This window comes from Loxodonta africana, chromosome X, assembly GCF_030014295.1.
Source record: "Loxodonta africana isolate mLoxAfr1 chromosome X, mLoxAfr1.hap2, whole genome shotgun sequence".
Classification (NCBI taxonomy): Eukaryota; Metazoa; Chordata; class Mammalia; order Proboscidea; family Elephantidae; genus Loxodonta; species Loxodonta africana.
Genome location: NC_087369.1, coordinates 122493015 through 122565103, shown reverse-complemented (window position 1 = coordinate 122565103; position 72089 = coordinate 122493015). Strand labels below are relative to the sequence as shown.

The 72089-nt window shown below is 43.5% G+C and overlaps 2 protein-coding genes across 4 annotated transcripts; one reads left to right on the top strand and one right to left on the bottom strand.

Moving 5' to 3' along the window:
* Window positions 1–11274: 11274 nt before the first annotated feature.
* Window positions 11275–25225, top strand: LOC111748590 (G protein-coupled receptor associated sorting protein 3-like). 3 transcript variants are annotated; one of them, XM_064278636.1, is made up of 6 exons: window positions 11275–11418; window positions 12927–13046; window positions 20289–20359; window positions 20786–20847; window positions 21172–21250; window positions 21597–25225. In XM_064278636.1, exon 6 carries the CDS (start codon window positions 21899–21901, stop codon window positions 23678–23680), a length of 1782 nt encoding a protein of 593 aa, XP_064134706.1. In that variant the 5' UTR covers window positions 11275–11418; window positions 12927–13046; window positions 20289–20359; window positions 20786–20847; window positions 21172–21250; window positions 21597–21898; the 3' UTR covers window positions 23681–25225. The 3 variants fall into 3 exon arrangements, with proteins under 3 accessions (XP_064134706.1, XP_064134707.1, XP_064134708.1); XM_064278637.1 differs by having other exon boundaries at window positions 21172–25225; XM_064278638.1 differs by lacking the exons at window positions 11275–11418; window positions 12927–13046; window positions 20289–20359; window positions 20786–20847 and having other exon boundaries at window positions 20859–21250.
* A 17050-nt stretch (window positions 25226–42275) lies between these two features.
* On the bottom strand, window positions 42276–53800 carry LOC100676100 (nuclear RNA export factor 3-like). The gene is given in 22 exon segments (XM_064278457.1): window positions 42276–42833; window positions 45414–45474; window positions 45854–45947; window positions 45950–46035; window positions 46575–46647; window positions 47241–47283; window positions 47380–47495; window positions 47603–47661; window positions 47756–47863; window positions 48001–48056; window positions 48143–48211; window positions 48561–48597; window positions 49764–49873; window positions 50034–50141; window positions 50254–50342; window positions 50482–50551; window positions 50671–50751; window positions 50875–50979; window positions 51091–51174; window positions 51814–51967; window positions 52188–52362; window positions 53797–53800. Coding segments are annotated over 22 exon segments (2340 nt in total).
* Between the last annotated feature and the right edge of the window lie 18289 nt (window positions 53801–72089).

Below are 72089 nucleotides of genomic sequence, written 5' to 3'. Positions count from 1 at the left end.
ATAAAGAGGGACTAAGAAATGAAGTCATAGATCTTTCATATGGAGAGGAAGACAAGGCGATATACAGAAATAAAAGTTAGGTTTAAACTTAGAAAAATAGGGGAAAACATTAAGGTAACCACAAAGGAGACTAACTATCCTACTCATCAAAATAAAATACAAGAAAAAATAGAGACTCAGCAGAAACAAAATCAACAAAAACGAAGAAGAAAAGACAATATATAAAGATAAACTACTCAGCACATACAATTAAGTGGGAAAACGAAACTGTCAGCAACACACACAAAAAAGACATCAAAATGACAGCACTAAATTCGTACCTTTCCATAATTATGCTGAATGTTAATGGACTAAATGTACCGATAAAAAGACAGAGAGTGGCAAAATGGATAAAAAACATGATCCATCTATATGCTGCCTACAAGAGACACACCATAGACTTAGAGACACAAAAAAACTAAAACTCGAAGGATGGAAACAAATACGTGAAGCAAACAACAATCAAAAAAGAGCAGGAGTGGCAATATTAATTTCTGACAAAATAGACTTTAAAGTTAAATCCACCACAAAGGATAAGGAAGGACACTATATAATGATTAAAGGGACAATATATCAGGAGGACATAACTGTATTAAATATTTATGCACCCAACAACAGGACTGCAAGATACATGAAAGAAACTAACAGCATTGAAAAGTGAAATAGACAGTTCCACAATTATAGTAGGAGCCATAAACACAGTACTTTTGGTGAAGGACGGGGCATCCAGAAAGAAGCTCAATAAAGATACGGAAGATCTAAATGCCACAATCAACCAACTTGACTTTATAGACACACACAGAACTCTCCACCCAACAGCAGCCAAGTATGCTTTCTTTTCTAGTGCACATGGAACATTCTCTAGAATAGACCACATATTAGGTCTTAAAGCAAGCCTTAGCAGAATCCAAAACATTAAAATATTACAAAGCATCTTCTCTGAACATAAGGCCATAAAAGTGGAAATCAGTAACAGAAAATGCAGGAAAAAGAAATCAAACACTTGGAAGCTGAACGATACCCTGCTCAAAAATGACTGGGTTATGGAAGACAGTAAGGGTGGAATAAAGAAATTCATAGAATCCAAAGAGAATGAAAACACTTCTTATCAGAACCTTTGGGACACAGGGAAAGCAGTGCTCAGAGGTCATTTACAACCATAACTGCACACATCCAAAAAGAAGAAAAGGCCAAAATCAAAGAATTATCTCTATAACTTGAACAAATAGAAAGAGAGCAACAAAGGAAACCTTCAGGTGGTAGAAAAAAGCAAATAATAAAAATAAGAGCCGAACGAAGTGAAATAAAAAGCAGAAAATCAATTGAAAGAGTTAACAAGACCAAAAGCTGGTTCTTTGAAAAAATTAACAAAATTGATAAACCATTGGCCAAACTAACAAAAGAAAAACAGGAGAGGATGCAAATAACCCAAATAAGAAATGAGATGGGTGATATTACAACAGACCCAACTGAAATGAAAAGAATCATAGCAGATTACTATGAAAAATTGTACTCTGACAAATTTGAAAACCTAGAAGAAATGGATGAATTTCTAGAATCAAACTACCTACCTAAACTAACACAAACGGAGGTAGAACAACGGAATAGACCCATAACAAAAGAAGAGATTGAAAAGGTAATCAAAAAACTCCCAATAAAAAAAAGCCTGGGCCCGGATGTCTTCACTGCAGAGTTCTACCAAACTTTCAGACAAGAATTAATACTACTACTAGTAAAGGTATTTCAGAACATAGAAAAGGACGGAATACTCCCAAACTCATTCTATGAAGCCAGTATATTCCTGATACCAAAACCAGGTAAAGACACCACAAAAAAAGAAAATTGCAGACATATAGCCCTCATGAACTTAGATGCAAAAATCCTCAACAAAATTCTAGCCAATAGAATTCAACAAAATACATTAAAAAATTCACCATGAACAAATGGGATTCATACCAGGTATGCAGGAATGGTTCAACCTTAGAAAAACAATTAATGTAATCCATCATGAATGTAAATAAAACAAAAACAAGAACTGCATGATTTTATCAATCGATGCAGAAAAGGCATTTGACAAACTTCAACACCCATTCATTGTAAAAACTCTCAGCCAAATAGGAATAGAAGGAAAATTCCTCAACATAATAAAGGGCATTTATACAAAGCCAACAGCCAACATCATTCTAAATGGAGAGAGTCTGAGAGCATTCCCCTTGAGGGCAGGAACCAGACAAGGAAGCCCTTTATCACCACTCTTATTCAACATTGCTGGAGGTCCTAGCCAGAGCTATTAGTCTAGATAAAGAAATACAGGGCATCCAGATTGGTAAGGAAGAATTAAAAGTATCTCTGTCTGCAGATGACATGATCTTATACACAGAAAACCCTAAAGAATCCTCAAGAAACTACTGACACTAATAGAAGAGTTCACCAGAGTATCAGGGCACAAGACAGACATAAAAAATCAGTTGGATTTCTCTACACTCACAAAAAGAACATGGAAGAGGAAATCACCAATTCAATACCATTTACAGTAGCCCCAAGAAGATAAAATACTTAGGAATAAATCTTACCAGAGACGTAAAAGACCTATACATAGAAACTACAAGACACCACTGCAAGAAACCGAGAGAGACCACATAAGTGGAAAAATACACCTTGCTCACGGATAGGAAGACTTAACATTGTAAAAATATCTATTCTACCGAAAGCGATCTGTAGACACAATGCAGTTCCGATCCAAATTCCAACGACATTTTTTAATGAGATGGAGAAACAAATCACCAGCTTCATATGGAAGGGAAAGAGGCCCTGGATAAATAAGGCATTACTGAAAAAGAAAAACAAAGTGGGAGGCCTTACTTTATCTGACTTTAGAACCTATTATACTGCCACAGTAGTCAAAACAGCCTGGTACTGGTACAACAACAGCTACATAGTCCAATGGAACAGAACTGAGAATTCAGATATAAATCCATCCACATATGATCAGTTAATATTTGAGAAAGTCTCGATGTCAGTTAAATGGGAAAAAGACAGTCTCCTTAACAAATGGTGCTGGCATAACTGGATATCCAACTGCAAAATAATGAAACAAGACCCATACCTCACACCATGCACAAAAACTAATTCAAAATGGATCAAAGGTCTAAATACAAAATCTGAAACGATAAAGATCATGGAAGAAAAAATAGGGACAATGTTAGGAGCCCTAATACATGGCATAAACAGTACACGAAACATTATAAAGAATGTAGAAGAAATACTAGATAACTGGGAGCTCCTAAAAATCAAACACCTATGCTCATCCAAAGACTTCACCAAAAGAGAAAATAGATTACATACAGAGAGGGAAAAAGTTTTTAGCTATGACATTTCCATTCAGTGTCCTCTAAAATCTACATGATACCGCAAAAACTCAACTACAAGAAGACACATAACCCAATTAAAAAATGGGCAGAGAATATGAACAGACACTTCACTAAAGAAGACATTCAGGTAGCTAACAGATACATTAGGAAATGCTCACGATCATTAGCCATTAGAGAAATACAAATCAAAAGTATAATGAGATTCCATCTCACTCCAACAAGGCTGGCATTAATCCACAAAACACAAAATAATAAATGTTGGAGAGGTTGCGGAGAGACTGGAACACTTATACACTGCTGGTGGGAATGTAAAATGGTACAGCCACTTTCTGGAAATTGATTTGGTGCTTCCTTAAAAAAACGAGAAATAGAGCTACCTTATGATTCAGCAGTCCCACTCCTTGGAATATATCCTAGAGAAATAAGAGCCTTTACACAAACAGATATATGCACCTTTGTGTTCATTGCAGCACTGTTTACACTAGCAAAAAGATGGAAGCAACCAAGGTGCCTTTCAACGGATGAATGGATAAATAAATTATGGTATATTCACACAATGGAATATTGCACATTGATAAAGAACAATGATGAATCTGTGAAACATTTCATAACACGGAGGAATCTGGAAGGCATTATGCTGAGCAAAATCAGTCAGCTGCAAAAGGACAAATATTGTATAAGACCACTATTATAAGAACTCGAGAAATAGTTAAAACAGAGAATATTCTTTGATGGTTATGAGAGTGGGTAGGGAGGGAAGGAGAGAGAGGGGTTTTTGCTAGATAGTAGATAAGAACTATTTAAGGTGAAGGGAAAGACAACACACAATACAGGAGAGGTCAGCACAACTGGACTAAACCAAAAGCAAAGAAATCTCCTGAATAATGAACGCTTCAAAGGCCAGGGTAGCAGGGGTGGGGGTTTGGGGACCATGGTTTCACGGGACATCTAAGACAATTGGCATAATAAAATCTATTAAGAAAACATTCTGCATCCCACTTTGGAGAGTGGTGTCTGGGGTCTTAAACGGTAGCAAGTGGCCATCTAAGATGCATCAATTGGTCTCAACCCACCTCTCGATCAAAGGAGAATGAAGAACACCAAAGATTCAAGGTAATTATGAAACCAAGAGGCAGAAAGGGTCAAATAAACCAGAGACTACATCAGCCTGAAACCAGAAGAACTAGATGGTGCCTGGCTACAACCAATGACTGTCCTGACAGGGAACACAACATAGAATCCCTGAGGGAGCAGGAGAGCAGTGGGATGCAGACCTCAAATTCTCGTAAAAAGACCAGACTTAATGGTCTGACTGGGACTAGAATGACCCTGGAGGTCATGGTCCCCAGACCTTCTGTTAGCTCAAAACAGGAACCATTCCCAAAGGCAACTCTTCAGACAGAGATTGGACTGGACTATGGGATAGACTGCACTGGGTTTTGTTTTGTTTTTTTTTTTGTGGGATAGACAATGATGCTGGTGAAGAATGAGCTTCTTGGATCACATAGACACATGAGATATGTTGGCATCTCCTGTTTGAAGGAGAGATGAAAGGGTAGAGGGGATCAGAATCTGGCCGAATGGACACGAAATGAGAGAGTGGAGGGAAGGAGTGTGCTGTCTCATTAGGGAGAGAGCAATCAGGAATATATAGCAAGGTGTTTATACATTTTTGTATGAGAGTCCAACTGGATTTGTAAACTTTCACTTAAAGCACAATAAAAATTAAAAAAAAAAAAAAGATTTACAGCCTTGAATATCCTATGGGGCAGTTTTGCTCTGTCTTATAGGGTTGCTATATGTCAGAATCGACTCGACAGCAGTGAGTTTGGATTGATATACAATTGTCCTGTATATACATTATATATGCATTTTATATGACTGTCTTATATATATATGTACACACACATATGTATCTTTTTATTTTCATTTGTAACATGAAATCACATGGTATGAGGAAAGCAACTTTGCTTTTTGAGAACACTTTACAGTTGCTCAAGCCCCATTTTTTGAAGGATATATCTGATGGGAAACACCATCACCCACTACACATACAGCATAGTAAATTCACCCAGGTTATGCTCCTTGTTGATGGTTGGGAAGTCTAATAACAACACTGTTGGTAAAAAGAAGTGACTGCCTACTCATAACTTACAAAGTATCACTCGGGTACCATACTGGTTTCCAAGTATTATCTCCTTTAATCTTAACCACAGACATGGGGTAGGTCTCATTCTCATCCTCATTTTAGAAAGGAAGAAATGCGATTCAGACCAAAAAGAAAGCTTGCTAACATCACCCAGTGAGCACCCAGTGCAGCCAAGGTCCAAGCCCTGGTTTATCTGACCCCAAAGCCCTCACCCCTGACCAGTTATATGGAGTGTTGCTCTGTGTGACAGCTGAGGCCTGTGAGGGGAAGTGGCTCACTCACACACGCTCACTCACTGACACACACACATGGTTACACACACACACACTCATACACTCACATTCTGTTATCACAACGCGAGAATTCTCCCGAGACGGTTGGCTGCAGCCAAGAGGACACATGCAGCTCACAGGTGCTGACAGACGGCCCTGTGAAGTGCGCCCAGAACCGCACCCGATAGCAGTCTACAGAGACGGAAAGGATGCCATTCACACACTGTGTACAATAGGGAGTATGTGAAACACTGTGAATCCCAAACAACCTGGAGTTGAAAAATTGATGAGGCCACATCCATGGGATGGCATTGTGGTCAGGCATTAAAGACACATTGTCATGAAAACGATGATGAGAGAGGATTTGTTGCCTGTCAGATTAGGAACACTTCACATTCTTTCCCGTGAGTGGAGAAAAGGCACTTTCATACGGCGTCGTGAAGAATGGGAATTAGCTATAGCATTTGGAATGTAGTGTACTGAGATAAAATGTTATAGACTCCATAGTTTGGAAAGGACACTTTCAGGAACTTACAAAGAAATGCTTAGAAAAACATTTGCGAATATACAAGCAAAAGCGTTAAGCTTACTATTGTTTGTAATAGAAAAAACGGTAAAGAAAGGGAATTTTCATCACGAGAGTACTGATGAAACAAATTTTGGGGCATCTGTACAGTGTAACACAAGGTCGATATAAAAAAAATGCCTGTAATTTTGTTATAAATTAATTAAAATTTTACCATAGAAATGTATTTACATACAAAGACAGCAAACGCAAAAGCAAATTACAAAGGCGACGACTGGCGTAAATTCATTTTTGCATATATAGGTATCTAGCTATTTTTATTTTCAAAGCAGGAAAATAAAAATGATCTTTTTCTTCCACTCGCATAGAGCGTTCTCTTCATCATAGAAAGAGAACGTACTTTCTGTCTGAAGGCCATCAGTTTTCCTGAACCATGGTATGCCTCTTTTGCCACCCAGCCCTCCAGAAAGCTAGCTCCCTCTCATGGGTTTGGGACACAGCCCCTCCCTCCCACCTTCCTAAGTACACGTTGCAGTTCAGACTTCTGTCACGAGGGGGCGACAAAGTACCGCCATTATCAAACTTCTCTACAGAAAAAAAAAAAAAATCAAACTTGTTGCCGTCCAGTCAATTCTGACTCATAGTGACCCTATAGAGGGGTTGACAAAAGGGGCAAAAAACTCAATGCCCTCTCTTAAAAACCAGGTTATGAACCTACGTAAGAACGATTCTAATTCCGTCTGACAAAGGTACAGGCATAAAATAAGACTATAGAAACACATAGTCTGGGCATCCAGAGGCTGAAACACCACGTAGCGGTAGCTAGTGCACCTTGGTGAGCCACAGGGCAGCACAGCACAGCACAAAGCTGGGTAGGCAGAAGGAGGTGACTGAGACGATGGAGGCGCGGGTGCGGGGTTTGGGCAGCTGTGTCCAGTGTGGCCTGGAGAAGCGCTGACAGAGACGGGGTGGGAGAGTGTCTGGGAAGCTTTTGCAAGGGTAGGATAATGGAGGATGAATCCCTGCTCTTGCAGAGGCCCTCCCTGCGGTGTGGATGTGTTAGCCGACTCTCACGAGGGAAGAGATAAATCAGTAAATGAGATGGAGATTTCGGATCAACAAAAAAAATGGAGCAGCTTTAATACAGATACGAATTTTTCAAACAGAACCGGTATAGTAAACATGCCATTTCACGACGTTTGTTTCACTGCACAAAATGCTCTTTTCATTAAAAAAGAAACTGATATGAGTGCCACCTGGTGGCCAGAGCCAGGAGAGCAGTAAAGAGAGAGACTAGGGGCCTTAGGAAGGGCAGAGGGATGCAGGTTGGGATCTTGGCTTAATGGTATCAACCAGGGTCATCTGGAAAATTTCAGGCACTGACAGCAATTTCTTTGCATTCATCATTTTCTGGGATATTCAAACCTGAGACAGGAAGTGAACTGAACTGAAATGAAAGCTTAATGGTAGCAGAGTTTTCTGGAATTTTCCAACCACTGGTAAATACCTCTTTGTATCCATCATTTTCTGGGATATTCGAACGTGAGACCGGAAGTGAACAGTCTGAGCAGAATGTAAAGCTGCACCTGTGCGTATTTGGGGTGAGAGAGCTAGAGGAGACCTACACACACACACACACACACACTCACACACACGAGCAGTCAAAACAATTATTTTTATCTACTTCGTTTCCCCATAAAACTCAATACAATGAACCTCTATGCACATTATTTGGTTATCAATTTGTTCATGAGTATTTTGTCTTCCAAATTTGTAAAATACCTTATTTCCTGAGTGCAAGATTTCAAACAACATATGAAAGTATAATTATAAACTGAAATTACCCTGTATCTCTCACTGGCTGGACTCAACATGCCCTGCCCCCAAGAGGTGTGTTGTCAATAGAATGGTGCATGTTCTCAGGATTGTCCCTGTCGGTGAGGTAGACACAAACACGTACACCTACACAGCCACACCTAGAGAGGAAACATATTACTCATCTTCTTTTGCAACTTGTCTTTGTCACTAAATGTTAATTAAAAAAAATTTTTTTTTTTAGTTAATATTAATTCTCAGGATTTATATTTGCATCTAATTAGTTCTTCTGGTCTGTTCATGTATATTTTACTGTGAATTCTGTTGAAATTACTTGCCAATCTCTGTTAGTAAGTGTGCTTCACAAACCATGAATACCAACATGGTATCTGAGATGTACTGGTAGTTAACAAATGTGTTCTCCCTGATTTTAAAGTTTCTACAATATTGTATTGAATAATATTACTATTAAATAATTAAAAAATAATATTGAATAATAATATTGAAAACTGTACAGGTCATCATTTAAAAAAAGATGAAGTTAAACAACACCCCAGAAACCCTGGAGGCTTGGAGACAAAATGTGAAAACTTTTTAGAATAATGTCAGTTAGGCCCTGATCGGAAGACGATAAAGTTGTTTCCTGATTTACTTAAACTCCCCTAAAGTTACGACCCTAATAAGGATAAAGGGTCAAATAATGGGTAACTTGATAGCTGTTAGGATTCAAGGAGATGAGATATAAAGTGTACCTTGCATAAAAGTAGGTCTGTGCCTATTAATGTCCTTCCCTCTAGATCACCTGCCCCAGGGCAACACCTGTACTCTGCCTGAGGCCCACTCACCTCTTCAGGGATGGGACAATTAATGTGGCCCTGCCCCCAGGTCTCTTGGCACAAAGGGCAGGAGTTCATCTCCACTATCATCTTGTTCACCAAGTGGTTGAGTGGGTATCATGGGGCCACAATAGCAGGGGAGGTAAAAGGGCCAATTCTCAAGCCCTGGAAGTCTGTGCTCTAAAGTGGAGGCCACTCGGTGTCTTCTAGGGAGGGCACGGGAGGGAACCTCATTGCAATCCTGCCACTTATCTGGAGAGGTGACTCAAGACCTGTTACCCTGAGCTCGTTCTTCTGTGAAACCGAACTCACCATACCTTCCCCACAGAGCTGTTCTGAGAGACAGACGAGAAAACTCAGAGCACAACTTTCCTTCCATTCTGGGCGTTGAATTGGAGTCTCCCTATGCAGAGACCTGGAAGGATGGGTGGTGTGGGTGATTTCCAGAGCATTCCTCCCCACCACATACCTGTGGAGGTGATGGGTTAGAACCTGAGCAGAGGAAGCTCGTTGCTGTCCGAAGATGAAAGCTGGATGCTGGGATGTAGTGCACCTGAGCCAGGCTGGAAGTGGGCGTGGCTGGACAGTGGTCACCATATCGCTGGCCTCCCAGCCAAGCACTCATGCCCTACTCTCTCCATCTGCCCGTCTGTGTATCAGTGTGTCTGTGCCCAGAGCCCCACGACCAGGAGAAGTGGTGGTATATAAAGGGAACCTTCATTCCCACTTCAGGGATGATGGTTCAGGTGCAGAGAGTGTGGGGAAGACCTAATGGGAGTGGTCACCCTTCCAGAGATAAGACAGGCACAAAACCAGGCCAGAAAACTCCCTCTGTGATGTAGCAAAGGTGTAAAGGAGAGTGAATTCGAAACTCCTCATTCCTGTCCTTGAGGATCAGGAAGAATCAAACCACCTCATCCTTCACTCCCACATGTCATCTGTGTGACCCTGAGCAACTCACTCAATGTCTCTGTGCCTTGGTTGTTGGGTTGAAAATGCAGTATTTGACACGGTTTTTACAGAATGATCCTCCCTAGAGTTAGAGAAATACATAAGGATGAAAATAGACTGGTGATTCTCTCTTCTATATACCCTATGTATTTATTTAATAAATATTTAATGGGGTATCTATTATGTGCCAGCACCCACAAGCCCATACACCATGTCTTCATCTCAGACCTTTCTCCTGGGTTCCAGACACATATATTCAACCACCCACTGGAAATGTGTATCTAGGGCAGCGGTTCTCAAATGGGGGAGATTTTGCACCCCACCTCAAGGGGATGAGTGGCAACGTCTGGAGACATTTTTGGTTGTCAGAACGAGGAATGCTACTGGTATATAGTGGAGAGAGGTTAGGAATTCTCCTAAATATGCTACAATGCACAGGACAGCCCCGTACAACAAAGAGTTATCTGGCCCAAAATGTCAATAGTGCCAAAGTTGAGAAATCCTTTTCTAGAGGAAGGTAAAGTTAAACTCAAACCAGTGCGGTCGAGTAAAGTTATAACCCGATTATTACCTATGTGCACAGATTCAGGGTAGAACCCAATCCTGGAGTCTGACAAACCTCAGTTAGAATCACCAGGCTGCCTTTTTCCTGGTATGCGTCCTTGGAAAATGTATTTGACCTCCATGAGTCTTAGTAAAGTATGCCTGGGGTGAAAAATGAATTAAAACAGGGAATACTGACACCTAACTTACAGAACAGTCCCAAGGTTAGTTTCCTCCTCACCTCACTTCCTAGCTTCTGCTTTGGAGATGACTTTTGCCTAACCTACATAGTCCTAAACATTATAACTCTGCCCTAAAGAACTTCTGAAAATATAACAACAGGAAGGAAAATAAATTCCCATTGTGTATAAGTCAGTGCCACTTCTGTGTGGTAGAGTTGTCTAATGCAGATGGGATAGGGGAAGATTTTCACCCCATTTCCATAGAGTCAGTGTGTCTTTAGTTATCCCTTCGGGGCCCCTGTTGGACAGTTAACATCAGGTCTCTTTATGAAGCAAACAAAATTTCTGACAACAGGAGCATGCTTTCTTCCACCACACCGGGCAGACTTCACCGATCGCCTGGGTCCCTGTCTGTACCTGTTAAAACCTGTTGCTATGGAGTTGATTCCGACTCATAGCGACCCTACCAGACAGAGTAGAACTGCCCCATAGGGTCCCTGTCTAGTGCTCTAATTAGAACGCTGTGTCAGGTGGCGGTCTGAAAGGCCCAGGTGTTCTGCTTTCAGTGACAGATGAACGGGGGGGGGACAACTGAGCGGAGGCGTTTCCGGTGCTTCGCGGTTGCCATAGAAACCGACGTAAAGATGGCGACCGTGACGACTTTTCAATAGAGGATAAGACCCGGTAAGAGGAGCAGGTTCCCGCCATCAGGTGTCTGGGACTCAGCAGAGGAGGTGGGTGCTCCACCGTGGGTGTGGGGAGACAAGGGGCCCCAGAGCCAAGGGGTGATTTCCTGCTTTGGGACTCGGTGTCCTGCTGTGTCGTCAGAGAGAGAGACGGGCTGTTGTGGTCCCTGCCGGCCTGAGGGAGCCTGGTGTCCTTCTCCAGGGGTGTCCTGGAGGTGTTTCCATACACAGGTAGGGGCGGTGAGAGATGGTCTTGGGAGGAAAGGGACAGAGAGGGGAAGAGATCATGTGTGCATGTATGTGTGTGCATCTCTGCAGCTGGAGAGAGAGCGTGTGTGTGTGTGTGTGTGTGTCGCCGCAGCTGCGGGGAGTGTTTATGGTGAGGAATACTTGAGGCAGTTAATGTGCATCATGTCGGTCCCATTGAGTTCCTAGGGGATATTAGGAACCAAGTGAGGCTTGTTGTTTCCCTGGGTTTACGTGGCCTCTGTGGGTACCAGAGGGCTCCATGACTGCTGTGGGATTTGGTGCAGACTGAGCCCCCATTTATGATTCTCCCATGAACCACTTATAACTATGACAGTTGTCAAGTGTTGCTTTCCTAATTCTGTCTAGATTTACTAATTATCCTTCGAATGTAGATTACAGCTTCCCTTTCTCCCTCATCTATCCGTATACCTCTCTTTTCATGTGTGTATTAATTTATATCAGTAAAACTCATAGATTCCTATTTTACTCAAAGGTTTACCATGTATTGCTATCATTGTTTTCATGTTCGTTTTGTCCCCAAAGTGGCCAGTGGAAGCTCCTTCAAGTTGCCCTCTGTGTCCTTTTGACAACTCCCTAGAAATGAGAACGCACTTTGCTCTCTGAGCCCATTTCCCCATCTGCAAGGGAAGTAATGATGCCTGCCCCAGAGCATTGCTTTGAGGATTTGGAGAGAACAAGTCTGAAAATAAAACCCTACAGCCTGTGGCATCTGTGGGCCTCAGCAAATGTTGGTTCCTCCTTCCGCCTTTGCCTCCGTCTTTCTGTGAACGCCATGCTTCTGACGTTAGCATAATAGCAGAGCTAGCAGAGAGCATAGATGGAAATGTACTGGCAAGCAGGGATAAACCCCCATTTCATTGTGTCCCAATGTTCTCTGTAGTAGAATTCTGAGAATAATATTATTCCTGACCATTTATTTTTATTTTCAAAATACTGATTTACTTTGGTAGCAAATGGTTGTTCTTTGAAGACTAGTGAAGGCAGACAAGACCCATTAAGGTGAAGTGAGCTATATCAAATATTCGTTTACCTAAAATTTCAAAAAATGGTTACTTTTAAAGAGCTAAGCATCTGTATCTACTGATAGCAATGCAAAACTGCTTTATGGCTTGAAACAAAACAAATGCCCATGACAAAACCAGCTGTATTTAATTTTATCTAAATTTACTTTCAGGCAATGGTCCAGTAACACTTTTCCTCCCAATACTCTCTGTGACTGGCGCTTTCCCCTCCATTACTGGAAGAAACAGTCTTAGTTTTCACAGGTTTTTCTGTTTCTTCTTCAGGTCCTCCTGTGGCTCCAGCTCGTTGCGGATTCTCCGGCTTCTCCTCTCCCGCCTTCTGGTCCACCGTTTTCCCCGCCGCAGTCTGACCATTTATTTTTTAAATCTTTTTCTCTTCTATAGGTGAGTATTATATAATCCTAGTTTTCAAGATGAGGCAATTGAGATACTGCAAGGTGAAGTAAAGTATTCAAAGTCACACCGTTTGTAAGTGACACAGCTAGGGGTTGAACTGAGCACGTCTCCGGTACTGTACTCCTAGCCAGTCTAGTTAGGAAGAAGAAAAAGGCACCTGTTGAATGATGGCAGCCCATGGTGGTTAATGTTAGGCAGCAATCATAGCTCTCTGGGTGGAAACTATGCCTCTGTAGTGATTTTGCCATGTAGCAGGGGATGTTTCTGTAAGTAAAGCAAAAAGTTGATAATTATAAAAATGAAAAGGCAGTGATCATCACTGTTACTATGCAGTAGATGGCTTGGGTGTTAAAATCATTCCCTGGACTTCCATGGTGAATTACTTTCCCTTTGAGGAGCTCGGAGCGCTTTTTCAGATGGGAATCCCACCGCCCTGTCCCTGAGGCGTTGCTGGTTAGGAGCAGGGCTACTCTGCGCCCCTTGGACAGGTGAGGCCAGATGAGCCCAGGTGCCTTACCCAAGGTTCCCTAGACTTAACTGGGTTAGGTGTGGCACTGGGGCCTAGGTAGATCTCCTATCTCTCATCCAGTTGTCTGTCCCTCATATGTAGTGTTAGCTTGCAACCCTGTGTGTAGTAAATCACTTTTCAAGGCTCAGGGAAATATGCACCAAGGATTAACTGGCAGGTAACATAGGAGGACCATCCCATTGCCGTTGAACTGATTCCTACTTATGGTGATCCCATGTGTTACAGAGTAGAACTGCTCCACAGGGTTTTCTTGGCTGTAATCTTTATGGAAGCAGATCCCCAGGCCTTTCTTCTGCAGTGCCACTGGGGAGGTTTGAACCCCAATCTGTAGATTAGCAGCCAGGCACAAAGCATTTGTGTTATTGTCTCATGGTTCTAGGGACTAGAAGTCTGAATTCAGCTTGTCGGCAGGGACATGCTCTCTCTGAAGGCTCTAGGGGAAGGTCCTTCCTTGCCTCTTCCTAGTTTCTAATGGTTCCTAGCAATTCTTGGTGTTCTCTGGTTTGTAGGTACATCACTGCAATGTCTGCCTCCAACTGTACATGGCCGCTTCCCTGTAGGCCCCTCTGTGTCCCTTCTCCTCTTTTTATAAGGACACGAGTCATATTGGATTAGGGCCCACCCACTCCTGTATGACCTCATGTAAACTAATAATATCTTTAAAGATCCTATTTCCCAACAAGGTCACGCCCACAGGTACGGGAGGTTAGGACTTCAACGTATCTTTAAACCCATTGCTATTGAGTCGATTCCGACTCATAGCCACCGTATGTGACAGAATACAACTGTCCCGTAAGGTTTTCTAGGCTGTAATCTTTATGCGAGCAGATTGCCAGGTCTTCCTTCCATGGAACCACCTGGTGGGTTCAAATTGCCAACCTTTCGGTTAACAGCTGAGCACTTAACAATCGTGCCACCTGGGGTTCCTAAAGTTATCTTAGTGTAGTTTTTATTGCATCTCTGTTACTAAAAGCAAGTTTGAGCCTTTTTATATATGTTCACAGAGAATTCGCATTTTTTCTGTAAGCTGTTGATATTCCTTACATGTTTTTGAATGGGTAATTAGTTTTTATGCTTTTCTGTTTTAAACTTTGATATAGAAGTGAGTCAACACTTTGTGGGAGATATAAGTTACAAATATTTTTCCCAGTGCTTTTTTAATTGGCTATCATCTTTCTCCTACAGATTGGCTGACGGGTTCAAACCGCCAACCTTTCAGTTAGCAGCCAAGCACTTAACCACTGCAGCACCAGGGCTCCTTCTATTTATGGGTAGAAAACCAAAAACCAAACCCGTTGCCATCGAGTTGATTCCAACCCATAGCAAGCTGAGATATTTATTTGTTCTTACCATTGTTTTCACTTCCAAAACCAAGACGTGTTTGACATAGGTAAAAATGGAAAATTCAAGAAAGGAAAAAAGTAATTAGAAACTTGTAAAAGTCTACTTCTCATGGGTAGGCACCGTTAAGAGTTGAATATAGATATTGTTTTCAGAAATTTTACTATGTGAATGTCACTTGTATACTTAAGGACAACAATGAGATGATATTACTTACAATTTTCTGAACTGCTTTTTTCCAACAAACATATTATGAAAGTCAACCCATGTCTATCAAGATAAATTCACAAAATAATAAAAGGGTCACTAGAAACACTAACGGTCAATTTTAGAATAGAAATAATGTTAAAAATGGTTAGTATTTATTGCTGACTTCCTCTGTGCCCAACACTGTTGTATATGCCAAAGCTATACTTACTCATTCAATCCTTACAACAGCCTGTGAGGGGGTACTTTGCAACCGACTTTAATCATAGTGGAACTGAGGCACAGAAAGCAATTTGCAAGACCAAAACTTGAACAAGGCTGTGTGGCTCCTGAGTCCATACAGCTACACAGTATACGCTACCTCCTTTTGTAAGACCTTACTGTTAATCAGGGCAAAGCACAATAACAGAAACCAAGGTACTGTGATCATTAAGGTTATGTGTCACCTTGGCTGGGCCATGATTCTCAGTGGTTTGGCAGTTATGATGTAGCTTGTCAGTCGTATGATGATGTGATCACTTCCAGGATGAGATTTGATATAATATGATCACCTCCATGATGGGATCTGCTGTGAGTAGCCTATCAGTTGAAAAGGCATTTCCTTGGGGGTATGGCCTGCATTGAATATATAAGTGGACTTCCTGGCAAGGTTCATGGGCTTTTGCTTACTCTGGATCCTGCACCTGGCTCCCATTCATCTGACCTCCACTTCTTGGGTCTTGACCTAGCAGCTTACCTGCCATCTTCCCTGCTGATCTTGGGATTCACCCATCTGTGCAACCTGTGAGCAATAGCCCTGCTGTCTGACCTGCCAATCTTGGGTTCACCAACCCCTGCAGCTATGTGAATCAGGAGAAGCCTCTATGCTGACCCATGGATCTGGGACGGTACACCAAACCAAAACAAACCCGGTGCCGTCGAGTTGATTCCGACACATGAAGACCCTATAGGACAGAGTAGAACTGCCCCATAGAGTTTTCAAGGAGCACCTGGTGGATTCGAACTGCCAACCCTTCAGGTTAGCAGCTGTAGCACTTAACCACTATGCCACTAGGGACATTCCAGTTTTTATAATTTTGTGAGCCATTTTCTTGATATAAATCTATCTTTTTTTATCTATCTATCTATCTATCTATCTATCTATCTATCTATCTATCTATCTATCTATCTATCTATCTATCTATCATCTATCTGTCTATATCTCTATCTCTGTATCTATCTATCTCTGTATCTATCTATCTATCTCTGTATCTATCTATCTCTGTATCTATCTCTGTATCTATCTATCTCTGTATCTATCTATCTATCTCTCTCTCTCTATCTATCTATCTCTCTCTGTATCTATCTATCTATCTATCTATCTATCTATCTATCTCTGTATCTATCTATCTATCTATCTCTGTATCTATCTATCTATCTGTCTGTCTGTCTGTCTGTCTGTCTGTCTGTCTATCTATCTATCTATCTATCTACACTTTATTGCTTTTGCTTCTCTAGAGAACCCAGCCTTAGACAGCTACCATGTTTGTTTGTTTGTTTTTTGTCAGTTTACTAGGCATAAATTAAAAATCTCGATAATAATCAGTGTGGTTTAGAAGGTGGAGAAAATGGGCCTTGTTATACTGTGAAAGGGGATCCCCTGACATCTTGTCTCCCTTCCTGTACCTTGGGGATGTTCCTCATTGTAAAGCTGAGTTGCTTTCCTGTGGGTGGGGATGAGAACACATAGGATTCCCTGCCATTTTTTTATTCCGTATAATTGCAAGACCAATAGGTGTTTATAATAGATGTAAGAATAGATAACATAGAAAAGGAAATAAAATAACTCCCCCAAAATATACTAATTTCTTTTATAAGGATTAACACAAACTGGCTCCTATGAGGCAGAGGTTAAAGATATCCCAAATGTCCAACTTTTCTAAACTACTTTACCACCCCATCATGTCTAACATCATCTACTCCTCCTCCTCTCAGTACTCTTCCTCTGGTCTTTGGGTTCTGTAAGTTACTGCAACATCTTACAGAACTCACAAACCATACATAGAGTTAAGAGTTAAGTGGTGTATTAGGTAAGTAACAGGGAACAACTCAGAATCAGGAACAACTCAGAAGTAACAGGAACAACTCAGGATACAGTTCTTGATCGGGATAGCTTCATCTTGCCCTCTGGTGTTGGGCCCTGCTCAGGGCCTTCTCGGGCAAGTGTTACAACTCTCAGCTCCGTGGGTCGGGAAGCCCCACCTCAGCTGTCTGGCGCCAGTCTCCTGGTTCCTGCAGTCTTGTGCTGCTATCCCTCTTGCTACTGCTGCACAGCCATCTTGCTGTTTTCTGTGTTCCAGCTCCTCCTCTCTCTCTCTCTCTCTCTCTCTCTCTCTCTCTCTCTCTCGTGCCTCCTTCTAAGCCTAGGGGGATGGCAAAGCTGACCAATCTCCTTGTTAGAGTTTCATATATCTTATTTGCATGGTCCCACCCCCACAAACCCCCACAAGTGCTCCACGCACCTCATTTGCATGAGCAGCAAGCAGTCCAATCCCCTTGAGGGGCCATAAGCACCTTATTTGCATAGTCCCACCGAATCCTTGTGTGGGAGTCACAAAGATTATGGCTAGAAGGGCCATATTAAGTAATTCACTGCACCGCAGGCCACCCCCGGCTCTTCCAGCCACTGGCCCTTCATACTTGAAGAATTAACTTCCCCCTCTGTCTTAATCATCTAGTGCTCCTGTAGCAGAAATACCACAAGTGGATGGCTTTCACAAAGGAAAATTTATTCTCTCACAATGTAGTAGGCTACAAGTCCAAACTCTGGGCGTCAGCTCCAGGGGAAGGCTTTCTCTGTTGGCTCTGGAGGAAGGTCCGTGTCCTTAATCTTCCCTTGGCCTAGGAGCTTCTCCGCGCAGGAACCTCAGGTCCAAAGGACACGCTGTGCTCCTGGCACTGCTTTCTTGGTATGAGGTCCCCCAGTCTCTCTGCTCACTTCCCTCTTTTATATCTCAAAGGAGATTGACTTAAGACACTATCTAGTCTTGTAGATCTCATCAGTATAACTGCTGCTAATCCATCCCATTAACATCAGAGTCATAGGATTTACAACACATAGGAAAATCACATCAGATGACCAAATGGTACACAATCATACAATACTGGGAATTATGACCTAGCCAAGTTGACAGTTATTTTGGGGGGACATCAATTCAATCCATGACACCCTCCCAATCATTTTGCTAGTCCCAAATAGTCATTAACAATCAGTCCTTCAGTAGGGCACAGAGTACTCAGGGTGAGGTTACTCAGGTACCAGCCATTCAGGTCTGCCCTAGGTATCCATTTGCTCTGGTCAGGTTCTCCAAAAGTCATCTCAGATTAACCCTTTCTGGCCTCTGATAAAATTTACCTGAGAGATTATTCCCTTGCTCTGAGTATCTCTTGAGGTATCAGTATAATGTTAGATTTCCCCTACTGCATTACCCGTTTATTCCTTCCTTTACCTTCAGTTATTATTTCTCCTCCTTCCATTTGTCACTTATTTTTACCCAAACTTTTTGACCTTGGGAAAGAACATCAGGTTTAGCTGCTGTGCTAGTCCATATTGCTGGTAGCAACACCAGTCTAGCAAGTGCTTCCCCCTCAATCCACTCCCATTCGTGTTGGGTGGGGTGACCTGGGTATAACACTAGTGGGCTATCTCAGCCACTAGGCAATACAGCAGTATTCACTGTCAACCCCAGTTTTGCCAGATGGGGGAAGGTACAATCCATCCCATCAGGCCCTTGAGAATTCTGGCATACAAGTTCAGGGGTATAGTTACAGTCTCTTGCTTAGGGATCACCCCTGCTTCCAGCGCCTGCAGCTGCATCCCTGGTCCTGGGCTGTAGCATCCAGCTGGAAATAAGTAATTTTAGGTGACATGGGGAAAAAGTGTATGGTGGCATCAGCATCCTCCCCCAATCCCTCTTCCCCAGATCCCCCAGAGAAGCGTAGCAATCTGTCCAATGGTGATCCTCCCTTTGCCCTCCACATGTTAACTGTGAGCACATACTCATGAAAGCATGTGAGCCAGCCCTTCATGCCTTTATCTCCCTCTGTTTTAGATAACAAATGTTTGAGTTGCCCATTCCAATTCTCTATCAAACCATTACTCTGAGAGTGGTGTGCAACATGGTATGTCCATTTACTATGATGTTTCTTGGCCCGTTGCTACACCCTATGGGCTGTAAAGTGTGTTTCTTGTAACAATATCTTTTGTTCCAATCCCTTAATGGTGTTTTTGGCATTTGCATCTGTCACAGGGTATGCAAAACCCGGTCCAGAGTAAGTATCTATCTATTCCTGTGAGGACCCATTTGTAGCCACCTGGTGCCACCAGTGTCATTGGTCCAATATAATCAACTTGCCAGCTATGTGCAGGGCCTTCCACCCAGGAAATCTGCCCCATAGGTATCTGCAACCTCTGTCTTTCATGCTGGCAGACAGAGCAGTCCTTATTGGCATTTTGTGCCTCAGAGGGTGCAAGAGGGATGTGTCTAGATTCAGCCCATCTCTGTATTGCTGCAGCACCCCCATATCTGCCCATTTCATGGACCCCATTGGCCAACTCACATGAGCGTAGCAGCAGATCCACTCGCTGCCTCTGGTAGCCTTCCAATCCAGGAAGGGCCACAGGCTCCTCCTCCCGGTGCTATATAATCTTATGGGACCTTGGACCTATATGCAGTCGGACATTGCCCGAACTGACATTATGTGGCACATGGCTATAATTCACCGCACCACACATACCACCCACAAATAAGCCCTGGTAATGTTTTCTTCAGGATCACATTCTTCCAAAAGCTTTCTTATGCAGATATGTATATATTTATACATGTGTGCATGTATTTATATTTTTATGTACAAAAAATAAGATGCCACCTTACATTCAGTTTTGTAAACTTCTTGTCTCACTCACCAAAAAAAAAAAAAAAAAAAAATTGCCATCGAGTCGATTCCAACTCATAGCTACCCTATAGAATACCTCAAATTTCACTGATGGTGAATAAAAATTAGCCTGTATCATATTTTTTCATGGCTGTAAGAATACAATTGGCCAATAAGAATACATAAAAATGGCTAAAATTTATGATGTGCCAAGTGCTTTTTATGTATTGATTCTCCAGGAGGAGGACTCTCCTTTGGTAGGGAGGTGGACATCTTCCGAGGACCCCGCTGTGTGGGCAGTCTCGTATAGGTAAGTGAGGTAGGATCTAAGTATGAAGCACATGGGGAAGGTGAGGGGGCACATAATGCTATTATTGAAATAATAGTTCCCACTATCTTCTCTGCATGCTTTCTAAATATAGTTGCCCGTGTTCTACTACCCACTCCTACACCTCATGCTTTTGTCAATGAAAGAGGTGTGCCCTCTCCTGGGAAATGGCTGACTTCAGAGATGGGGGGAGGGGTATTCAGACAGGCTGTGTGTCTGGCGGGGAGATGGCTGGGGAATCACTGGAGGAGACCTAGACAGGTGGTAGGCATTTATCATGGCCGTGAATATATGAAAGCTAAAGTTATAACCCTTGTCATGGGTGTTGGGCCATCTGCTAGTCCCCCTATTTCTTCTTTTTTGTGCCCTGTCCTTCTGTCAATCCATAGCTCTGTCCCTTTCCTATAGATGTCTGTAGGGAGCTGTTCTCTTGGAAGTTAAGAAAGACGAACTATTAGCTTGGATCCAAGGTGGGTATGAACATGAGTACCCCCGTTGACCGGGGATGGGGGTTGGCTGTTGGCAGTTGGGTAAGACCAGATCATATCTTGGACCATTGACTTCCAGCATTCCAGACACCTCTGCCCTCGCCCATTTGTGTACAGGAAATGGGGGTGGGTGAGCCAGGATCATGCCTATAGAGTAATTGGTAGATACTGTGGTGGGAAATGGGGAAGGAAGTGATGCCAAGAGGGTCCAAGGACGTCAGCTGTGTTCCATAACCAGTGCTGTGGATTTGGAAAGGCAGATGTTCTCTGGATTGAGAGACCACCCTTGTGTGTTTTTGCCCATAGATCTGCCAGTGGATCTGCTGTAGAGCTTGTCTACTTTGGAAGCAAGGAAGGAGGAGAGAATCGCACCAGATCAGTGCAGGTTGGCGTGAGAAGGAGGCCTGCCTGGGTAGACCTGTAGGGGAGTGGTGTACACCAGCATGGGGTCAGAAGGGCTGGGTGCTCCTTAGCCTCTCTTGCTCTCATCTCAGCAAGCTTTCCCACGGTCCGTGCTCCTGTTTGATGCAGAGGAAAGAGTGTGTAGGGCCTGGGCAGGGTATTGTTTGGGAGTAGTGGGAGCGTGGAAGGGATAAAATGAGGATGCATTTTATCGACTTGTACCACACAGTCAGTCTCTGCTCTTCCTTTCATGTCTCTCTATGTGACTTTGTGCATAGAGCAGTACAGTGGGAAGAGACTCAGAGCCCCGTTTCATTCTTCCAACTCAGGTCCGTCTGCAGTGCTAGCTGTGGTGGCCTCGGAGTGGCAGAAGACCATCCCTCTGAGCAGGTCTGCACCCAGGAGCCGTCATCTTCCTCCAGCCTGAGTGTGCCTCTGCCCTCTGTCTGTGTCATTAACAGAGGCTGTGTGTTTTCAAAGGGGACTCTGTGACTGTCGAGCCGACAATTGACTCTGACTGTTGCTTCCAAGGCTATAGGCTGACCCAGTGAAAGAGTGTTAAGACACTGACCTGAGACACTTTGAGTTCTAAGGCCGATACTGAATAGGGCTACATAACGAGACTTTAGGCATGCCTGAGAATAAGAGTGGAACCCATGCTAAAACTAGGAAGGGGACTGGCGTAAAGGCTGAAGCAGAGAGGGAGGCTATTGGCATAGTCAAGGCCAAGGCAGGGTTTGAGACAGATGCAGTAGCAGAGAGGAAGGGAATGTCTGAGGCTAAGTTTGCTACTGAGACGAAGGCAAGAGCCCTGTCAGAGCCTATGGCTCTGGTCAAAAGCGTGGCTAAGGCCATGCCTAGATCCTGGGCCAGGTCAGGGGAGGAGATGAATACACACTTTGGTCCCAGGGCTGAGGATGAGGCCGCTGTGGTATCTGGTTTTTCTTGTGTGGCTGAGGAGAGTGCTGCATCTGGGGCCACACACAAAGATGAGACTGATACTGATGCCTGGTTCTGGGCTGGGGAAGAGGCCAGTATCGGTTCCTGGTTCTGGAACAGGGAAGAAGCTGGTGGTGATCAGACGAACGCTAAGGACGAAGGTGAAACTGATATTGGTGCCTCAATCAATACTGAGGAGTTGGGAATAGAGGCTGCTACTGGGGCCAGCTGGAAGCCTAGGCCAGGGGCGCAGGAGGAGGAGGAGGACGAAGAGGAGGAGGGGGAGGAGGACGAAGAGGAGGAGTGGGAGGACTACGAAGAGGAGGAGCAGGAGGAGGAGGGGGAAGTCGTTATTGGGAAGTGTTCCTGGGGTGGAGATAAAACTAGTTTTGACGCTAATCCTGGATCCGTGTACAGGATAGTTAAGTCCCGGATAACGTGTGAAATTGATGAAAGAAATAGGCCCAAGGACTGGTCTGAGGTAACTGTCTGGCCCAATGCCCCTGCTGAAATTCCGGCATCGTTGGCATCTGGATACCAGGTCCCGTCGAGGACAAGGCCTCTTTCATGTACTGCCCAGTCCTCAGCTGAGAAAAACACGGGTTCCCTGCCTGCGGCAGAAGCCGGTCTTCGTGAGGGCACTTCCATATGCCTACAGTCTATAGACGCGTACCCATTTGATTCTGAGACTTGCACTCAGGCCATAGAGAAGATCAGAGGGCAGATCAGGATCAGGGAGCTGAATGGGATTAGGCCGTTTCCTTGCCCTTGCAAAATGGAATGCCGCCTGAATTCTGAGGATTTTGAAAAACTTGTTAGCTTACTTAAGTCAAATGCTGATCCTGTCATTCATAAAATAGCTCAAATTGCAATGGGTATCATCAAGGTTCATCCCCTTGCCCAAGAGCTCATTAATGAGATGGGTGTGCTGACTGTTATTGAAAGCTTGCTCCATTTTCAATTCCCGGACATGACAAGAAAGACTGAAATTACTCTGAATCCCATTTCTGTGGAGGAAAGACAACGCAGGAGTACATTACATGTTGTGCATATGTGTAAGGAAACCGTGTCTTTTCCCTTGAACTCACCTGGTCAGCGATCTGGATTAAAGGAATTAGGGCAGCTGAGTGCTGACCGTAACCATCACTTCATTGTTGCCGCTTACCTTCCAGAGCTTTCCCGTATGCTATCCCTGGGAAATCATAAAACCAGAAATCTGGTTTTGAAAGTACTTTTGAATATGTCTGAAAATCCCATTGCAGCAGGAGACATGATGAATATTGAGGTATTGTCAGCATTAAAACTCATCTTTCACCAGAAAGAGGCAAAAGCCAATCTTGTTACTGCCGTGGCCATATTTGTTAATATAAAGGAGCATATCAGAAGGGGATTGATAGTAGTTGTTAATCCCGTGAGTTATAATGAACTCAAGGCTGTGTTCCGTGAAGTTAAAACGATTATTGAAAAATTGTAAAATGAGCCAGAAATAAAAGAGAAAACTTGGAACAATCTCCAAACTTTAATAGGCTGTATGTTCCCAAAGAGCCTTGCATAATGCTGTGCTTATCACCATGTGCACGTTATAAATTGCATCTTTAACGTGATGTTACTTGTGACAGCCTCTGGGTTTGAGCTAGATCATATTTGGATATCAAATGAATATTACCCCTTGAGCCGAAAATACCTGTTGATCTTCATCCTGTCTAGTTTGGGAGATGTGTAGCATTTTCCGTAAGGAGATGGTGAACCAACATTGGAAGTAAGCCAGCTTGTTCATTAGTATCTACATAGATCCATTTGTGGCTTCACGTGGCAAAAAACGAAAAGCAAAACAAAACAAAAAAACCCTTGAGTTTATAGTCTAGTTGCAGAAATAAGGCATATACACACAGAAATATGAGCGCCAGTACCGACAGCGTATATATGCTCGTAGCCAAACGTGCCCTCTTGATCCTTAAAGGAAGCAGGGATTGCTACAGTGTAGACTGTTTAATGTAAAAGGAATAACTATTTTCCCTATTCCACCTGCATGACTCAACTCATTCTACAACACATAAACGGACCTGAGTCTCAATCAAAATATCATGTTAGTTTATTTAATTTTTTATCTCGGTACCGCATTTGGAGTTCTCATATTGTCAGGCTATTTGGTTTATGTCAGTGTCATCTCTTACAGAAAGAAAGGAAGGAGGTTTACAGGGGAAACATTCCCCGAGTGCCTACTCTATGTCAGACACTGTCGGCACCACAATTTACAGGTTTTTTTTTTTTTTCTTTCTCACGATGATCCTGTTGGGTAGGCTACTAGTATTTCGTTTTATTGTAAGTCATTAATCTGGGTAGTCTCCAATGAGAATCCGAGGGGTTTAATTTTTTCCTACATCCCCACAGCTGGCAAGTGGCATAGCTGTTTTGTCTGGTAGCCATGTTTGTCTGATACTAAAACCCACTCTCACCACACTGCCTTACAGTCCCCCTTCACTTTTCGCATGGTGGTCTTCAAAGCTCAGGGACTATTTGGTTTTAATGGCTCAATTCTGCTGTGGATGATGTCCCTGCCGGGCTTGCAATTCTTAACATTTAACTTTCTCCAATCTGGCCATGTCAGTTAGGCTTTTGGCTCCACCTGGCTGGAGGTCAGAAGAAAAGCATGGGATGTATAGATGGGTTTGGCCCAGCAGTGTCTGTGACAGTCGACCTAGAATGGCAGCTGTCTCAACCCACAAGATGGTGATTTCTGGAAGTCTGTATGGTCCAGAAAGTATTCCCAGGAGTTTGGCCTGTGGCTGAGTTCTGTAAGTCTTATGGCAGGAAGTACAACCCATGGTCTGAGCTAAAGAGAAAGTTTCTGTTTGTAAAAGTGTCGGGTTATACGCTTTATAAAACTTTTACACAGTTAAATGAAATCATGCTCTCAGTGCTGTTTGTAACATGCTTTTTCCCTAGCAGTATATTGTGAAAATCTTTCCGTGTCAATAAATGTACTTATACAGCATATTTTTGAATCGTGTAATACTTTGGTACGTAGTTTCCCGATTTTTTCTTTGCATATTTTCTAATATACATATGAACACATTTATTCTTTTGCAAAAATGGGAGAGTGGTATTCTGCAACTTGCCTTTTCCTCATTTAAGGACATGACCCTTGCTCTGGATTGCATGGGACAGTGTTTTTCTGTTTTCACACATGATGACAGAGTGGTCCTATTTTTTTGTCTTGATCCATCACAGTCACAGAGTGTCCTCGTCTGATGATGGTGTTCTGTGGAATTGTTTGTGTTCCACAAGAGACCAGCCCAAGGCCTAGCTATGAGGGCTAAGCTAGCCCCTAGATGGCAGGAATGCTTTTCTTCTCTCACAGGTGTTTACAAATTCTGATATATACTGCTTAACCGACTTTCAAAATGTATTCCTACCATTCTTGACCCATGACCATGAGTGTCTGTTTCCTCATACGTCCCAGCACTGGGTATTAATATTTTTAATCTTTGCTACTGTGATAGGCGGACACATCATCTCTGGTTGATTGTAATATTTTAAAGGGTACGTGATATTCCATATTATGGATGTGAGAACTGAATCACACCCTATATTCCTTTAGGTTAATTCTAGGAATGTGAGGATGGACCTCATCACCTGGTGGGGAGAGGAGAGAGGAGTAGTGTGTATGCATGTGTGTGTATGACTTTGCTTATTCTTCTTATGCCCCTTTGTGAATCAAATCCACTTTTTCTGACACCAGCTATGAGGGTAATGATCAACACAAATCAAAATCCCCGCTTTTCCCTTCTCTACCACTTTTGTTCTGACACCAGCCGCCCATGCAGCACTTCTCCCTTTGACCCTAACCACCCCGTGCTAGGTCAGAGCTCACAAGTTAAAGAGCAGATCCCCAAACAGCCAAGTGGGACCAAGGCTTCAGATGCCAGTCACAAGCTTGGGGGGTCCCCATGACCCCCACACTTCTGATCTGCTTGCTACAAATTTGGAGGTTCCCTCTACCCCTTCAGCATACCAGCCACAAGCTCAGCAGTCCCTAGGCCTCATAATCCCTGGTTCCCATAATGCCTGGGATTGGATAGTCCACTAGAATGACTCACAGAACTCATAGCAAGCACTATACTTATGATCTCAGTTTTGTAATAAAGGATACAAAGCAGGATCAGCACAAAGAAGAGACACACAGGGCAAGGCCTGGGAGGGTTTCCAACATAGAGTTTCCATGTCCCAAACAGGGCACATCGCTGAGAGCAGGTGTTTTTCACCAACCAGGAAGCTGGTGGGAGTTTAGTGTCCAGAGCTCCTATTGGTGGTCTCCTTACGTAATGCAAACACCAGCCCGTCTCCTCTGAGGTTGGTTGATATCAGGAGGTGATCATGAGCTGAGTTTCTCGGATCATGTCATCCTGAGGTGATTATCACGAGGTGGGGTTCCTCTGACCTAGCCATTTCCCGGCCGTGAATCCCCTCTCTGGTATAACCTTCCAGGTCTTGAGTCCTTATTGAGGACTCTTTAACAATTAGGGAAATTTCAAGGTTTTAGGCGTTCTCTCTCAGGAACCTCAAGCAAGGACTAGATTCTTTGGCCATGGTTAAATTCTGAGCCCCCACCCCCTTATTGCTGCCCTTCCCATGTGCTTTCCAACTTAAGGCCCGTGGAAGTATTACCAAACTGACAACCAGAAAAGTTGTACCACTTTATATTTTGTGAACTAGATTTAAAGAAAGTAGAGGAGGAGTTAACTCTGCTGACAGGGTATTACAGATTTCAGGACCTGAACTCTGTTAGGGACCAGCACTAGACCAACAACCACAGTCAGTAGACAAGCAAATGGTAGGTACAACATGAGACCGAAGAATGGGGTGTTATTAGTGAGACAAGTGTAAGCTTTGCAGTGAGCTGAGCTGCTTCCCAGATACAGTTTTATGAAGAGCATATAAAAGTATTTCCAGTTCTTCAGATTAAAGAGATTGGTCGTCATTCCAGACAATAGGCTCCAGAGTGGCATCATAATCAATCATGAGCTGATAAAAGTCTTCAGCCAAGCAACATGCAAATTTTGCTTTGAGAGATCTTAGGGCCCCCTTAGCTTCTCCGCAGATATACTCTCAGCTGGATGCTGTTCTGTCCTCTGTCAACAGGTCTTTTGAAAATGTTCTGCCCACCTCTCTCCTAGAGGTCCTTGCCCTTCTTAATAGTCAGTACCAAGGTTTCCCTGAAAGAGAGGACTACTTCAGAAACTTGCAAAATGGGACAGCCGCTTGTGTATGTTGAATACCTCATTTAGCAAACTAAACTCAGCGACTCTTGGGTTGGAACACCCAAAATAACCAAATCAAAACCAAACCGTCCAGTTGGTGCTGACTCATAGCAGCTCTATGCACAACAGAACCAAACACTGCCCGATCCTGCACCACTCTCACAATTATTGTTACACTAGAGCCCATTCATTGTTGCAGCCACTGTGTCAGTCCATCTCGTTGAGGGTCTTCTTTTTCGCTGACCCTCTCCCTTACCAAGCATGATGTCCTTCTCCAGGGACTGGTCCCTCCTAATTACACGTCCAAAGTACGGAAGACAAAGTCTCTCCATCCTCCCTTCTAAGGAGCATTCTGGCTGTTCATCTTCCAAGACAATTTGGTTTGTTCTTCTGGCCACCCAGGGATATTCAATGTTCTTTGCCAAAACCATAATTCAAAGGCATCCATTCTTATTATGTAGGAGGCATTAATCTTTTATCAGAACCATCTGTATTCTACCAAATGTGACAGTGTGACATGAGATTGGTTGTACTCCTCAACAAGCATAAAAATGTAAGTGCACATGAACACTATACCATAGTCCTGGTAGGAAGCCATTCCCTTAAGTTGTAAACAATCAAAACATTAGAAAACACCTTTAAAACCAGTTTCTGAGTCAAAAAAAGACACCAGGGTCATTACTTCATAGCCACAGCTTATATACTTGATATTTCTGCTCTCTAGATCAGTGTTGCCCAACCTTGACCACATCAGGGCATACATAGAAAATGATAACTCTTGTACCGGGGTAAACAGACAGGTCTGCTCCCTGGTAAACGCAGCCGCCCCAGCCCTCTAGCCGCCCCAGTCCCCACGGCAACCACTCTGAGCACCTCGGGAAGCAGCAATCTGGCACACCTGTAACCCATTCCCAGCATACCGGTGGGAGGCCCTGCTCCAGGTCAGTGGTTTCCAATCTGTGTTCCTTCGAGTCCTAGGACTCCTTGGAAATGCCTTATAGGGCACTGAAGAGCTTCAGGAGAGGCTCAGTGGGTTGGATCTGTGTGCTCCATCCACCTTCAATCAAAGCAGCTTAGTTTTGGGGTTTTGTGGAAGGGTCTACTTTTTTTTTTTTTTTTTTTTTCTATTTGGAAAAAGTTTTCTCCTGTTAACAGTTGTGAGACCACTTCTGTCTTTCAAAGGAACTTTATGTCTAACGACTACACTGCCTTTGTGCATATTGCTACCACTGACAATATCAGTGTCTACTGACTCTTTCCAGTTGAAGGAGATCCAAAAGATTCTTACTCAAAAGATTCAATCAGGCTTCGCATGATTTATTGAAGGCCCTGGATAGAACTTTCCAATATATAGCCTGAGAATTGACATAAATTCCACTTTTGAAGAAGTAGGTCACCCACAGGGCAAGCCAAAGTAAACAGTAGTTTTGAATACAAGCCCCAACTTTATTATTTGCTGTGATTTTATTGCCAGGGTTCTCAACTCCCTTGCTTTTATTTTCTTTCTTCCAAAGCCAGAAGTCTGCACACATACACACATGCACACAGACACGCGTTTGTGCAAGTGTTTCTACATAAAAAGTGATTCTCAGCCCAGGTTGCATTAAGATCGCCTGGGGGACTTTGAGAAAATACTCCTACTCAGGCCCCTGCTCCCAGAAATGCTGATTTAATGATCTGGAGAGGAACTTGGGCCTTGAAATATTTTGAAAAGCTCCCTAGGTAATTCTAATGTTAGGTGTAATTTGCGAACCACTGTTGTAGAGAATCAGTCAATTTCATCTACTATTGGAGGTAGGAGAATCATTTCCTATAAACCCTTTGAATGGTTATTTGCCAATATCTGTTAAAAATATATAAATGCCCATACGTTTGAATGAGAAATGAATTATTTTCTATTTATACAACAGAAAAATCCATAAAAGTGAGCAAAGATATATGTGTATGTTCATTGCAATATTGTTTGTAAGAACAGAAAATGGAAATATCCCAAATGCACATGAATATATTAGTTAAATAATTTAGAATATTTCTATCACATGGCATATTATACATTAGTTTAAAATAATCAGATCTATATGTACTAAAGCATCTCCTTTTTGAGAAATAATGGTTTAAATGCAAAGAGGAAAATAGGAATGACTTAGAAAAAAGGCTAAGTGATTGTAACTACTGGAAGGAATGAAGTTTTTAAAATTATTTTTACTTATTTCACATTTTTCTTAGGTGAATTGATAACACTTGTGTAATAAAAATATAAATGTAAGAAAGAAGACCTGATCAGGAAGCGTGTTCTACAAACAGATGTGCATATACTCACAAAAAAAATATTAGTTAGGTGACACTTCTTTAGGAATGAAAATTATTATTGGCGCAAGATGCACAGTCCAATTTCATGCACCAACATTAGTCTAGAAATCACAAAACATCGCCAGTGGAGAGGTGTCAATGTAGGTGAGCCAAAGTTTACAGCAGTCCTCCAAGTGAACCAGGTATGTATGTAGGCAAGGAAGAATCTTCCCTCATCAAGGCGATTTGGTTGTTGTCAGTTGGCCCCAGTCGATTAAGACTCGCGGTGACCCCATACATTGCAGAGTAGAACTGCTCCATACGGTGTTCAAGTCTGTGACCTTTCAGAAGCAGATCACTGGGACTATCTTCCTAGGCAACTCTGGGTGCGTTCAAACAGCCAACCATTCAGCTAGCAGTTAAACACTTCTTGTTAATAATAAGAGCTGATGGTGCACCTTGCACTCAACACACCGTCTTTCTTTCTGTCAATAAATTAGAGTAAACAACAGAATGTATTTTTATTATTTTGGTTTTCTTAACTATTTTGTCCACAATTAAAATAATCCCTTGATTTCAATCGAGATTCTTTTCTTCCTTCCTTTCTTTTTTCCTCCCTCTTTACCTCCCTCCCTTCCTTCCTTGTTGTTGTTAGGTGCTGTCAAGTTGGTTCCGACTCACAGCGACTCTATGTACAACACTACCCAGCCCTGGCGCCTTCCTCATTATTGTTGCTGTGCTTGGGCTCATGTTTTCAGCCACAGTTTCAATCCATCTCCTTGATGATCTTCTCTTTTGCTGACCCTCTACTTTACCAATCATGTCTTCTCCAGGGAAAGGTCCCTAGTGATAACGTGCCCAAAGTACACGAGAAGAAGTCTTGCCATCGTCCCTTCCAAGGAGCATTCTGGCAGTACTTCTTCCAGGACAGATTTGTTCCTTCTTCTGGCGGTCCAGGGTATATTGTCCAGCTTTTGCATGATTATGAGGCGATCAAAAATACCATGGCTAAGGTCAGACGATCCTTCCTCCTCAAACTGATATCTTTGCTTTTTTTTTTTTTTTAACAGTTTAAAGGGGTCTTTTGCAGAAGATTTGCCCAATCTTTGATTTCTTGACTGCTGCTTCTATGGGCGTTGATTGCGGATCTAAATAAAATGAAATCCTTGACAACTTCAATATTTTCTCTGTTTATCATGATGCTGCTTACTGATCCAGTTCTGAGGATTTTTATTTTCTTTATATTGAGGTGTAATCCATACTGAAGGCTGTGGACTTTGATCTTCATCAGTAAGTGCTTCAAGTCCTCTTCGCTTTCAGCAAGCAAGGTTGCGTCTTCTCCATAACGGAGGTTGTTGATGAGTCTTCCTCCAATTCTCATGCCCTACTCTTCTGCATATAGTCTAACTTCTCAGATTATTTGCTCAGCATACAGGTTGAATAAGTATGGTGAAAAGGATACAACCCTGACGCACACCCTTTCTGATTTTAAATCATGCAGCATCCTCTTGTTCTGTTTTGAATAACTCCCTTTTGATCCACGTATAGGTTCTGTACAACCATAATTAAGTGTTCTTCATTTCCCATTCTTCACAATGTTATCCATACTTTGTTATGATCCACACAATGGAATGCCTTTGCGTACTCAATATTTCTGGTATTCTCTGCTTTCAGCCAAGTTCCATCTGACATCAGCAGTGATATCCCTCGTTCAATGTCTTCTTCTGAAACTGGCTTGAATTTCTAGCAGTTCCTTGTCAATGTACTGCTACAACCATTTTTAAATTATCTTCAGCAAAATTTCAATTGCATGTGATATTAATGCTTTTATTATTGTTATTTCCGCATTCTGTTGGATCACCTTTCTTTGGAATGGCACAAAGAAGCATCTTTTCCAGTCTCTTGGCCAGGTAACTGTGTTCCAAATTTCTTGGCATAGATGAATGCAGACGTCCAGTTTTGCATCTGTTTGTTGAAGCATCTCTATTAGTATGCTGTCAATCCCTGGAGACTTGCTTTCCACCAATGCCGTCAGTGCATCTTAGACTTCTTCCTTCAGTACCATAGGGTCTTGATCATATGCTACCTCCTGAAATGGTTGAATGCCAATCAGTTCTTTTTTTAATAGTGTCTCTGTGCATCCCTTCCACCTTCCTTTGTGCTTCCTGCGTCCTTCAATTTTTTACCCATAGAACCCCTTGGCATTGCAATTCAAGGATTGAATTTTTTCTTTAGTTCTTTCAGCTTGAGAATGCTGAGAATGTTTTCTCCTTTTGGTTTTCCAACTCCAGGTCTTTGAACTTTTCAGTATAACACTTTACTTTGCCTTCTCGAGCCAACCATTGAAATCTTCTGTTCATCTCTTTTACTTCATCATATCTTCCGTTCACTTTAGCTATTCTATGTTCAAGAGCAAGTTTCAGAGTCTCTTCTGACATCCATTTTGGTCTTTTCTTTCTTTCCTGTCTTTTTAATGACCTTTGGCTTTTTTTGTATCTGATGTCCTTGATTTCATTCCACAAGTCTCTGGTCTTCGGTCATTAGTGTTCATTACGTCAAATCTATTCTCGATGTGGTCCCTAAATTCTGGTGGCATATACTGAAGGTCGGAAACCCTCGTGGCATAATGGATAAGAGCTACGGCTGCTAAACAAAAGGTCAGCAGTTCAAATCCACCAGCCACTCCTTGGATACCCTACGGGGCAGTTCTACTCTGTCCTTTAGGGTTGTTGCTATGAATCGAAGTCGACTTGACGGCAACGGTATACTCAAGGTCATAATTTGGCTCTGGTGGACTTATTTTTATTTTTTTCTGCTTCGACTTGAACTTGCATATGAGCAATTGATAGTCTGTTCTGCAGTTGGCCTTGTTCTAACTGATGATACTGAGCTTCTCCAGGGTCTCTTTCCACAGATGTAATTGATTTGATTCTTGTATATTCATCCGGCGAGGTCCGTGTGTGTAGTCATCGTTTACTTAGTGAAAAAAGTATTTCCAGTGAATAAGTAATTGGTCTTTCAAAATTCTGCCATGTGTCATTTCATCACCAAGGCCATACTTTCCGACTGCTGATCCTTCCTCTTTGTTTCCAGCTCTCACTTTCCAATCACTCTTAATTATCGTTGCATCTTGACTGCATATTTGATCAATTTCAGACTGCAGAAGTTGGTAAAAATCTTCAATTTCTTCATCTTCAACATTACTGGTTGGTGTTTAAATTTGAATATTAGTTGTATTAAGTGGCCTTCCTTGTAAGCATATAGATATTATCCTGTACTTCAAGATAGATCTTGATATATTCTTTTCATTCTTCAATTTATCATTTCCAGTATAGTAGACCATATGATTGTTTGATTAAAAATAGCCAATATTTGTCCATTTCAGCTAGCTAATGTCTAGGATATCCATCTTCAAGCCTTCCATTTCATTTTTGACAACTTCCAATTTTCCTCGATTCGTACTTTGTACATTTCGCGTTTTAGGTACTAATGGATGTTTGGCGCTGTTTCTTCTCAGCTTGAGTTGTGCCACATCTGCAAATGAAGGTCCCAAAAGCTTTAGTCCATCCACAGCATTTAGGTCAACTCTCCTTTGAGAAGGCAGCTCTTCCCCAGTCATCTTTTGAATGCCTTCCAACCAGAGGGGCTCATCTTTCAGCACTATATCGACAATGGTTTGATTCTATTCAAAAGATTTTCACTGTCCAGTTTTTTCAGAAGTAGACTGCCAGGCCCTTCTTCCTGGTCTGTCTTAGTCTGGAAGCTCAGCTAAAACCTGTCCACCATGGGTAACCCTGCTGGCATTTCAAATACCGGTGGCATAGCTTCCTGCATCACAGCAACACGCAAGCCATCACCGTATGACAAACTGTCAGAAAACTGGTGGTTAAAATCTATAGCAGGTTTTATTTTATTAGCAGTTTTTTCAGCCATTTTTCAATATGTTTTATGAACATAGACATGTTTAGCTGTTCTACCTCTCACTGGTTTTAAATTTGGTGATTTAAATTTTTTCAAAAATATTTTGTCATGCAGATTTTAAATACTATTGGCACAAATTGCAAATTATATTATTTCACAAGACTTTTAATCTTAGCTGTAATCTGTGGTTTCACCTTCTTTGTGTTCTCTGTGTTGCATGTTTTGGTTTTCTTTTTGCTCCTTTCAGTCCATCCGGCTTGGTAGACGTTAGTATTTTTTATTCATTCGAAGAATCAGTTCTTGGCTTTATTGCCTTATTCATTTTGGTGTTTCAATGAATTTACTTTCTGCTTTGCTTTTTATTTTCTAAAAGCATTGCTTTTCTATTTTCTTTCATTGAATGACTAGTTTATTTTCTCTCTTTCATGTTTAGTAGGAAAAGCATTTAAGGCTATGACTTTCTCGTGGGCTGTGACAGGAAATCTGTTGTTTTATTAATCTCTAAATAATTTGTAATTTAAGTACAGGTTTCCTCTTTTATACAAAGGACTTTTTTTCCCTTAAAATCTGTGTGTCTGTAGTTGTATTGATGATTTTTGTATTATAGTTACAGAGTATAGCCTGTTTAATTTTTTTTTGTTTGGAGAAATCTTTTTATGTTTTCTTTGTGGCCAGGAAACTGATCTTAAAAATGTTGTATGGATGCCTAAGAAGACTGTGTGGTCTCTCTTTCTGTGAAACAAAGTTCTAATTATAGGTCTTAAATCGATTTTGCTATTTGTTCTATTCAAATCCTTTGATTCATCTGTTCAATTGTGTAAATGTTTTGGAGGTCTGTGAACCTGAAAAAAATCACACCATCACAATGCAGTAATAATTTATGATATTTCAATGTGCAAATGAGAAAATAAAACTGCTTTCTACTGAAAAACAAAAATGAACAAAGAAACAACAACAGGCAAAACATGGAATGTTATCGCATGCGATTTATGTTTGCCTCTCCAAGTTCAAGGAAGCCCAAATTTTAAATCTTAATTCTTTGACTCCATCACTTAGCTTCCATGGCAACAAAGCTGAGACTGCTTGAAAGACTAGGTCTAGGCATATATAAGCAGTTCTCTGGATTTATACATAAAATGCAAAGAGCAGTTAAGTGACCTGGCTCGAGCCTTAGAGCAAATTCCTGGAGGATCCCAGAATTAAACCAGTCCCTCAGGACTGCTGATCTCAGGCATTCTTCAATGAGGTCTCAAACCAGATGTGACAGGGTGAAGGTAGTGAGGATATTCTTGCAACCAAAGACCACAGGAAGTCCAGTGCTTCCTGCCTGTCTTTTTTGGGGGATGCTGGACACCTTAGTAAGGGCAGAAGGAATTCACTGAGTGCCCAGTCCTGGGGGAGGCTCTAGAGATCCACTGTTGCATAGTAAACTATCTTTGAGGTTAGTACCAATGGGCTGCGACACAATACAGACGTGGTTAAGGCTCTGCCTCTCCCATAAGTTAGCTGTGTGATCCTGGGCAAGTTTGTTAGTATCTCTGTGCCTTGGTTGTTGGGTTGAAAATGGAGTATTTCATACAGATTCTACAGAATGACCCTCCCTAGAATTAGAGAAATAAGTAAGGATGAAAAAAGGCTGATGATTCTGTATTCTATATGCCCTATGCCTTTATTTAACAAATATTTAACGGAGTGTATATTTTGTGCCAGGCCCCACAAGCCCACACACCATGTCTTCATCTCAGAACTTTCTCTTAGTTTCCGAAGACATATATTCAACTGCCCACCGGAAATGTATATCTAGCCCTAAGCAGTATAACTCTGTCCTAAAGAGCTTCTGGAAACATAACAGCAGGAAGGAAAGTAAACTCACATTTTGTATAAGAGTCCATTTCACTTCTGTGTGGTAGAGTTGTCTAATGCAGATGGGACAGGGGAAAAGTTGTCACCCCATTTCCATAGAGTCAGTGTGTCTTTAGTTACCCCTTCAGGGCCCCTCTTGGAGAGTTAACATCAGGAGTGCCCATGAATTGGATGTCTGGGTTGTCCTTGCGGCTCCCAGAGAAGCACACAGCATGATGATGGGTCTTCCGGAGAGGACGATGAGGGGGAACAGAGTGCTGGTGGAACCCCTCAATGGCTCTTAACACTTCCGCTTGGAAGGGGCACACTCCAGATGTGTGGGGAGAACATGCAGAGAGGCAGCAAATGTTTGTTTCCTTCCCATTCCTTTCTTTTCCTTCTTTAACAGAGATTTTATTTGAACCTTAAGACCATCACTGCGTCTTAGCATTTCGGGAATGTTCCGAGATGGAGAACAAACCACTCATGCACATTAGGTAACAGATTCGGGGCCATGTCTGAGGTAGAGAGTGGCATGAAAGGAGTTTTCTGATGGAGTTTTGGTGGGGAAAAGTGCTCACTCTTCCGCATTGAATGATTGTGGCTTCCTGTGGTGTCTTTGGGCCCAGTGGGTTCACATCAGGTGTGCACATGACCTGGGCATGTTGACCTTCTTGGAGCTTCTGAAAGACAAGAAGGCACTAGGTGACTGTGGACCTACAGGGAGGGACACCGGAGTGAGTCCTCAGGAGCTCTGCCGGAGTCCTAGTGCCTGAGGACTCACCCCTGACAGGACTTGGGTGAGTCATTTCCTCTCTCCTCTCCTCAGCAGCCCAAGGGGATTGCACCAGGGAGCCAGGCCAGTGGGGGTTTGGTACTAGGACTGAGCGAGTACTGACCATGTCCCAGGCACTGTGCCATCTGCTTTACTTGAACTTCCCCATTTTTGTCAAGCACATTTGCTCAAGTGGTATCATGGGTCCAACTTTGGTGTCGTATGAGACAGAATAGCACTGGAGATCTAATCTGGATGGCAGTGGTGTTGGTGGGTACACAGAAAACTGTGAAAAATTACACTCAGGTTGCAACCTCAAGTGTGAACAGGAGAGAGCTCGAGGCAGGAGAACCTCCCCTGCCCCAGGGGGAGCAGCATGTACAAAGGCCCTGGGGTGGGAAGTAACTTGGCACATTTGGGATGAGGAAGGGCCGTGTAGCATAGTTGAGTTCAAGAGGGGACTCTGCCCCAGATGAAAGGAGTGTGGAAGGCAGGGTCCAGAGGACACAGGGCCCTGTAAGACATGGTCAGGACTTGCATTTTACCTGCTCAGCTCTGGGAAGGCACTGAAGAGTTGGTAAACAGGTGTGGTCCCGCTTGCTTTTGCCAGCCCAAAAGGTGTTGGTCTCTCAGGGTCAAAATGCCGTACTTCCTTGGGAACAGGGTGAAGCAGTCATGAGGAGCAGCCTTGTGGATAGAGCCTCTGCTGCTGAGGTGACAGGAGCATGTCCTTGTTCCTATGGAAACCTGAGGTAAGGCTACTGAGGCAGTGATGGGGTCATGTGGCAGGACTTGGTGGGGAGAAGGGGGGCCAGTGATTCAGGGTCTGGGACTATCCTGATTCCCCATCCCAGTGAGTTGTTGAACTAGGTAAACATGATTGGGGTGCAGCTGATCCTTCATGAGGTCCAGGCTGTGCTATGGACCCAGCTAAGGGAGGATAGATTGGTTTAAAGTCAGGAAAGGTGTGCGTCAGGGTTGTATTCTTTCACCATACCTTTTTAATCTGTATGCTGAACAAATAATAGGAGAAACTGGACTATATGAAGAAGAACGGGGCATCAGGATTGGAGGAAGACTCATTAACAACCTGCGTTATGCAATGACACTACCTTGCTTGCTGAAAGTGAAGAGGACTTGAAGCACTTACTAATGAAGATCAAAGACCACAGCCTTCAGTATGGATTACACCTCAACATAAAGAAAACAAAAATCCTCACAACTGGACCAATGAGCAACACCATGATAAAGGGAGAAAAGATTGAAGTTGTCAAGGATTTCATTTTACTTGGATCCACAATCAACAGCCATGGAAGCAGCAGTTAAGAAATCAAAAGACGCGTTGCATTGGGCAAATCTGCTGCAAAAGGACCTCTTCAAAGTGTTGAAGAGCAAAGATATCACCCTGAAGACTAAGGTGCGCCTGACCCAAGCCATGGTATTTTCAATCACATCATACACATGTGAAAGCTGGACAATGAATAAGGAAGACCAAAGAAGAGTTGACTCCTTTGAATTGTGGTGTTGGCGAAGAATATTGAATATACCACGGACTGCCAAAAGAACGAACAAATCTGTCTTGGAAGAAGTGCGGCCAGAATGCTCCTTAGAGGCAAGGATCGCAAGACTGGATCTTACATACTTTGGACATGTTGCCAGGAAGGATCAGTCCCTGGAGAAGGACATCATGCTTGGCAGAGTACAGGGTCAGCGGAAAAGAGGAAGACCCTCAATGAGGTGGATTGACACGGTGGTTGCAACAATGAGCTCAAGCATAACAACGATTGTAAGAATGGCACAGGACCGGGCAGTGTTTCCTTCTGTTGTGCATAGGGTCGCTATGAGTCAGAACCGACTCGATGGCACCTAACAACAACAACAAGGGAGGATAAAAGTCACTGAGATCACAGCCCCGATTCCCTTGTCTGGGTCTGAATTCTGCTCTTTGACCCATGATTAGATATCTGCTGATTAATTTCCATGTTCTGGGAGATTTTCCTCTTATCTTTCTATTAATGATTTGTAGTTTAATACTGTTTTTGTCAGAGAAGACACTCTGATCTCAATTCTTTTTTAAATTCGCTAGGGATTGTTTTATGACCCAGGATGTAGTCTGTCTTGCTGAATGTTTCATGTGCATTTGAACAGAACGTGATTTTGCTGCTGTTGCGTGGAGCGTTCTATAGATGTCAGTTAGATCCAGTTGGTTCATGACGATGTTTACTTATTCTACTTCCTTGCTGATGTTTTGTTGTTGTGATCCATAGCGTTTTCTTTTATTTTGGTGAAAATATACACACCAAAACATTCACCGATTCAGCAATTTCTACAGGTACAACTCAGTGACATGATTGCATTCTTCATGTGGTGCTACCATTATCACTATCCTTTTCCAAATTACTCCTCTACCACTGACATAAACTCAGTGCCTCCTAAGCAAAGCGTTTCCCTTTCCCCCTCCCCCCACCCCCCGGTAATCACTAATAAGCTTTAGTTTCTATATATTTGCTTATTTCATGTAAGTGAGATCATACAGTATTTGTCCTTTTGCCACTGCCTTATTGAGCTCTGCATGATGTTTTCAAGGCTCGTGTTGTGGCATGCATCAGGGCTTCATTTCTCTTTATGGCTGAGTAACACTCCATTGTATGCATGTTCCAGATTCTCTTTATCCATTCATTTGTTGATGGGCATTTCAGCTGTTTACCCGTTTTGGCTAGTGTAAAAAGTAATGTGATGAATATTTGTGTACAGGTTTCAGTTTGCGTTCCTACTTTCAATTCTTCTGGGTATGTACCTAGGAGCAGGATGGCTGGTTCATATGTTAGTTCTATGTTCAACTTTTTGAGGAACCACCAAACTGTTTTCCACAGTGGCTGTACCATTTTACATCCCCACAAGCAATGGATGGGGGTCCCAGTTTCTCCAAAACCCAGCCTATGCCTGTTGTTTTCCATTTTTTGCTTTGCTTTTTTTTTTTAATCATTGCCATTGTAATGATTTGCATGTCCCCCCCAAAAAATTTTTTTTTAATGGCTAATGAAATTGTACATCTTCTTATGTGCTTGTTGGCCATTTGGATATACCCTTTTGTGAAATGTCTGTTCAAGTCCTCTGCACATTTTTTGGTTGGGTTGTTTGTCTTTTTGTTGTTATATATTTTGGATATTAGGCCTTTATCAGATTTATGGTTCCTGGAAATTTTCTCCCAATCTATAGGTTGTGTCTTCACTTTGTGACTAAGTTCTTTCACGAACAAAGATATTTACTTTTTTTTTTTGTTGCTTATTTTATATTTTTTTAAATTTTTATTGTGCTTTAAGTGAAAGTTTACAAATCAATTCAGTCTCTCACATATAAACTTACATACACCTTACTACATACTCCCACTTACTCTCCCCCAATGAGTCAGCCCGCTCCCCCCTTCCAGTCTCTCCTTTCATGACCGTTTTGACAATTTCTAACCCCCTCTACCCTCTCCTCTCCCCTTCAGTCAGGAGATGCCAACATAGTCTCAAGTGTCCACCTGATGCAAGTAGCTCACTCCTCATCAGCATCTCTCTCCGACCCATTGTCCAGCCCAATCCATGTCTGATGAGTTGGCTTCGGGAATGGTTCCTGTCCTGGGCCAACAGAAGCTTTGGGGACCATGACTGCCATCGTCCTTCTAGTCTCAGTCAGACCATTGAGTCTGGTCTTCTATGAGAATTTGGGGTCTGCATCCCACTGTTCTCCTGCTCCATCAGGGGTTCTCTGTTCTGTTCCCCGTCAGGCAGTCGTTGGTTGTGGCCGGGCACCATCTAGTTCTTCTGGTCTCAGGATGATGTAGTGTCTACTTCATGTGGCCCTTTCTGTCTCTTGGGCTCATAACTACCTTGTGACCTTGGTGTTCTTCATTCTCCTTTGATCCAGGTGGGTTGAGACCAATCGATGCATCTTAGATGGCCACTTGTTAGTGTTTAAGACCCCAGATGCCACTCTTCAAAGTGGGAAGCAGAATGTTTTCTTAGTAGAATTTATTTTGCCAATTGACTTAGATATCCCCTGAACCCATAGTCCCCAAACCCCCGCCCTTGCTCCGCTGACATTCGAAGCATTCAGTTTATTCAGGAAACTTTGTTGCTTTTGGTCCAGTCCAGTTGTGCTGACCTCCCCTGTATTGTGTGTTGTCCTTCCCTTCACCTAAAGTAGTTCTTATCTACTAACTAATCAGTAAATAACCCTTTCCCACCCTTCCTCCCTCTCCCCTCTCATAACCACTAAAGAATGTGTTCTTCTCAGTTTAAACTATTTCTCAAGATCTTACAATAGTGGTCTTATACAATATTTGTCCTTTTGCATCTGACTAATTTCGCTCAGCATAATGCCTTCCAGGTTCCTCCATGTTATGAAATATTTCACAGATTCATTAGTGTTCTTTATTGATGCATGGTATTCCATTGTGTAAATGTACCATAATTTATTTAAAGATATTTACTTTTTATGAGGTTCCATTTATCTATTTTGTCTTTTGCTGCTTGTGCTTTGTTGTCATATCTGATAATGCATCGTTAAAACCTAGGACCTGCAGCCTTGCCACTACATTTTCTTCTAACACTTTCATGGATTTCGTTTTCACATTTAGGTCGTTGATCCATTTTGAGTTGGCTTTTGTGTATGGTGTGAGGCACGGATCCTGATTCATTCTTCTGCATGTGGACATCCAGTTTTCCCAGTACCATTTATTGAACCCATATTGAGGAGGCTCTTTTTTGCTCATTGAATGGACTTAGCACCGTTGTTGAAAACCAGTTGACCATACATGCATGGATTTGTTTCTGAACTTTCAATTCTGTGCCATTGGCCTACATATCAGTTATTATACTAGTACCAGGTGGTTTTAATTAGAAAAAGATTGGAGTTGTGAAAGATTTAATTTTACTTGGATCTACAATCAATGCCCATGGGAACAGAGGTTAGGAAATCAAATAACGTGTTGTATTGAATAAATTTGCTGCAAAAGACTTCTTTAAAGAACTGAAAAGCAAAGATGTCACTTAGAGGAGTAAGGTACCCATAACCCAAGCCATGGCATTTTCAATCACTCATACGAATGTGAAACTGGACAATGAATAAGGAACACCAAAAAAGAATTGATGCCTTTGAATTGTGGTGTCGGTGAAGAATAGTGAATATACCCTGGACTGCCAGAAGAACGAACGAATCTGTCTTGGAAGAAGTACAGCCAGAGTGCTCCTTAGAAGCAAGGATGATGAAACTTGGTCTCATGTACTTTGGACAAGTTATCAGGAGGGACCAGTCCCTGGAGAAGGATGTCCTGCTTGGTAAAGTAGAGGGTCAGCAAATAAGAGGAAGACCCTCAATGAGATGGGCCGACACAGTGACTGCAAGAATGGGCTCAAGCATAACAACTATTGTGAGGATGGCACAGCACTGGGTAGTGTTTTGTTCTATTGTATATAGGGTTGCTGACTCAAGGGCACCTAACAACAAGAATAAAGCCATTGTACAGGCCTGAAGGGCTGCCCTTTACCAGCTCCCTACCCATCCAGGGCACCAGGGCTTCCCCTGCACTGGAACCCTCTTACCCCATTGCTCCTGGGCCTCAGGGGAAGATCCACAGTGGACCTCGTCCAGAGCTGACCCTGAAGGGCCTGCCTCATATAAATGATTGTCCATCTCCCCCACCCTGAGGGTGTGTTACACACTAGGGAGGGTGACTGTGACTGAAAGAAGAACATGCCTGCCTCTAACAAGTGAGTCATCCCCAGACCTGTTTTGTTGTTGCTGGCTTGTGGGCAGGATAGCTTTTACCAACTTTTCCTAGTAGACAGCTAGGGTCACTCAGCTATGGTGATGCAAGGCAGGTCCAGCAAGGAGGGGGGGAGGGTTGAAATGGCCCCTTTGTCTGTGGCTTGAACTAGCATCATTGGGGAGGGACTGGGGGCGGTGCGGGGACGCAGGGTCCACACCAGTCTCACTCAGTGCCTTTGTGCATGGTGCGGTGGGGCCAGGGGGTGGCACAGACTGAGGTTGGGGTCCACACCGGTCCTGCACGAGGGCACAGTGCTTGGCAGGCGGCTGCCAAGGGGCGGTTTGGGGCAGGATCCTGTGGTTCGGAGGTCTCTGACAATTCCGCTAGGGTGCATAGTGCTTGGCGCAAGGGGGCCTGGAGCGTCCTTGGGCGGGGACCCTGGGCCTGGGGCTCTGTGCCAGTGCTTTTCAAGGGTGTAGCGCTCGATGGGGCGGGGCCGGGAAGTGGCACGGGGTAGGGTCCGGAGGTCCGGAGGTTCGCCCGGATTCTGCTGGGGGTGGGTGGTGCTTGGTGCAGAGGGGCCGAGGGACGGTGTAGGGCGGGGTCCGGGGATCCAGAGGTTGGCTCCAGTGCTGCTTGGGGGTTTGGCAAACAGTGTGGCTACGCTGGGGCTGGTGCAGGGCAGGGTCCAAGCATCCAGGCAGGTGTCACTCAGCAGCGAGGCCGGCAGTAGGCAAGCAGTGCAGAGAAGCAGGAGAGAAGGAAGAGGATATGATGTTCGGAGCTAGTTGGGAGAAAGAAAAGAAAGGAGAGAGAGAAACGAAAGCAAGTGAAATAAAAGAAAAAAATGGTGATACTGCAGGAGCCTAAGGGTAACAGCCGGGCAGAGCCCAGGAGGCTGTGTGCCAGCAGCTCTCCAGCTCAGGCGAGCCACAAGGCCCATCAAGAAGGGGCTGAGGTGGTGCACAGGGCTAGGTGGCCAGGAGAAAAGAAAGGAAGGAAGGGAAAGAGAGTGAAGAAGTAAATAAATAAAACAAACAAAGAATATGGTCCTGAGGGAAGCTGCCAGTGGTGGCGGGTTGGAACCAGGTTAGCAGGGACCTGGTGTCTCTCTCACTGTGTGGTGAGGGGCAAGGCCCACCAGGAAGGGGGCAGAGGCAGTGTAGGTGGCTAGGTGGGAGGGAGAAAGACAAAGAGAAAGAAAAATAAAATTATGGCCTGAGGGCGCTGGTCATTGGGGGCGGGGTGGACCTGGGGTGGCAGCGAGCTGGTGTGAGTGACCTTTTGGAAAGCAGCATACAGGGCAGTAGGGTGAGGGGTGGGAAAGCCAAGTGCTCTGTCTCCCTTTGGGAGCTTCTGAAATTGCCTTCCCATACTCTCTGTCCAGGTTGGGTGCTGGCTGTGCTCCAAGATGGCAAAGCCATGCAGTGTTAACTGTCAGGGCAACTCCACTCCATAGCTGTCCTCGTTATCTGTTCTCTGTAGGTTCTCCTTCCATTCAGTGCTTGATCTACCTCTTTATCCCTTCATTTGATGCTCAGTGTTCCAGGACTGACCTTTGTATCTGTTTTAGTTGTTTGGATCTTTGCTGCAGGGGGATAGCATGGTGCTTCTGTCTATACTGTCTTGTTGGCCACACCTCACATATTTTTTATAGATCAGTAAAAACTATCCCCTGAAGTCTTCTTTGAACCAATCCATACTTTAACTCAATTAGTAAAGTCTGTCTGCCTTGAGCATTGTGCTCTTTTAAAGAGTTACCTATGTGGTATCATATTGACAACAGCAACTGGAACGGTTAGATGACAAGCTTAGGGGCCTGTGAATTTATATTAATGGTGGTGGAATAATATGGAAAAGGACAGTGATAATGGTTACACAGCGTGAAGAATGTTATCGATGTCACTGAACTGTACGTGTAGAAATAGTTGAAATGCTGTATCTCTTTATAAAGTTATTAGCTGAGTGTTAGCCTAGGCAGAGCTTTAATATATTTTTTTCCATCTCATGCACATGCGTAGCTTTTCTTGTCCCACTCAGGTGTTCACTGTCACTTGAGGATACAGGTCAGCTTTACCCAAGGGGACACCCCAAAGTTGACCTAGGATGGCAGCTGGTGTCTCTTAAAGCAAGATCCTCTTGCTGGAATTAAGGGACTGGACGACATAAAAGGTAAAAACCAGGGTCACAAACGTGCGTGAAACAAAAAGAAATGGGGCTGTGATTTTGGTCCTGACCTCATGCTCCTTTGGGTATAAAAGATAAACAAAAGCCTGGTTGTGTCCTTCCCTGCTGTGGATTGAACTGTGTCCTCCCAAAACATGAGTTGCAAATCCGAACCCCTATACCTGTGGCTATAATCCCATTTGGGAATGGGTTTTTTTTTTTGTTGTTGTTATAAGTAGACAGTATTAGTGTAGGTCATGACTTAAATCAGTCTCTTTTGAGATATAAAAGATCAGATTAGACACAGAGAAACCAGCACAACTGGGGGAAGATACATGCCATGTGACATGAATACAAGTTGAGAAGAGACAAGGACCTTACCTTAGAGCAGATGGAGAGATACTGTTTATCTGTCTCCCTACTAATTTCCTTATGTATCAAGGACATTAATGCCATGTCAGTCATATGTCTGAAAACATTTTACTTCCCAGCTTTTCATAGACTCTTCAATGCTGTTTTTCCCAAACAGTTGTTTTTAAATTTGAATAGCTTTGTATGGCTACGAAAGTACTACTTTTCTCTTATAAAAATAACTGATTAGTACATTAGGCACATAGAAGCCCTGCCCCCAGCTGTGTCAGGGTTACAGTGTGCCCCACCCCTGAAGCCACGGAGTGGGCTTTAGTGTGGGTCCATGATTTGAGCCTCTGCAGTTTCCCAGAAAGTCCCTTACCCTCTGGGACCTTCCCTTTCCCCTCTGCAGGACAGTGATGATAATGCGTGCCTCGAATGGATACCGCAGGGATTTGACGTAACATGCAACCTCACTCTTTATTTCTAAAAGAAACAGAGAAACTGGGTGGGACAATTACACAGAACGATGGCCCTTTGGGTGAAAGAGTGTCAGCCCCAAGAGGTCAGCCTTGGCATCCTGGGCCACGTTGGGCCTCTCACCTCAGTCACAGGCCAGAGAAAAGAGGGAGAACAACAAGGATGACGAAGACGATCAGAACCTTGGCTACTCTGGAGTTTTCGTCATCAGAACCACGGAACACTTCATGAAGATGTCTTCTGGGATCTTGAGCACAGGCTGGAGGGAGGGAAGGGAGGAGGTGGGGCATCATCAGAGCCAGGAGCCCTGAGTGTCATCCCCAGGCCACCTGGCCTCTGTTCACTGGCCTGAGTTCCCAGACCTCACAGTGGACAGAGTGAAAATTTGTGAGGCTCTGGTGTAGTCCCAGTTGTTGCTATGAAGGCACATGGAGTGAAGGAGGGCCGAGTGACACCCATCAGGGGCAGAGTAGAGACACTGACCACACAAACCCTAGTCCTATTCTATGCATCAGAAACATGGTTTCTGTAACATAAGCAGTAGAATGAGCGCTGTGGTGTGGGGTGAAAGGGGGAGAACTCTTGGAAACCCCAGTGCCTGTCAGTAAAGGAACAGGGTCCATGGAATTCAGAAAGTGTTGTGCACCTGATCAAACAACTAGATGGTGTAGTATGTACTGAGAAGATAAGATGTTCTCTGTGACAATGAGTGAAGTAAAGAAGCAAAAAGCATTACCTGTGCTTTCCCATCATTCACGCCCCAGCTCCTCCCAGCTCACCCCATCCCCACCCACTCCCAGCACTCACTTCTGAGGCCACTCAAGGTTCATCCCAGACTGGGCAGTGAACGCTGGCACCATTTCCTTCTGCTTCTGGGAGAGCGTGGGTAGGGAGCTGGAGGAGGTGTGGGCACTGGGGTGAAGAAGGCACCCTGGGTCTCTATGGGGCTGCTATCCCTCACACACAGTTGGTCATTCACGATGCACAGGCTGAGGGAAAAAGGGCCCTCAGACAGCTGGACAGACAATCCCATATCCCCAACAAGGATCGTGCTCCCACTCAGCAACTACTTTCCTTCCATCCCCTGCTCCGCCTGCCTCCTACATTCCTTGGCCTGTACCCTTTCCCCTCCCACAGAACCTGCCTTTAGAGAAGTACCTCCCAGCTGCACTAGATGCATAGGTTACTCCCAACCCAGGGAGTGTTTCACAGAGGCCTTTACCCTTTACAATAGCCTGAGGAAGTAGATACTCTAATTTCCATATTCAGAGGAGGACACTGAGTCACAGTGACATTGTGTAACTTGACCAAGGTCACATAGCTGGTGAATGCTGGGGTCAGGGTGAGAGCCCTCTATTCCAGCGTCAGAGCCTACGCTCTTAACCACTGGGCTCGACTGCTCCTGGGATCTACCTTTTGGAATTCTGCCATGTTGGAGAAACCCAGAGGGATGTACCATCACCTTCTGACACCACGGGTCCCAGGCTTGGATGGGTGTTCCCACATGGCACCCACAAGAGGCAGTTACCTAAAGTTGCTGGAAGGAGCAGCAATGAAGGTCCGGGTGAAGGCACGGACATGAGCTGGAGACATTCCTTCCACTTCAAGGACAACAAAAAATTCCCTTCAGAGTTGCCCATGTTTTACACGCTCACCAGCAGCTTTCCCCAGTCATGGTCTTACCTGATACTCCTGTGGCACCCTGAAGGGGGCCAGACAGGGACAAGTGTTTACTGGGAGTCAGGATGGGGTGTCAGCAATGGGGAAGGCAACCACAGGACCAACCACAACCACAACCCAGTGATAGGGCCCTACTCTGTGTCAGGCCCTGTGACACACTCTTCACAGGTTCATTTGACTTGTTTTTCATAGCAGCCCAAGAGATGGGTATTACTAGCCCAATTTTAAAATGAGGATGCTGAGAAGGAAGCAAGCGTCCCAAGGTGTCAGAGTGAGGGACTGAGACGAGAGCCATCAAACTCCACAGGCCGGGTCCCTAAGCCCTGGGCTGTGCTGGGGCAGAAAGTTGTGGGCTTAGGTGAGACCAGGGTGGGTCGGGGGCAGGGTGGGATCTGGGGATCCCAGAGGGAATAGGAAGGGAAGGGATCAGGGAAGCCTGGAGAGTTCTGAGAGGGAGTCAGTCAGGCGGAAGGAGCAGTAAGCGACATGAGGAAGGGTCTCTACAAACACTCACCCTCCTTGAAGGCCCCACTGACAGAAAAGCAGAGCATCTTTTCCTGAAAGAGTAAAACAGCTCAGGCTCCAGGATCCTCTTAACCCCCCTAAACAGCTCCACCCTGTGGGCCAGCCTCAGGGTGGAAGCAGGTGCTCACCGTCTGGACACACGTGTCCACCACCAAGGAGCTGATGTCATGGTGGGTTCTGGGCAACACACTGAGGAAGTCAACAATGTCATGTTTTCTGTGTTTCAGCAACTGAACCCGCAGGACTGTGAGGGGAGGAGAAGAGAACATCAGGGGCTGCCTCACTCACCTGGCCCTAGGACTGACCACTTCACACCTCCTCTCCCACCCATGTTTCCCCTCACACACTCACTGGGGTCCTTGAGCTTCCTCATATTCCTGTTCCCCTTGGAGTATTTGTCTAAGCTGTTTCTAGGAGAACAAGAGGAACACGAGATAGCTGACTGACCAGTGTCTGCTGGGGAGTCACATGGTCCAGGGCTGTCACTGGGTCTGTGATACTCACGGAACTAGGTCATCAGGGTTGCAGGGAATGGCCAGCGAGAAGCAGGCCTCATTGTGGTAAGCATCCAGGAGGCCATGCCTGTCCCCGTAGTCATAGACGCAGTAATACCTGTGGGGAAGTAAAGGGGACAGGCTCTCTGTGGTCTGGGACCCTGAGTGGACTTGAAAGCCCCCATGAGCAGGCCTGAGCCTTGGTGACCTGGCCCATCACAGGTCTCCCTGCCTTGGTGTCCCAGGGATACTTACTGGTGCAGGAATAGTAAGATTAGATTCCCCAGGGTCTCAGATCCGAAGATGCTCCCCTGGAATCAAAAGGGTTCTCAGGACCATGGCTGTTATCCTCTCCTCACCCACCCACCCCCAGCCCAGCTTGATCCCACCTACTCACCTTGCAGACTGGTAACTTCTTGGAGGCTTCAGTGCCAAAGACAATGGGTGGGGGTCCCTCTTGGTTATCCTGGGGGAGGGAAGAGGAAGTCAGCAGTGCAGACCAGGGAGGTGGCACTGAATGGTCAGGGAAAAGGATGGGCCCAGGAGAGGGTGAGGGTCAGAGGTCAGGGTGAAAGGGCCTTGGAAATTCCATGGGCAAGACTACTGTGATGTCTTCACCAGGGGCTCCCAGGAGCCTGTAAAGAACTGCAGAGAAGGTCCATAGACTTTATCAGGTTCCCTTATCGGTCTGTCCCCCATGAGGATTAGGGGTCAGATACAAAAATCTAACCAGGTCAAGAGCTAAGGAACTCATGACAGGTTGCCAGTGTTGTCTGTACCAGCTAGAGGAGTCAAGGATAAAGGAAGACACTTACCAGGCATAATAACTTGGGGAACAATTCCAGGATGGAGCTGTCAAATATAAGACAACACAGAAAAGCAAGTAATGACACAGCTGGCCTGCTTCAGGGAAGCAAGCAAGCCTGCCAAGGAACACATCCAGGTGACCTGTCCCACCTATACTCCAGTCCTACCACCCATCCTAGACCCTGGGCACCTCCCCCATGGACTCACCCAGGGAGAGCTAGTGGGCGCTCTCCCCATACCTGTCTCCCCGCTCCCTCCTCCTGGGAAGCTCCCACAGGAGAACCCTGACCCCCTTCTCCAGTGACGCAGAAGTAGCATGTGGAGCCCAGGCTCCAGGAAATCCTTTCCCTCCCTGCCTCACTTACCTCCCTCCAAGTCCCCAGGGAAGGCTTTGAGGGAGGAGGGAAAGGGGATGGGCCCAGGGCTCTGCTCCCTCACCAGGTGTCCAGTGCTCTGCTAGGCCTGGCTCTGGACAACACCAGGACATCCCCAAGGATGGCCCCAGATGCCAGGGAGGGAGATCGGTGAGGCAGGCTAGGACGCAGGGAGAGGGTGAGGACAGAAAGCGAGTGCAGGTAGGAAGGGAAGACATTCGCCATTGGAGACAAAAGAGAAAGAGAAAGCCAAAGAAAGGCAAGAGGGAGAAGCTTACTGTGGAAGGTGGGGATTAGTGAGAAAGGGGGGAAGAAAGGGGAAATGGTACCCCTGCTGCCGCCCTGTCCTTCATCTGCTACTGCACTTGGTGTCCAGTGCTTTGTCTATCTTAATTCGTCCCTTGTCTGAGGAATCAGGCCATCTTGGTCCATCCTGTGTTGCCCTGAAGGGCCAGGCAGTATGCCATTACGTGGTGGAGGAGGGGTCAGTGCCCCTGAAAGAACAGTCCCCCTGTCTCCTCATCCACTATTGTCCCCTGTCTTTTACACTGAGGACCTGCCTCACGATGCCCTCTGCTCACTGGAGATAAGCTGTTTCTGACCCTTGAATCAGGAAACTCAGATTTCTCTCCTAGGAGGGCCCAGTTCCTTCACTGGGCCATAGGAACAGATATCATGATAAGATATCCAACTGCGGCAAGTTGGGGGACCCTTCTGGAGCCAGGGAGAGACAGCTCATCATACGACAGGGAGGTAAGCCCCATCTCAGCTCAGAGGCAGATGGGCACTCTCAGGGGCAGCTCAGGCTGCCAGTGGGCAACAGAGGGCACAACTGACCTTATGTTGGTGGACTTATCTGGGAAGGTGGTGCACAGAGGGTTTTTGTCTGCAAACATCTCTTCTGGCTCCAGCCCTTTGACCTTGTCCAACTCCCCTTCGGACTTCACCTGTAATTATGATGAGAAAACATGAATCAGGGAGAGAGCCATGAGGACCCTGCAGCCCAGATCCACACTCTACCACAAATCGCCTTGCCTAAATCTTGTCATCACCCTAATGAGCCCTAACACCTTCCCTTCAAACAGTGCTCTGGCTATTGCCTCTCACATCATTTTTAGAGAGGTTCATGCTCTTGAGGTTGGGGCCCTTCTGCATGGTGTTGGGCAGGGCAACCAGCTGGTAGGATGTATAGCTGCTCGAGTTGAAGGACAAAAGCTGTAATGAGGGAAGAGCTAAACTGAAGGTCCAAGAGCTGATATCTGGGACAAATGTGCCCTCCACCCCATCGGTCCCATCCTCCCCCTCAGCACTGGGTCTAAGACCTCACCTTGGTCCTGCTCTCTTCATGGATCCACAGGGAGGTAGCCATGCAGTTTCTAAGATTTGGCCTCATTTCAATATTATGGGTCATCACGTCTTCAGGAAGAAAAGAGGAGGGAATCAGAAGGATGAGAGGAGCCCGGCTGGACCAGGCCCAGCAGCAACACCTCCCTAAGTTGCCCTCTAACCCTCCCTCTGCCCGTACCTGACCTAAAATTACCGTTGTCAGTCATACTTGGGTCGGAGTGGACTTTCCGGAGATCAAGAGCTTGCTGGGGGACTTCATATCCTTTGTTATTGGTCACCTGCACAGACAGAATCAGGGGTCAGTGACTCTGAGGCTGAGGTGGAACCCAGGTAATCAGTGAGGGAGCACGCAGTGGATCTGGGTGTGGGTGCACGTCATGTCTTGAGTCTGCATTACCTTCAGCAGTTTCACCGTTTCTAACTTCAGATCCTTCTGCACAGAGTGGGGTACGGCACAGGGGCTGACAAAGATGGATATCTGCAGAGAAGACAAGAGAGGTTGAGTAACTACCAGGAACACTGAAACCCAAGATCAAGAAAGACCCACCACCCAGCCTGCCCTCTTGCTCCTAGCTAGCCCTGGCCATGTTCTGACACGCACACTTTCATTTTCTTCATCCCAAATCTTGCCACTGACTTTCTTCAACTCGAAGGCAATGCTGGCATTCTCCACAAAGAACTGGGCCTGCATGTTCTCATAGTGAAACTTCAAGGAGAGAGAGGGGCAAGAGAAATACAGTATGAGGCCAGACTCGTGCTCAGCCTGGCCCCTCCACCTGCCCTGTGCCCACCCAGCCGCCTCCTTGTCCTCTCTTACCTCGATTGGATTGAAGGGGACACTGCATTGGCTCTGGATCAAATCCAGCAGCCACTTCTCATCATATTTTATGCCAAATGGAATCTAGAATCAAAAGAAAGGATGGGAGCAGAGACTGAAATGATGGAAATAAAGCTTAAATAGAGACTCAAGCATGCGCTCCTTTCTGATCTTTTACCAAGCTTTAAAATAATTTCTAAACATAGGCCAATGTCCATTATGGCTAACTTTTGTTCCAGTTACAGGTTTGCTAAATGCTTTTTTTTACATTCAAATATTTTCCTCCAAATATTCAACTTAGGATCCTTAGCATGATCTTCCTTTTGTAAGGTTCCAGGAGATTCTACCTAATGCAGATCCTGCCTGCCCCTCCAACAAGGACTCCAGAGACTTGACCCCATCCCTGTCCCCTACTGCAACCCCTATGTTTGAGTCAAACTGAGCCATGTGGTGGGAGTTTCTCCATCTCTTTGTGAGCAGTTTCCACCTTTGCCTTTAGACAAACTTCCCATTCTCCCTGCCTTCAGCCTCTTTCCTTTTTATTACTTCTCCCAATCTACCTTTGGACAAATCGAGGATGTTAACACCTGGTAAGAAAAAGGAAAATTTACCAACTCCCTGTGCCGCAGCAAAGTACCTAGTGTCTCCAGGACGAGCTCCTCACCACAGCTCCACCCAACCTGTGTCTCCTGCACATTATGTGCATTTTGCCAGGACACTCACTGTGACCTTGAACCAGCTTCTGGAGCTTCCATCCTGCCTGTTCCCCTCCATTGCTTCCTGTGGAGGTTTCCTGTCTCTCTCCATATTCCCATGGGTTGGGTCTCCTCTGTGACAACTGCCTCCGCGATAGTAGGTTGGGATGGCATAGGGTGTGCTGTGGGGATGTGGAGAGAAAGAAGGCGTCCATGAATGCCAGGAAAGTCTTCTAACACCTCCCCCTACTGATGTCAAGGCTGTAATAATGTTTGCCCAATCATTAATCTGGTCCTAGCATTGCCCACTCTACCAGGTTGGAGAAGAGGAATGACAGAGTTACATACACAGTTACGTATTCCACTAGCTGCTACATGCCACTATGCAGAGTGGTCACTTACTATCTTACTCTAGGGCCCACGTGGGCATCACTCATTGCCATGTCTCTATCTTGGTCCTGGCGTGATGACAGATGAATGCTGGGCCTGACTTGTTGAGGCCAACTATCATATCGCCTTTGTGAAATACCCCAGGGTCTTGCTCTTCTTTGGAAGTAATCAACTTGATGACTATCCCCTGAAAATAAGAACAACATATCAACGGTCCGAATGCCAGAAAAACTTTTGTGAAAAAATTTTTGCTAGTGAAGTAATTTCACTAACTTTTATAATGTGGAAAGGCTTATAGCACAGTGCTACAAAGGTTGAAAGACTTCTCTGCGGCTCTTCTTCCTGGGATATAAGAGGTAGTTGGCATTCACACCCCAGGAGAGAGCCAGCACAGCGGAAGGCCTCCGGGAAAGGGTCCATTCTGTGATGGTAGTCCCGGCCCTGCTCTTTTCAGTCTGAGTGACTCAGGAAAAGTTGCTTAACATCTCTAACCCTTATCTCCCTCTTCTGCTCTAGGGGAATAATAAAATCCACCATGAATGTTTGGTGTTATGGTTCAAGGGTTAAAGGCAAATTCCCCACTCTGATTTAGAGAAATGAAAGCTAGGTCTAAAGAAAATACCCAAAATGAAGCCTGGAGAGATAAAATGATGGAGAATACCAAAGGAGGGGGCGGGGAGTTAAAGGGGATATAGTGATTAAATCTAACGCGAGTTTAATTGGAGCCTTGGAAAGAAAGAACAGGCATAGTGAAGAAGTAGCATTTGGAGAGATCATCACTGAGAAATTTCCAAGAGTAACAAAACATATCATGTTGGTAAAACCAGATTAATAAGACAAAAAGTATCCTTTAAGAGAAAAACTTTTCTAAAAAAAAAAGGACCTTTCATACTGATAAAAGGTTCAGTTCCAGAAGAAAATCATAATAAAACAACTCTTAATCTGTGTGCACCTCTTAACACAGAAGCCAAAATGTACACAGCAAAAACTGACAGAAGTAAGTGAAGAAACAGGCATGTCCACAGTGAGAGCGGGACACTTTAATTAAGTGACAGACGAAACAGGTAAACCCAGAATCGGTTAGATATAGAAGATTTAAGCCATGTGTATAAAAACATTTACTTATTGGGATAGAACGATGCATATAACAACTATACACGGAACATTCCAGGGTAGATCATATTCTGGGCCATAAAACAAGCCTCTAGAAACTTCTATGGAGGTGATGCAATCTACCCTGTACGGTTGGTGTGAGGATTCAAGGCTAAGAGCGGGTTTCCAGCCCCTCCCCCACCTCCACTTTGAATCACAAGAATGTTAATTTTCAACACCCCCAGCCCGGGTGAGCTTCTCCACTCCCCAAACTCTAAACCACTTGAGTTAGGACTTTCCTTTCAACCAGAGGAAGATTTTAACTCAGCTATTATGACCAAACGACAGGAAGAGAGGTTTTCCATGCAGAAACATGACAGGGGTCTCAGGGCCCACCCAACCCCCATCCCCAGGAGAGTGGAAAAGTCACCTGCGTCCTTACAACCTCCCATCTAAAGAGGTCTCCTGGTATTTGGGGGTTGGGGGAGGGGCCCAGAATCCCTCCAGCCTCCTGCCTTGACTAACTCACCCATGGTGTGGCCCGCAGCCAGTGTCCTGTCACCACTGTCCTCACAGGAATTTCCTGAGGAGAATCTGTCGAGTCTGGAGCTTGGGGTGTGGGGCGGATCCAGGATGGCTGTTGAGGAATGTGAGAGCACTCCCTAAACCACCTTGTCAGGGCCACAACAGAAAGATGGAGTCCTCACAGGAAGTCTCTTCCCCAAGGACGTAGAGAGGAGAGCCCTGTGCGCCAAAGAAGACTTAACTTCCTGTTCTTACTGCCCCCTGAGTTTGCTACCAGCCTTACACCCAGGGAGCCATTCCCAACTGAGCTATCCTCCTGCCCTCTGCTGAGGTTGTTAACTGGGGTCAGGAGGCCTGAGAGCCAGATATCATAGCTGCAAACTCAGGGAACTGAGGGTAGGGTGTGTACCAAGAGCTGTGTCTGTTACATTACATCGTGTTCCTTAATTCTGCAAACTCAAGGAACTCTGAGGGCCTGCTGCGTGCCAAGCTCTGTACTTGGTTTGTTACATCTATTTTGTTCATGTATTCCTCACAAGGGCGCCCTGAATGCAGAATCACCAGCACCCTGCGGTTGCTGAGGCTTAGTGAAGTGCAGGAGTTTTTTGCAGTTGTTCAGATGCTATATGGGAAAACAGAGATCGGAACTGAGCTCCAGGGAATGCGGATGACCCCTCCTCCTACACAGCGTTAATAGAGTCTTGCTGCAATGTATAGTGTTTTTTTACATTAAGGCAAAGTAACAGAAAGACCTGAAAAAAGCAGGAAATAACTGCAGCCATCCCAGAGACAACATATGAAAAAACAGACCTGGAATCTATAAAGGAAATAACAGACTTTGGTTTGTCTTTGGAATGACATGGGGCGGGGGGTGGGCAAAAGGAATGCCTTTTTCTTTAAAAAAAAAAAAAAAAAAAAAAAAAGGACTCAATGTAGATAGCGTCCCCCTAGTGGTTGGAGTCAGAATTGTAGCTCTGAAAGTCTGAGGCCATGAGGCTTTGCAACAAGGAGGCAGTGCCTGGGCGCCTCCAAATCAGCCAAAACCTTCTCAAACTTTCCATTCCCTGGAAGCAATCTCTATCCCTTGAGAGAAGTCCAGCCCCTGAGTGAGGAGAAAATAAATTTGCATGTGATAGTGTGTACACATTTAGGCTGAGGAAACTATAAGACAGAAATACACATACACAGATAAATGGTCAAGTCAAAAGTTGTATTTAAAAAAAATAAAACCTTACACTATGAACATTTTTCTAAACCAATACATATGTGAGAAAGTTTTTATAAATTTCTTTCAATATTTTCAAGTGTTTCTCTCAACAAATTTGTTTAATTAGAAAATACTAAACACTAAAAGGAAACCCTGGTGGCGTAGTGGTTAAAAGCAATGTCTGCTAACCAAAAAGCCCGCGGTTCAAATCCACCCGGCACTCCTTGGAAACCCTATGGGGTAGTTCTATTGTGTCCTAAAGGATCGCTATGAGTCTGAATCGACTAGACGGTAATGGGTTTTTTTTTTTTTGAAACACTAAAAAGCCTACTTGGAGAATAATTCTGCATCTCCAATCTATAAGATCCCTTCACTGTGACCCACAGATACTAACTGTAAATAGATTGGTGCACACTTTGCACATACGTTTCTGTTTGTTGTTGTTGTGGAGCATCTGGGGTCTGAATGGACCCGGGAAGGGGAGCTGGTATTTCCACAGGATGCAGTTGGTGTATGGAATGGGACTTACTGTCCACCACACACTTGGCATCAGAGGTGGGTGATCTCAGGCTCCCTGCCCTGGTTCTGCACAGTTGCTGACGTGAGCAGGAGCCCTGAGAGGACTCTGACAGAGCACCAGGCCTTTAGGCCTAAAGGGAGGGATTCCATCTCCACCATCATCTTCCTCACCAAGAGGGCTGGGTGTTTGAGTGTCCTGGGGGCATGGAATAGGCACCAGGGGGATTTAAACTAGGTGTGTGGTCCTGGAAAAGTATTTAACTATGTTACAAATTTAATTAGAAAAATCAAGGGGAAGTCATAAAAGACCTTGTCTATCACAAAACAAAATGTCACATATGAAGAAATGTGAATAATTGGAAGAATAAATATTTGGAACACAGTGTTTGGGCAAATTCTTGGTATATAAGCAAATCTCATTACCTAAAAGAATATTTTTCAAAGTCTATACTCAAATAATTCAGAAAAGAATTACATAGTGCAGCGAATAAAAATATTAATGTACAAAAAGTAATGAAATATCTAAATACAAAGCACCCAGCTGAATTGTGCGACCAATACCACAGGCTGGGGGTCAGAAAAGGAGGGCAGAAGGGATTCCAGTACTTTTTGCAATTGTCTTCTTACATTTCCCACAGTTTTCTGGATATGCTCAACTTGCTGGTAGTAGATTTCTATACAGAATTAGCTCGCTCCTCTCTTCTTCACCTGGCTAAAGCCTTCTATCTTAATCTCAAGTCTTGGCTTAAACATCACTTTCCATGGGAAGTCTCCTCAGACAACACTAATGGTTTGATTACCCTTAAGCTTCTAGTAACTCCACATCATCACCACCTTCAGATACACTTTTCCATTTTTTTTCCACAGAGAGCTATTTTTTACTGCAAAGTAGAGTTTTAAATAAACATTTTTTCAAGTAGTAAAAATACAAATAGAAAGGTAAAGAAATCCTTTATAAATTAACATAATTCAGTTCAGTGTAAATAATGTTAAGCTTTCTCATTCATTCATTTAAACTTTAAAATGTGGCAACAAATGAAACATATTTTGGAAAGAATAAGCTGTAACCAGTCAAACCAAAACTCACTAATAAGAGCAATAAGCTTGCTAGGCAGGTTTGAGGAAAGAACTTTAATTTGTTATATTTTATTTATTGATCTTCTAATAAAGATTCATATGAGTAAAGATAAAATACATTACATATAAGCAGAGGCTACCAGCAAATCAATGTGCCACGTATAAAATGAATGATTATATTTTAATCATCTTAAAATTTCAAAAAATATTTCCACTATCTATATGTAGTTAAGATTTTAAAGTTTAAAAACACAAAGACTAAGGTTTTATAACCTATTTTTTTTTAACTTTTATTGAGCTTCAAGTAAACGTTTACAAATCAAGTCAGACTGTCACATATAAGTTTATATACACCTTACTCCATACTCCCACTTGCTCTCCCCCTAATGAGTCAGCCCTTCCAGTCTCTCCTTTCGTGACAATTTTGCCAGCTTCCAACTCTCTCTATCCTCCCATCCCCCCTCCAGACAGGAGATGCCAACACAGTCTCAAGTGTCCACCTGATATAATTAGCTCACTCTTCATCAGCATCTCTCTCCTACCCACCGTCCAGCCCTTTCATGTCTGATGAGTTGTCTTCGGGGATGGTTCCTGTCCTGTGCCACCAGAAGGTTTGGGGACCAGCACTGCCAGGATTCCTCTAGTCTCAATCAGACCATTAAGTATGGTCTTTTTATGAGAATTTGGGGTCTGCATCCCACTACTCTCCTGCTCCCTCAGGGGTTCTCTGTTGTGTTCTCCGTAAGGGTAGTCATTGGTTGTAGCCGGGCACCATATAGTTCTTTTGGTCTCAGGATGATGTAGTCGCTGGTTCATGTGGCCCTTTCTGTCTCTTGGGCTTGTAATCACCTTGTGTCCTTGGTGTTCTTCATTCTCCTTTGATCCAGGTGGGTTGAAACCAATTGATGACCCCAGATGCCACTCTTCAAAGTAGGGTACGGAATGTTTTCTTAATAGATTTTATTATGCCAATTGACTTAGATGTGCCCTGAAACCATGGTCCCCAGACCCCTGCCCCTGCTGCGCTAGCCTTTGAAGCATTCAGTTTATTCAGCAAACATCTTCGCTTTTGGTTTAGCCCAGTTGTGCTGACCTCCCCTGAATTGTGTGCTGTCTTTCCCTTCACCTAAAGTAGCTCTTATCTACTATCTAATTAGTGAATACCACTCTCCCCTGCCCCCACTCTCGTAACCACAAAAGAATGTTTTCTTCACAGTTTAAACTATTTCTCAAGTTTGTATAACAGTTGTCTTATATAGTATTTGTCCTTTTGCAACTGACTAATTTCACTCAGCATAATGCCTTCCAGGTTCCTCCATGTTACGAATTGTTTCACAGATTCCTCACTGTTCTTTATTGATGCGTAGTATTCCATTGTGTGAATATACCATAATTTATCCATTCATCCGTTGATGGGCACCTTGGTTGCTTCCATCTTTTTCCTATTGTAAACAGTGCTGCAATAAACATGGGTGTGCATATATCCGTTCGTGTAAAGGCTCTTATTTCTCTAGGATATATTTCAAGGAGCGGGATTGCTGAATCGTATGGTAGTTCTATTTCTAGCTCTTTAAGGAAGCGCCAAATCGATTTCCAAAGTGGTTGTACCATTTGACATTCCCACCAGCAGTGTAGAAGTGTTCCAATCTCTCAACAGCCTCTCCAACATTTATTATTTTGTGTTTTTTGGATAAATGCCAGCCTTGTAGGAGTGAGATGAAGTCTTATTGTAGTTTTGATCTGCATTTCTCTATTGGCTAATTAATGATCATGAACATTTCCTCATATATCTATTAGCTACCTGAATGTCTTCTTTAGTGATGTGTCTATTCATATCTTTTGCCCATTTTTTAATTGGGTTATGTGTCTTTTTGCAGTTGAGTTTTTGCAGTATCATATAGATTTTAGAGATCAGGCACTGATCAGAAATGTCATAGCTAAAAACTTTTTTCCAGTCTGTAGGTAGTCTTTTTACTCTTTTTGTGAAGTCTTTGGATGAGCATAAGTGTTTGATTTATCTAGTTTTTCTTCTACATTCTTTATAATGTTTTGTATACTGTTCATGCCACGTATTAGGGCTCCTAATGTTGTCCCTATTTTTTCTTCCATGATCTTTATCGTTTTAGATTTTCTATTTAGGTCTTTGATGATCCATTTTGAGTTAGTTTTTGTGCATGGAGTGAGGTACGGGTCTTGTTTCATTTTTTTGCAGATGGCTATCCAGTTCTGCCAGCACCATTTGTTGAAAAGACTGTCTTTTCCCCATTTAACTGTTTTGGGGTCTTTGTCAAATATCAACTGCTCATACGTGGATGGATTTATGTCTGAATTCTCAATTCTGTTCCATTGGTCCATGTATCTGTTGTTGTACCAGTACCAGGCTGTTTTGACTACGGTGGTGGTGTAATAGGTTCTAAAATCACGTAAAGTAAGGCCTCCCACTTTGTTCTTCTTTTTCAGTAATACATTATTTATCCGGGGCCTCTTTCTCTTCCATATGAAATTGGTGATTTGTTTCTCCATCTCATTAAAGAATGTCCTTGGGATTTGGATTGGAATTGCATTAAATGTATACATCGCTTTTGGTAGAATAGACATTTTTATAATGTTAAGTCTTCCTATCCACGAGCAAGGTATGTTCTTCCACTTATGTAAGTCTCTTTTGGTTTCTCGCAGAAGTGTACTCTAGTTTTCTTTGTATAAGTATTTTACATCTCTGGTAAGATTTATTCTGAAGTATTTTATCTTCTTGGGGGCTACTGTAAATGGCATTGATTTGGTGATTTCCTTTTCGATGTTCTTTTTGTTGGTGTAGAGGAATCCAACTGATTTTTGTATGTTTATCTTGTATCCCGATACTGTGCTTAACTCTTCTATTAGTTTCCGTGGTTTTCCGGAGGATTCCTTAGGGTTTTCTGTGTATAAGATCATGTCATCTGCAAATAGAGATACTTTGACTTCTTCCTTATCAATCTGGATGCCCTTTATTTCTTTATCTAGCCTAATTGCTCTGGCTAGGACTTCCAGCACACTGTTGAATAAGAGTGCTGATAAAGGGCATCCTTGTCTGGTTCCCGATCTCAGTGGGAATGTTTTCAGGCTCTCTCCATTTAGGGTGATGTTGGCTGTTGGCTTTGTGTAAATGCCCTTTATTATGTTGAGTAATTTTCATTCTATTCCTATTTTGCTGAGAGTTTTTATCATGAATGAGTGCTGAACTTTGTCAAATGCCTTTTCTGCGTCAATTGATGAAATCATGTGTTTCTTGTCTTTTGTTTTATTTATGTGGTGGATTATATCAATTGTTTTTCTAATGTTGAACCATCCCTGCATACCTGGTATGAATCCCACTTGGTCATGGTGAATTATTTTTTGGATATGTTGTTGAATTCTATTGGTTAGAATTCTGTTGAGGATTTTTGCATCTACATTCATGAGGGATATACGTCTATGATTTTCTTTTCTTGTGATGTCTTTACCTGATTTTGGTTTCAGGGATATGGTGGCTTCATAGAATGAGTTTGGTAGTATTCCATCCTTTTCTGTACTCTGAAATACCTTTAGTAGTAGTGGTGTTAACTCTTCTCTGAAAGTTTGGTAGAACTCTGCAGTGAAGCCATCTGGGCCAGGGCTTTTTTTTTTTTTGGGGGGGGGAGTTTTTTGATTACCTTTCCAATCTCTTCTTTTGTTATGGGTCTATTTAGTTGTTCTACCTCCGTTTGTGTTGGTTTAGGTAGGTAGTGTGTTTCTAGAAATTCATCCATTTCTTCTAGGTTTTCGAATGTATTTGATTATAGTTTTTCATAGTAATCTGATATGATTTTTTAAAATTTCAGGTGGGTCTGTTGTAATATCGCCCATCTCATTTCTTATTCAGGCTATTTGCTTCATCTCCTGTTTTTCTTTTGTCAGTTTGGCCAGTGGTTTATCAATTTTGTTGAGTTTTTCAAAAAACCAGCTTTTGGTCTTGTTAATTCTTTCAATTGTTTTTCTGTTTTCTATTTCATTTAGTTCAGCTCTAATTTTTATTATTTGTTTTCTTCTGGTGCCTGAAGGTTTCTTTTGTTCCTCTCTTTCTATTTGTTCAAGTTGTAGGGAGAATTCTTTGATTTTGGCCTTTTCTTCTTTTTGGATGTGTGCATTTATTGATATAAACTGGCCTCTGGGCACCACTTTTGCTGTGTCCCAAAGGTTCTGATAGGAGGTGTTTTCATTCTCATTGGATTCTATGAATTTCTATATTCCATCCTTAATGTCTTCTATAACCCAGTCTTTTTTGAGCAGGGTATTGTTCAGTTTCCAAGTGTTTGATTTCTTTTCCCTGCTTTTTCTGTTATTGATTTCCACTTTTATGGCCTTATGGTCAGAGAAGAGGACAAGCATGCCCTTATCATCACCCTTATTCAACATTGTGCTGGAGGTCCTAGCCAGAGCAATTAGGATAGATAAAGAAATAAAGGGCATCCAGATTGGTAAGGAAGAAGTCAAAGTATCACTATTTGCAGATGACATGATCTTATACACAGAAAACCCTAAGGAACCCTCAAGAAAACTACTGAAACAAATAGAAGAGTTCAGCAGAGCATCGGGATACAAGATAAACATACAAAAATCAGTTGGATTCCTCTACACCAACAAAAAGAACATCAAAGAGGAAATCACCAAATCAATACCATTTACAATAACCCCCAAGAAGATAAAATACTTAGGAATAAATCTTACCAGAGATGTAAAAGATGTATACAGAGAAAAGTATAATACACTTCTGCAAGACACCAAAAGAGACCTACATAAGTGGAAAAACCAAAATGCAATCAGTGTCACTGAGTTGTACCTGTAGAAATTGCTGAATGGATGAATGTTTTGGTGTGTATGTTTTCGCCAAAATAAAAGAAAACCCTGTGGATCACAACAACAACAACAAAATCTTCAGCAAGGAAGTAGAATAACTAAACATCATCATGAATCAACTGGATCTAACTGACATCTATAGAACACTCCATGCGACAGCAGCAGAATACATGTTCTTTTCAAATGTGCATGGAACATTCAGCAAGACAGAGTACATCCTGGGTCATAAAACAATCTGTAATGAATTTAAAGAATTGAGAACAGAGTGTCTCTTGGACAAAAATAGTATGAAACTACAAATCATTAATAGAAAAATAAGAGGGAAATCTCCCAGAACATGGATACTAAACAACAAATATCTAATTTATCATGGGTCAAAGAGCAGAATTTCCAGCCACTTCAGACCCAGACAAGGGAATCGGGGCTGTGATCTCAGTGACTTTTATCCTCCCTTAGCTGGGCTCGTAGCATGGCCTGGACCTCATGAAGAATCAGCTGCTCCCCAATCATGTTCACCTAATTCAACAACTCACTGGGATGGGGAATCAAGAGAGTGGCAGACCCTGAATCAGAGGCCCACCTTCTCCCCACCACGTCCTGCCGCATGACCCCATTGCTGCCTCACTAGCCTTACTTCAGGTTTCCATAGGAATAAGGACATGCTCCTGTCACCTCAGCAGCAGAGCCTCCATCCACAAGGCTTCTCCTCATGGCTGTTCCACTCTGTTCCCAAAGAAGTACGGCACTTTGACCCTTAGAGACCAGCACCTTTTGGGCTGGCAAAAGCAAGTGGGACCGCACCTGTTTACCAACTCTCCAGTGCCTTCCCAGAGCTGAGCATGTGAAATTTAAGTCCTGACCATGTCCTACAGGGCTCTGTGTCCCCTGGCCCCTGCCTTCCTCACTCCTTTCATCTGGGGCACGGTCCCCTCCTGTACTCACTCTGCTACATGGCCCTCCCTCATCCCAAATGTGCCAATTTACTTCCCACACCAGGGCCTTTCTACATACTGCTCCCCTGGGACATGGGAGGCTCTCCCGTCATGAGCTCTCTCGTGTTCACATTTGAGGTTCAATCTGGGTGTAATTTTTCAGAGGAGTTTTCTGTGCTCCCACCAAAACCACCACCATCCAGATTAGATGCCAAGTGCTATTCTGTCTCATAGGACACCAAAGTTTGGCCCATGACGCCACTTGAGCAAATGTGCTTAACAAAATGGGGGAGTTCAAGTAAAGCAGATGGCACAGTGCCTGGGACATCATGGGTACTCGCTCAGTCCCGGTATCAAACCCCCATTGGCTTGGCTCCCTGGTGCAATCCTCTTGGGCAGCTGAGGAGAAGAGGGAGGAAATGACTCACCCAAGTCCTGTCAGGGGTGAGTCCTAAGGCACTAGGACTTGGGCAGAACTCCTGACAACTTGCTCAGGTAGCACTCATCCTCAAAATGAACATTCCAAGCTCTATCTGAAGTACAATGCTGTCAGTGATGGGATAATACACATATGACTACAAGGACCACCAGGTTATACAACTATCAAACAAATTCACACATCAACCGTTAATGCCAAAGATGAGGAAATTGAGGATTTTATTTTTTTAACCAACTTCTGCAGTCTGAAATTAATCAGACTTGCAGTCTGGATGTATTGATAATTACTGGTGGTTGGAATTGGAAGTTGGAAACAAAGAAGGATCAGTAGTTGGAAAATATGAACTTTGTGATAGAAACAATGCCAGAGATCGCATGATAGAATTTTTCAAGATCAACAACTTCTTCATTGCAAAAGCTTTTTTTCAACAACATAAACGGTGACTATACACGTGGACATCGCCAGATGGAATATACAGGAATCAAATCACCTACATCTGTGGAAAGAGACAATGGAAAAGCTCAGTATCATCAGTCAGAGCGAGGCCAGGGGCTGACTGTGTAAGAGACCATCAATTGCTCCTATGCCAGTTCAAGTTGAAGGTGGAGAAAATTAGAACACGTCTATGAGAGCCTAAATACGACCTTCAGTATATCTACCTGAATTTAGAGATCATCTTAAGAAACAGATTTGACACACTGAGCACTAATGGCTGTAGACGAGATGAGCTGTGGAATGACATCAAAGAAATCACACGTGAAGAAAGAAAGGTCATTAAAAAGGTAGGAAAGGAAGAAAAGACCAAAATGGATGTCCAAAGAGACTCTGAAACTGGCTCTTGAACGTAGAGTAGCTAAAGTGAACGGAAGAAATGATGAAGTAAAAGAGCTGAACAGCAGATTTCCAAGTAAAGTATTATAATGGAATATGCAAAGACTTGGAATTAGAAAACCAAAAAAAAAAAAAAAAAAAAAAGGAAGAGTCTGCTTGGCATTTTTCAAGCTGAAAAAAACGGAAGAAAAAATTCAAGCTTTGAGTTGTACTATTGAAGCATTCTACAGGGAAAATATTGAACAGCACAGGTAGCATCAAAAGAAGATGGAAGGAATACACACAATCAGTGTACCAAAAAGAATTAATTGATCGATATTTAACCATTTCAGGAGGTAGCATATGATCAAGAACAGACTGTGCTAAAAGAAGAGGTCCAAGAGGCCATGAAGGCACTGGTGAAAAAAAAAACTCCAGGATTTGAAGGAATACGAATTGAGATGTTTCAACAAAAAGAGGGAGCTCTGGAAGTGCTCACTCGTCTATGCCAAGGAATATGGAAGGCAGCTTCCTGGCCAACCAACTGGAATAGATCCATATTTGTGCCTATTCCCAAGAAAGGTGATCCAGTAGAACGCAGAAATTATAGAGCAATATCATTAATACCACACACAAATAAAATTTCAGTTAAGATCATTTAAAAGCAGTTGCAGCAGTACATGGACAGAGAACTGTCAGAAGTTCAAGGGAGATTCAGAAGAGGATGTGAAACAAGGGATATCAACCCTGGGAATTGGGTGAAAGCAGAGAATACCAAAAAGATGTTTACCAGTGTTTTATTGATTATGTGAAGATATTTAACTGTGTGGACATGACAAATTATGGATAACATTGGGAAGAATAAGAATTTCAGAACATTTAATTGTGCTCATGAGGGACCTGCACATAGACCAAGAGGCAGTTGTTTGAATAGAACAGGTGGATTCTGCAGGGATTAAAGTCAGGGAAGTTGTGTATCAGGGTTGTATCTCCTCAACATACTTACTCAGACTGTATGAGAAGTAAATGATCTGAGAAGCTGAACTATAAGAAGAAGAATGCAGCATCAGAACTGGAAGAATACTTATTAACAACCAGGGATATGCAGATGATGAAACCTTGCTTGCTGAAAGTCAAGAAGACTTGAAGCACTCACTGATGAAGATCAAACAACACAGCCTTCAGTATGGATTACACCTCAACATAAAGAAAACAAAAATCCTCATAAGTGGAACAATAAGGATCATGATAAATGGAGAAAAGATTGGAGTTGTCAAAGATTTAATTTTACTTGGATCCACAAACAATACTCATGGGAGCAGAGGTTAGGAAATCAAATAACGTGTTGCATTAGGCAAATTTGCTGCAAAAGACCTCTTAAAGAACTGAAAAGCAAAGATGCCACTTTCAGGACTAAGGCATCCCTGACCCAAGCCATGGCATTTTCAATCACCTCATATGCATGTGAAAGCTGGACAATGAATAAGAAGGACCAAAGAAGAATTGATGCCTTGAACTGTGGTGTTGGTGAAGAATATTGAATATACCATGGAGTGCGAGAAGAATGAACAAATCTGTCTTGGAAGAAGTACAGCCAGAATGCTAGATAGAAGCACGGATGGCAAGACCAAATCTCACATACTTTGGAGAAGTTATCAGGAGGGAGCAGTCCTTGGACATGGTCGTCATGCTTGGTAAAGTAGAGGGTCAGCAAAAAGAGGAATACCCTCAACGAGATCGGCTGACACAGTGGCTACAACAATGGGCTCAAGCATAACAACTATTGTGAGGATGGCACAGGACTGGGCAGTGTTTTGTTCTGTTGTATGCAGGGTCACTATGATTTCGAACTGGCTTCAGGGCACTTAAAAACACCAACTACATGTTCTAGGTATTCTGCTTGGTATCAAGACTTCCTTTTACAGATGAAAAGAGTGAGTCCCAGAGAGGTTAAGCACGTGCTCCTGGGTCACACAGCTAAGAGGAAGAGCTGCAACAATGACCCCCATGTGCTTCAGTCAAAGCCCATGAGTGGACCCAGGCATTTAACCTCCCCATTAGGTGAACAATGTAGAGAAACAGGACCTCCCACAGAAAACTGGTTGGATTGTAAACTGGTACAATGACTTTGTAGAGCATTTTGACCCTATCTAGCAGATTGTGCCTCCCTGATAACACCCCATGGGACCCACAGGTGCACCCCCAGAATCCCCAACAGGTGTGCACAAGAAGGTCCTTTGCAGCACTCCTTTTAATATCCCAATTGTGAAAACAAACCAAAAGCCCATCAACACATTGTTCTGAATAACAAATTCTGGTACAATCATATAGTAGAAAGCAATATAGAAATAAAAATGAATACAATAAGGCTATAGGAATACAAGGCGGTATAAAGAAATAAAGTTAGGTTTAAACTTAGAAAAATAGGGGTAAACATTAAGGTAGGCACAAAGGAGACTAACTATCCTACTCATCAAAACAAAATACAAGAAAAAATAGAGACTCAGCAGAAATAAAGTCAACAAAAACGAAGAAGACGAAAAGACGATATATAAACTACTCAGCACATTAAATTAAATGGGAAGAAGAAACTGTCAACAATACACACACAAAAAAAGAGATCAAAATGACAGCACAAAACTCATCTTTCCGTAATTACACTGAATGTTAATGGTCTAAATGCACCAATAAAGAGACAGAGAGTGGCAGAATGGATTAAAAAACACGATCCGTCTATATGCTGCCTATAAGAGTCACACCTTAGACTTAGAGACACAAACTAAAACTCAAAGGATGGAAAAAAAAATATCAAGCAAATGACAATCAAAAAAGAACAGGAATGGCAATATTAATTTCTGACAAAATAGACTTTAAACTTAAATCTACCACAAAGGAAAAGGAAGGACACTATATAATGATTAAAGGGACAATATGCCAGGAGGATATAACCGTATTAAATGTTTATGCACCCAATTACAGGACGGCAAGATGCATGAAACAAACTCTAACAGCCTTGAAAAGTGAGATAAACAGCTCCACAATTATAGTAGGAGACATAAACACAGCACTTTTGGTGAAGGACAGAACATCCAGAAAGAAGCTCAATAAAGACACGGAAGATCTAAATGCCACAATCAACCAACTCGACCTTACAGATGGATACAGAACACTCCACCGAACAGCAGCCAAGTATACTTTCTTTTCTAGTGCACATGAAACTTTCTCTAGAATAAACTTAGCACAATCTAAAACATTGAAATATTACAAAACATCTTCTCTGACCATAAGGCCATAAAAGTGGAAATCAATAAGAGAAAAAGCAGGGAAAAGAAATCAAACACTTGGAAACTAAAAAATGCCCTGCTCAAAAAAGGCTGGATTATGGAAGACATTAAGGATGGAATGAAGAAATTCATAGAATCCAATGAGAATGAAAACACTGCCTATCAGAACCTATGGGACAAAGTGAAAGCAGTGCTCAGAGGTCAATTTATATCAATAAACGCACACAAACGAAAAGAAGAAGGAGCAAAATCTCTCCCATTTGAGAACCACTGCTCTAGATACACATTTCCAGTGGGTGGTTGAACCCAGGAGAAAGTTCTGAGATGGAGACATGGTGTATGGCCTTGTGGGTGCTGGCACATAATAGATACCCCATTAAATATTTATTAAATAAATGCATATGGCATATAGAATAGAGAATCACCAAACTTTTTTCATCCTTATGTATTTCTCTAATTCTAGGGAGGATCATTCTGTAGAAACCGTGTCAAATACTGCATTTTCAACCCAACAACCAAGGCACAGAGACATTGAGAGACTTGCCCAGGGTCACACAGCTGGTATGTGGGAGTGAAGGTTGAGATGGTTTGATTCTTCCTGATCCTCAGGGACAGGAATGAGGAGTTTCAAATTCACTCTCCTTTACACCTTTGCTACATCACAGAGGGAGGTTTCTGGCCTGGTTTTGTGCCTGTCTTATCTCTGGAAGGGTGACCACTCCCATTTGGTCTTCCCCACACTCTCTGCGCCTGAATCATCATCCCTGAAGTGGGCATGGAGGTTCCCTTTATATACCATTACTTCTCCTGGTCCTGGGGCTCTGGGCACAGACACACTGATACACAGACGGGCAGATGGAGAGAATAGAGCGTGAGTGCTTGGCTGGGAGGCCAGCGATATGGTGACCACTGTCCAGCCACACCCACTTCCAGCCTGGCTCAAGTGCACTACATCACAGCGTCCAGCTTTCATCTTCGGACAGCAACGAGCTTCCTTTGCTGAGGTTCTAACCCATCACCTCCACAGGTATGTGGTAGGGAGGAATGTTCTGGAAATCACCCACACCACCCATCCTTCCAGGCCTCTGCATAGGGAGACCCCAATTCAATACCCAGAATGGAAGGAAAGTTGTGGAAGGGGCCTGGCTCTGGGTCCCACAGGGAGAGAAGGGATGAGATCTCCTGAAGCATGCTGCCCTTGGACTCTGGAGTGGAGGGCATCCAGCATCCATTGGACAGAGGTGCTCAGGCCCTGCATCCTTGTAGGCCCTGTGTGATGAGGTGGGTGCTCACCAGAGACTGAACCCAGCAGTCACCTTCATTCATTCATAACCACATACTGAGTGGCTGCTGTGTGCCAGACAGTATGCCATGAAGAACGACAACGCCATTCTTGTATTACCATAGGCTCAGCCAGCCCCTACTGCTGTACCTCAACATTTAAAGGGTGATTGAAGTCCTGCTACCTGCCATATACGCTGTGCTCTGAGTTTTCTCATCTGTCCCTCAGAACAGCTCTGTGGGGAAGGTATGGTGAGTCCAATTTCACAGAAGAACAAGCTCAGGGTAACAGGACCTGAGTCACCGCTCTAGATAAGCGGCACAGTTGCAATGAGGTTCCCTCCCGTGCCCTCCCTAGAAGACACCGAGCAGCCTCCCATTTAGAACACGGACTTCCAGGGCTTGAGAAATGGCCCTTTTACACCCCCTGCTATTGTGGCCGCATGATACCTACTCAACCATGTGGTGAACAAGATGATAGTGGAGATGAACTCCTACCTTTTGTGCCAAGAGACCTGGGGGCAGGGCCACATCAATCGTCCCATCCCTGAAGAGGTGAGTGGACCTCAGGCAGAGTACAGGTGTTGCCCTGGGGCAGGTGATCTAGAGGGAAGGACATTAATAGCCAGAGAACTACTTTTATGCGAGGTACACTTTATATCTCATCTCCTTGAATCCTAACAGCTATCAGGTTACCCATTATTTGACCCTTTACCCATATAAGGGTTCTGATTTAAGGGGAGTTTAAGTAAATCGGGAAAGAACTTTGTTGTCTCTGGATCAGCCCTAACTGACACTATTCTAAGACGTTTTCACATTTTGTCTCCAAGCCTCCAGGGTTTCTGGGGTGTTGTTTAACTTTATCTTTTTTTAAATGATGACCTGTACAGTTTTCAATATTATTATTGAATTAATTAATAGTAATATTTTGGGGGGTATTATTATTACTCAATACAATATTGTAGAAACTTTAAAATCAGGGAGAAAACATTTGTTAACTACCGGTGCATCTCAGATACCATGTTGGTATTCATGGTTTGTGAAGCACACTCACTAACAAACAGAGATTGGCAAGTAATTTCAACAGAGAATTCACAGTAAAATATACATGAACAGTAAGGAGGTTAAAATGTGCCAGGACCAGAAGAACTAATGAGATGCAAATATAAATCCTGAGGATTAATATTAACTAATGAACATTTAGTGACAAAGACAAATTGCAAAAGAAGATGAGTAATGTACTTCCTCTCTAGGTGTGGCTGTGCAGGTGTACGTGTTTGTGTCTACCTCGCCGACAGGAACAATCCAGAGAACATGCTCCATTCCATTGACAACACACCTCTTGGGGTCAGGGGGTGTGAGTCCAGCCCATGAGAGATACAGGGTAATTTCAGTTTATAATTATACTTTCATATGTTGTTTGAAATCTTGCACTCAGGAGATAAGGTATTTTACAAATTTGGAAGACAAAATACTCATGTACAGATTGATAACCAAGTAATGTGTGTGCAGGTTCATTTTATTGAGTTTTATGGGGAACCGAAGTAGATAAAAATAATTGTTTTGACTGCTCGTGTGTGTGTGTGTGTGTGTGTGTGTGTGTCTAGGTCTCCTCTAGCTCTCTCACCCCAAATACGCACAGGTGCAGCTTTACATTCTGCTCAGACTGTTCACTTCCGGTCTCATGTTTGAATATTCTGGAAAATGATGGATACAAAGAGGTTGTTGCCAATGGTTGAAAACTTCCAGAACACTCTGTCTGCTACCATTAAGCCAAGATCCCAACCTCCACCCCTCTATCCTTCCTGAGCCCCCTGTTCTCACTCTCGGTGTTGCAATCCTGGGCCTAGCCACCAAGTGCCATTCGTTGTCGTTTCTTTTCCTTTTTAAGGAAAAGTGCGTTTTGCGCATTGAAACAAACATCACGAAACGGCTTGTTTGTTATGATATCAATTCGGTTTGAAAAATTCGTATGTATATTAAAGCAGTTACATTTTCTTTTGACCCCAACTCTCTGTCTCATTCATTGATTTGTCTCTTCCCTCATGAGTGTCAGCTAACACGTCCACACTGCAGAGAGGGCCCCGGCAAGAGAGCAGGGTTCCACACTACATCACCCCATCCCTACAGAGGCCTCCCACTCTCCTATTCTGTCACCCTTCTCCAGGCCACTCTGGACACAGCTGCCCAGACCTCGCTGCGACGCCCCCATCCTCTCAGTCACCCCCGCCCACGAGGCTCTGCGCTGTGCTGCCCTCTGGCACACCAAGGTACGCTACAGCTACCTGGTGTTTCACCCTCAGGGTGCTCAGAGCCTGTGTTTCTATAGTCTTATTTTATGCCTGTACCTTTGTCAGACAGAATCAGAATCATTCTGTACATAGGTTCATAACCTGGGTTTTAAGAGAGGGTATTGTGGTTTTTGCTCCTTTTATCAACCCCTCTGCAGAGAAGTTTGAGAGTGGGGAGGTACCTCGGCGCCACCTCGTGACAGAAGCCTGAACTGCAGCCTGAACTTGGCAGAGCAGAAAAGTGGGAGCAGAGGCAGTGGCCTAAACCCATGAGAGAGAGCTTTCTGGAAGGCTGGGTGGCAAAGGAGGCATACCCAGGGTGCAGGAATACAGAAGGCCTCCAGACGGGAGGTGCATTCGGTTTTTATGCTGAAGGGAAAGCTCTATGTGAGTGGAAGAAAAAGATCCTTTTTCTTTTTTGTGCTTCGAGCCCTCTGGGTAAACAGCTAGATATCTATATAAGCAAAAATGGATTGATGCCACTTGTTACCTTTGTAATGTCCTTTTGCACTTGCTGTGACCATCTTCCCATGTAAATACATTTCTAGGATAACATTTTTAATGTGTTTTTTTTTTTTTTTTACATTAGCCTGGTGTTACACTGTGTGGAAGCCCAAGTTTATTTCACCAGTACCATCCTGCTGAAAACTTCCTTCCTGTATCAGTTTTTCTATTACAAACAATAGTATACTTAACACCCTTGCTCATAGATGAGCAAATATCTTTGTAAACATGTCTTTATAAGTTTTTAAATGTGTTTTTTCCAAACCATAAAGTCTATAAAATTTTAAGTTAATACATTACATTCAAAAATTCTACAACTAATTCCTATTCCTAATGACGCCATATGAAAGTGCCTTTTCTCCACTCACGGGAAAGAATGTGAAGTGTTCCTAATCTGACAGGCAACAAATCCTCTCTCATCATTGTTTTCATGACAACGTGTCTTTAATGCCTGACTGCAATGCTATCCTATGGATGTGGCCTCATCAATTTTTCAACTCCATGTTGTTTGGGATTCACAGTGTTTCACATACTCCCTATTGTACACAATGTGTGGATGGCATCCTTTCCGTCTTTGTAGACTGCTGAAGGGTGCGGTTCTGGGCGCACTTCACAGGGCCGTCTGTCAGCACCTGTGAGCTGCATGTGTCCTCTTGGCCCAGCATACCATCTCGAGAGAATTCTTGTGTTGTGATAACAGAACGTGAGGAGTATCTGAGTGTGTGAGTGTTTGTGAGTGTGTGTGTGTGAGTGTGTGTGTGAGAGAGTACATATGTGTATGTTTGAGTATGTATGAGTGTGTGTGTGTGAGTGAGCCACTTCCCCTTTCTGGCCTCAGCTGTCACACGGAGTAACACTCCATGTAACTTTGCTCAGGGATGAGGGCTTTGGGGTCATATAAACTGAGTTTTTCATCTAGACTGCACTAGGTGATGGTTGGGTGATCTTAGCAAGCTTTCTCTCTGTTCTGAATTGCATATCTTCCTTTCTAAAATGAGTATGAGAATGAGACCTACCCTATGTCTGTGGTTAAGACTAAATGAGATAATACTTGGAAAACAGTATGGTACCTAAATGATACTTTGTAAGTTATGAGTAGACC

Bases quoted from the DNA above. Each gene is read 5' to 3' on its own strand.
- LOC111748590 (XM_064278636.1), top strand. From the start codon at position 21,899: ATGCCTGAGAATAAGAGTGGAACCCATGCTAAAACTAGGAAGGGGACT.